This window comes from Cervus canadensis, chromosome 10, assembly GCF_019320065.1.
Source record: "Cervus canadensis isolate Bull #8, Minnesota chromosome 10, ASM1932006v1, whole genome shotgun sequence".
NCBI lineage: Eukaryota > Metazoa > Chordata > Mammalia > Artiodactyla > Cervidae > Cervus > Cervus canadensis.
The window spans coordinates 72,011,677-72,077,828 of NC_057395.1; the positions used below are offsets into that span (position 1 = coordinate 72,011,677).

The 66,152-nt window shown below is 43.3% G+C and overlaps 2 protein-coding genes and 1 non-coding gene across 3 annotated transcripts; 1 reads left to right on the top strand and 2 right to left on the bottom strand.

The window, feature by feature from the left end:
- Window positions 1-14,209: 14,209 nt before the first annotated feature.
- Window positions 14,210-21,156, bottom strand: LOC122448811 (WAP four-disulfide core domain protein 5-like). Its single transcript, XM_043480434.1, has 4 exons — window positions 21,072-21,156; window positions 14,950-15,090; window positions 14,716-14,856; window positions 14,210-14,346 (listed from the first exon to the last, which is right to left on the bottom strand). The coding sequence occupies exons 1-3, from the start codon at window positions 21,154-21,156 to the stop codon at window positions 14,717-14,719; spliced, it is 366 nt and encodes a 121-aa protein (XP_043336369.1). The 3' UTR covers window positions 14,210-14,346; window position 14,716.
- Window positions 21,157-34,060: 12,904 nt separating this feature from the next.
- On the top strand, window positions 34,061-36,045 carry LOC122448808 (elafin-like). Its single transcript, XM_043480432.1, has 3 exons — window positions 34,061-34,220; window positions 35,096-35,641; window positions 35,878-36,045. The coding sequence occupies exons 1-2, from the start codon at window positions 34,139-34,141 to the stop codon at window positions 35,638-35,640; spliced, it is 627 nt and encodes a 208-aa protein (XP_043336367.1). The 5' UTR covers window positions 34,061-34,138; the 3' UTR covers window position 35,641; window positions 35,878-36,045.
- Window positions 36,046-46,750: 10,705 nt separating this feature from the next.
- On the bottom strand, window positions 46,751-46,824 carry TRNAR-CCU. Its single transcript has one exon. It is a non-coding gene; the product is annotated as a tRNA-Arg (tRNA).
- Between the last annotated feature and the right edge of the window lie 19,328 nt (window positions 46,825-66,152).

Below are 66,152 nucleotides of genomic sequence, written 5' to 3' on the forward strand. Positions count from 1 at the left end.
CTTGCTAGATGACTGCAGATAAATCTCTTTCTCTCTCTGATCCTCGGTTTTGTCTATTTAGTTTGAGGGGAGTTGGGTGAAATTATGCTGGAAGTCTAGTAATGAATGTCAGTTCAGCCCTGATATTCTGGCGCTGAAACATGTCTTCTTTGTGTGTGTGTGTTGGGCTATTCTAGAGGGGAGTTGGGGAGCAGAGGCCTTGTTGGGGGCGAGAGATAGCCCAGTGTCCCTTAGACACTACCCCCGACCCCAGGAGCCAGGGTTTCCCTCTGATTCTCCAGGGGATGGACTGGACCACGCATCTTGGAGCACAGACAAGAGCAGGGCCTAAACTTCTGGCCTGAGAAACATAATACACCACTGGCGGTGAGGACGGTTTCTGTTTTAGTGTTTTGTCTCTTCCAGACCCTGTACTAAACATGTCATAAGTGTTGTCTTATTTCGCATTAGAACTCCCTCAGATGGGCCATATACACCTCTTTAATTTTGTTAAAAGATTGAAACCATGGGACTTCCCTGGCAATCCAATGGGTCAGACTCTGCACTTCCAGTGCAGAGGATGTGGCTTTGATCCTCGATCAGGGAACTGAGATCCTGCAAACCACACAGCACAGCCAACAACAACAACAACAAGACTGAAGCCATGAAAGCATCATTAATCACCCAAGGACACGGAGCTAGTTAGTGATGATAAGTCCTAGTTTTTTTGAAATTTTTATTGAAGTATAACTGATTTACAATGTTGTGTTCATTTCTTTTATACAGCAAAGAGATTCAGATATATATATCCATACATATATTTTTTTAATATGCTTTTCCATTATGGTTTATCACAGGATATTGCATATAGTGCCCTGTGCTATACAGGAGGGCCTTGCTGTTTATTCATTCTATGTATTACAGTTTGTACCTACGAATCCCAAATTCCCAATCCACCCCTCCCCACCCCCACCCCCTTGTAACCATAAGTCTGTTCTCTATGTCTGTGAGTCTGTTTCTGTTTCATAGATAAGGTCCTTTTTGTCATATGTTAGATTCCACATGTAAGTGATATCATATAGTATTCATCTTTCTCCTTCTGACTTACTTCATTTAGTGTGATAATCTCTAGGTTCACCCAAGTTGCTACAAATGGCATTATTTCATTCTGTTTTATGGCTGAATAGCACTCCATTTTGTGTATATCACATCTTCTTTATCCATCCATTTGTTTTTGGTTTTTTTTTGTTCATCTATTGATGGACATTTCGGTTGTTTCCATGTATTGGCTATTTGAAGAGGGTTATATGAACATAGGGGTGCAACTAAATCCTATTTTATTTTTAAGATAGGGCTGCACCACATAGCTTACGGGATCTCAGTTCCCCAATCAAGGATTGAACCCAGGCCCAGCCCACGGCAGTGAAAGCACCAAGTCCTAACTGGACCCCCAGGGAAGTCCCATGAATCCTATTTTTTTTTATTTATTTATTTATTTATTTTTTAAAATTTTTTTATTAGTTGGAGGCTAATTACTTCACAACATTTCAGTGGGTTTTGTCATACATTGATATGAATCAGCCATAGATTTACACTTATTCCCCATCCCGATACCCCCCCCATCTCCCTCTCCACCCGATTCCTCTGGGTCTTCCCAGTGCACCAGGCCGGAGAACTTGTCTCATGCATCCCACCTGGGCTGGTGATCTGTTTCACCATAGATAGTATACATGCTGTTCTTTTGAAATATCCCACCCTCACATTCTCCCACAGAGTTCAAAAGTCTGTTCTGTATTTCTGTGTCTCTTTTTCTGTTTTGCATATAGGGTTTTCGTTACCATCTTTCTAAATTCCATATATATGTGTTAGTATGCTGTAATGTTCTTTATCTTTCTGGCTTACTTCACTCTGTATAAGGGGCTCCAGTTTCATCCATCTCATTAGGACTGATTCAAATGAATTCTTTTTGACGGCTGAGTAATATTCCATGGTGTATATGTACCACAGCTTCCTATCCATTTGTCTGCTGATGGGCATCTAGGTTGCTTCCATGTCCTGGCTATTATAAACAGTGCTGCGATGAACATTGGGGTGCATGTGTCTCTTTCAGATCTGGTTTCCTCAGTGTGTATGCCCAGAAGTGGGATTGCTGGGTCATATGGCAGTTCTATTTTCAGTTTTTTAAGGAATCTCCACACTGTTTTCCATAGTGGCTGTACTAGTTTGCATTCCCACCAACAGTGTAAGAGGGTTCCCTTTTCTCCACAGCCTCTCCAGCATTTATTGCTTGTAGACTTTTGGATAGCAGCCATCCTGACTGGCGTGTAATGGTACCTCATTGTGGTTTTGTGAATCCTATTTTTATTATAAACCAGCAATAATCAGAAAATGGGAAAAATTCCCAATACTAATATCAACACAATTAAACCACTCAACAAATAAACTTAATGACAGAAGGGAGAACTTTAAAAAAGAAATGTAAACAAGTATTCAAGTAGGAAATAAAAAAGCCTTGCATAAATAATTAACACGTTCCAGAATGTGAAGATTCTGTATAGTGAAGACAGAGATATTTTCCCCATTGATTTTGTCTCTTTCCTCCATTTTATTGAGATAAAATTGACATATAACATTGTACAAGTTTAAGGTGTATAACCTGGTGATTTGATATATGTATACACTCAACATATTTACCACAGTAAGAATAGCTAATAAATCCTTCTCCTCAGGTAATGCTATTTTATTGTTGTTGTTGTTATGGTGAGAACATTAAAGCTCTACTTTCATAGCAACTTTCAAGGATGCAATAGCTTTGCCCCTGCACAGCCTCCCTTGGTGATTTTGACACCAGATTAACAAAACAATCCAAGGAAGGGGTGGTTGTTATTGTTGTTGGGTCGTTCAGTCACTCAGTCACGACCGATCTTTGTGACCCCATGGACTGCAGCAAGCCAGGCTTCCTCATCCTTAACCATTTCCCAGAGTTTGCTCAAACTCATGTCCATCGAGTCAGTGATGCCATCCAACCATCTCATCCTCTGTTGCCCCCTTCTCCTCCTGCCTTCAGTCTTTCCCAGCATCAGGGTCTTTTCCAATGAGTCAGTTCTTCGCATCAGGCGGCCAAAGTACTGGAGCTTCAGCTTCAGCATTGACTTTAGGACTGACTGGCTTGATCTCCTTGCTGTCCAAGGAACTCTCAAGAATCATCTTTTAGGGTTTCAAATAGCTCAAAAGATGAAGCAAGGGGTCAGGGACAATAAAATGTCTGTGGAGGGGACTCACTTGGTGGTTCAGATGGGTCCACCTGCCTATGCAAGGGATATGGGTTTGATCCGTGGGCCGGGATCTAGGAACCCACATACAGTGGGGCAAATAGGCCCACAAGCTGCAGCCACTGAGCCTGTGTGCCCTGAAGCCCATGCTCTGCAGGAAGCAAAGCCACCGCAGAGAAGCCTGCACACCGCAACTAGAGAGTAGCCCCCACACCGCAACTAGAGAGTAGCCCCCACACCGCAACTAGAGAGTAGCCCCCACACCGCAACTAGAGAGTAGCCCCCACACCACAACTAGAGAGTAGCCCCCACACCGCAACTAGAGAAAAGCCTATGCACAGCAGTGAAGACTCATTGCAGCCAAAAATAAATAAATAAAATTATATAAAAAAGAAAAGTCTGTGGGCAGATGTACTTTTCCTCTTTGTTTTATATCAGTTGTACAAGGTGAAATTTAGGAAGAAATGCTTTTACCAATTTCACTCAGCAAATCAGGGCCACCAAGACCTGATTCCCTCTCTCCTAGACCAATGTTCATTCTACCTAACTTTGGAACTTGCTGATTTGATCAAACTCTTGTAAATGTAAATTTCTCTGATTCTGACTGATGCCTGGACATTTGTCTTCTGACACGTGGAGCGCACTGGCATTAAAAAATTTTAATCATGTATAGTGTCAAGGGGGAGTTATTCACTCAAAGAAAGAAGGGATTCACATCATGATAAGGGGCCCAAATGGGGCAACATGACTCTGGACCAAGGATTCATCGGTTCCATGTCCCCATTTGGACCAGGTTCTGCTGACTTGGGAGCCTGTACCTGGGCAGAGAAGAGAGTCTTTTCATTCCTATTGAGACATCCAGCCTCATATTCCTTCCAGGTACCTGGTATTCTCTGTCCTTGCTGGATTCAGAAGCAGGCAGTACTGTGCCCAATCCACTTAGACTCAGAGAAGTTCCACACACTCTCTGAACCTCACTGACACCATCTGTAAAAGAGAAGGCCAGAGCAGGTGGAGGTTTCCAAGCTCTTTGCACTAAAACTCCAAATAACCTAGAACCTAATACAGGCATATCTGACATGTGAATAACTCCAGGCAGGAAGTCAGGGGGAGGGTCAGAAAGTGGGTTTGTGACTTCCAGGCACTGTTGAGGTCACACACACACACACACACTCACACACACAGCCCTTTGAGCGATGCACAGTAGCTTGAGAAGAACAAACATCAAATGTTCAGTGCCAGTGGGAGGACTCGTTCTTGCTCCCTACTTCCACCTGCTGGATCTAGCATCCAACAACCTGGAGCGCCCATCAGAGGCTGGGAGCCTTCTGCCCGTCTCTGAGGTTTCCTGGTCATCCCTGAGGCAGAACAACTGAGCATCACTCAAAGGTTACAGGAAACTCTGAGTGCTTCTGATGCCCTAAGAACAGGACCAGCGATGCTCTCTTCCCACTGGGCGTGTGTGTCATCCTTCTCGGGGTGCCAGTCCGAGGCGTCAGAAACACGCACCCGGTATTTATCAGCTCTTGGCAACTTCCCTGATCACACAGCCTTCCCTCTAGTTAGAACATGCAGTCCACTTTGAGATGATCATGAACCACCACTTTACTTAAACATGAAAAACCTGAGGCTCAGAGAGGAAGATGACGGGCTTTCCAAAGTCACAGCGGCTTCTCCAGCTGGGTCCACAACCAAGATGTAGAACTAACTTCTTGATCGTGTTGTCACTACTGCATAATTTGTTTCCTGCAGGGCAGTCCCTAAGATGAGCTCAATACTCTTGAGTGATGGGACAGCACACGGAAATATGTTGATGGAAACGTATACAAATGGAGAAGATGGTGCAGATGGAAGCAATTTGGCTGAGATGATCCTCTACAAATCTGTTGAATCAGCTATTCTCAATGTTAAGGCCATTATCCTCAATGTCAAGGCAGTTATCCTCTATGTCAAGGCAATTATTCTCAATGGGGTCTCTGGCTCCCCCTTATTCTTCCTTTTCAATGATCTCAGCTCCTTGTGTTTTCCAGGTTCCCAATATTGAGAACAACAGCTCCTGTAGAATCTTTCAACCTCTTTCACTGTTTAAGGGACTGATGGAGCCCTTGGCCACAATCTCTCCAGCTTCCTCATTTTACAGTTGATAGAACTAAAACCCAGAGGAGGGAAAGAATTGCCCAAAGTTGTTAGTGAATCAAATATATTGTAGTAAAATGCAATGGAAATCATGTTTTTCAAACTGGCGTTTAATGATCAAAGAGATGGTGCATCTTTCATATCGATTCAGGTGTTAGTTAACACTTTCTCCCCCTCCATGAGCTGCCTTTTCATGTCCTTGTTCCCTTTTCTATTGAGCTGTTCTGATCAGTTTAATTGCCTTGTCACAGCTCCTCCTTTTACATTTATTTTATTTATTTTAAATGGAAATATATTTGACATATAACTCTGTAAGTTTAAGGTGTGCCACATATTAACTTGATACACATATATTGAAATATGATTGCCATTGTATCAATAATTAGTGTCACCATCATGTTACATAATTATCTTTTTTTTAGTGGATGAAATAAATTCTAGTCTCAGCAAATTTAAAGATCATAATACAATATTATTGTACTTATTCAGTCTACTGTGGATTAGATCTTTAGGACTTATTTCCTACTCTTTACAAATTTGTACCCTTAAATAATCCATCTCTTATACCTCCCCATTCCTAGAACTACCATTTTTCTCTCTGTCTATATGAGTGTGGCTTTTTAGATTTCGTATATAAGTAGTTTCATACAACACTTGTCTTTGTCTGACTTATCTCACTTAGCATAATGTGTTCAAGGTCCATTCATGTTGTTGTAGGTGGCAGGCTTTCCATCTTTTTCATGGCTGAGTAATATTCCATTATATATGGATCTACATATGTCACATCGTCCTTATCCATTCACCTCTAGGGGCACTTAGGTTGTTTCCGTACCTTGGCTCTTGTGACAAACGTGGCAATAAATGTAACAGTGCACATATTGTTTGTCTATCTCGGACTGATCTCACCTAGCCTAGGGTCCTCAGGATCCATCCTGTTGTCACAAATGGCAAGATTTTCTTATTTTTTCATGGCTGAATAACATTTATATACATGAATAATAGAATGAAATGTTGGAAAAAAATCAAGAATTTAACATAAAGACCTAAAAAAAAAAAAAATACAGAGTAAACCAAAGGAGAACTAAAAGGAAAATAATAAAAAAGATAATTAAAATTTCTAAACTCAGGAATAGGAAAACAGTAGAATATCTAATCAATAAATAAAAGTCCTATTTAAACACTACAAAATAGTGAGACCACGAGCTATTTAATTAGTTCTTTTTTTTTAAAGGAAGAAGCAGAACTAAATATAATAAAGCGTGTTGGTGGAAATCACCATGGAATGAGAAAAAGTGATCCTGAGATATTTCACAGATGAGCTTCTTTTCTCGCCCCTTTTGGCTGCTGTCCTGGCCCCGAGGTTCTGAGGATGAGAAGGCTGGGTAAAGGATCAGCCGGCTGAATAATATTTCAGTGTCACAAAGTGGGACTGAAAACAAAGCTCATGAGATTTAGAGTACAGGCTTCTAAGTAGCTGATTTGCCAAGACAATCAGAAAGGATTTTTCCTAAACTTGAATTGCATCTCAGAGAGGAGAGGCCCGGCCGAACTGGAGGAGAGCGGTGAAGATGCACAGAGGAAAAGCATAATGTCTTGGTGTTACCTTCCCTACACGACCTGAAACAGACCAGTGCCGTGACCGTGGCCTGAGAAGGGTTTGCTGACACTCAGGATGAGGGTTTGGGTCACACCACCAGGTAAGCCACTGAGAGTAGCTCTGATGGTAGCTGAGGACAAGGAGACGAATGGGGTGACGAGGAGGGGCGATGACGATGGCGAGCATCTGTGGCAGGGACTGCGGCTGTAGTCTGCCCCACGGACCCCACCCTCTATGGTTTCCTATGGGAAGAGAGCCCACCAGAGCTGTTCCCAGTGTGAACGGGATGTGGATCCCCAGAGCAGAAGGAGGTGTGCAGCTCAGAGCTCCTTCAAGAAGCAGCTCGCCACCCAGCTGTGAGGAGTGTGTTAGCTGATCACGGACAGGAAGTGCCTCTCAGACACCTGGTACTTGAGCTGAGATCACACTATACCCGGGGAAGCCCCTGGCCAGGAACAGAGTAAGGCTGTCATTCAAGGCTCTTTCCCTTTCTGCCTAATGTAGGACCCCCACTATGGAAAATCCTTGCTCCAGAGCTGCCCTAGGGGGCTGGCAGGGATGTGATCAGGTCAGCAAGGTGATGCTCCTGGTACCTAGTCCTGCATCCTCTCCTTCCCTTTCACAGATGTTACTTTGCCATGAAACTTGCACTGCTAACTCTGTCTCAGCTTCTGCTCCCTTGAGAATGTACTTTGCAAAGTGTGGATCATAGAGTTATGAGGCTTCAGGCTCAGGGCACTGTAAGAATGAGTGTCCAGGCAGCGTGGTCACAGCCAACCACAGCTCAACAACTGTGTGATGTGAACACCTTTACTCTGGTCCTGGACACTCACCGCAGCCCCCAGTGGTCCCTGACTGGGTGCTGCTGTGGAGGAAAGTACTGCATTGCCCTGCGAAAGGCTGCCCTTTGGTCCTTGCTGCTTAGGGTCACTCAGTGGAGATCTAAGTGTCAGGTAGGAGCATCAGATTTGCCAGGCATCTTAGTGCAGCCCTAGCTATCAGGGTGAAGCATGATTTGTTCAGTGTCTGCAGCAGGGGTCCAGAATGCCTCTCAAGACTCAAGTGTGGGGACTTCCCTGGTGTTCCAGGGGCTAATCCTCCATGCTCCCAATGCAGGGGACCCGGGTTCAATCCCTGGTCAAGGAACTAGATCCCACATGCCGCATCTAAGAGCTTGAATGCTGCAATTAAAGTTCCCGCGTGCCACAACTAAAGATCCTGCCATAATAGAAGAACCCACCTGCCACATCTAAGATTCAACACAGTCAAGTAAATTAAAAAAATTTTTTTTAAAAAGACTCAGGTATGAACTCAAAAGGCAGGTACCAAAATACAGTGGGCAGTCAGCAAACATCAGATACCCTCTGCCTACTCTCCGTGAAACTCCAGATAGTCTTCACATTGGTGGTTACAAACGGGACATCACAAATGTTGCCACCTCTGAAACAGAAGCCACACTCCCTGGTCACCATGGCAAAGCCCTGGAACGTGCCTTCTCTTATTGGATTCCTCTTTTATCAGTTTCTCTCTCAGCAGTAGTTTCTTTCATAAGGTCATTTTTAATGGATCTGAATCATTTTTCTACCCATTTTATTTTTTAATTTATTCGGTTGCTCAGGGTGTTAGTTGCAGTGCTTGGGATGTTTAGCTGCAGCATGTGGGATCTAGTTCCCTGACTGGGGATTGAACCCAGGCCCTCTGCATAGGGAGCGTGGAGTTTTTAGCCACTGGACCATCAGGGAAGTCCCTCTATCCAGGGAACCAGTAAAGTTGCTCAGTTGCATCCAACTCTGCCATCCCATGGACTATAGGCTACCAGGCTCCTCCACCCATGGAATTTTCCAGGCAAGAATATTGGAGTGGGTTGCCATTTCCTTCTCAAGGGGATCTTCCCAATCCTGTGTGCACTGCAGGCAGATGCTTTACCATCTGAGTCATCAGGGAAGCCCTAGTGCCTAGCCCCTTCCCCAAAGACCAGGTCTAAATTCCCTCCCCGCGACATCCACCAGCCAGGCGTGTTGGAGGCTCCATGTCAAGCGTCTGGTATGCCATAGGTGCACAGTGTCAGGTGCCCTCTGGCCTCAAGAGTCAGGCTTGGGTTTGAATATCTCTCATTCCCCGACTGGGGGGGTCTTTGGCCAAATCACCGAGTCCGCCTCCTTCATTTACATAAAGGAAATGCTGAGCTGTACCTTGGATGATGAGAGCTATTGAAGGCAGGATGTCCTGGCACCTGCTGGCTGCCCATACAGTATGTCTCCTTGCCCAAACCTGGATTTTCGCACACCTGAGCATTCCTACGGGATCTTGGACAAGCCAGTACTTTGAACCTCAGTTTCCTCTTTTATACAATGGGATAGCAATGCTTACTATCTAGGGTTATTGGGAGAATCAGTTTAACCAGAAGGTCTTAAGGTGCGTTCCCTGAGCTAGCAGAGTCACCATCACTTGGGGATTTGTCAAAGATGCAGCATATTCTTAGCCTGCTGGGGACTTGCTGAATCACAAACTCAGGGGAGGAGATTCAGCAGTGTGCGTTTCAACAAGTTTGGAGGGTGATTCTGATGCACGGTCAGGATTGAGAGGCATTGGCTTAGACTTTTTAAAACATCTGTAGAGTCTGTCAGAGGGCTTCCATGGGGGCTCAGCAGGAAAGAATCCACCTGCTAATGCAGGAGACATGGGTTTGATTCCTGGGTCAGGAAGATGCCCTGGAGGAGGGCATGGCAACCCACTCCAGTAGATTGCCTGGAAAATCCCATGGACAGGGGAGCCTGGCGGGCTATAGTCCATAGGGTCCCAAAGTGTCAGATACAACTTGGTGACTACACAGCAACCATAAGATTCAACCTGACTGAATTTTGAACTCTTGTGTGACCATAAGCAAGTCATGTCACCTTTCAGAGCTTCTGTCAACTATTAAAAAGAGTGGTCAAAAATATTAAATTATCTAATGCCTTTAGCAGGCCTGGCTCCAGAAGGGGTATGAAAAGTCGTTCACCTGTTTTACTGTCTCCCAGAGTTAGGCAGGTGGGTTTATTGCCACCCCGATGCATCTGGAGCCTTGAAGAAGATGCTTTTCTCCAGATTTCTATTTCTGGCACGATGCACAATTCACAATGCAGACAATAGCACCTGCTCTCAAAAGCTGGAGGATTAAGGTAGGTTATGGACATGCTCAGCCTTAGCGGATACTCAGGAAATGTTAGATCCTTCCACTACTCACTGTCTCCAAGCTCTGCTGGATTCAAGGGCTAGTGACTCACCTCCTGACCCTCAGTAATCTCATCTGGGCTGTGGCTTCAGTAATGCCTGCTTCTCAGGGTGGACCGGAGACTGAGTGTGTATCCAGCCACTGGCCCAGTGCCTGACAGGAAGCACGCAGAGTACCTGTCACTCACCCTAGGCCTGGTGTTTAGGTAGGTGGGGATTTCGTCCTTATCTCTGTCACTTGTGTGACCTCTGGCCAGTCTCCTGCAGCTCTGGGTTTTAGCTCCCTTATCGACAGAATGGACATAATACATTCCGGTGAAGAGTTATTGTGAGTACATGTGCAGAGGCCTCTGGAACACAATAGATGCTCAATAAATGTCAGTTCATGGCACTTCCCTCATTACACTTGGGTTCAAATTCTGCGTCTGCCATTTACTAACTGTTGACCTTGACCAGAATCATGCCCCTCTCTGAGCTTCGGTTTTCTCATCTGTGAACTGGGGAACATCTTAGGTTCTATGACAAGTTTGGAGGATTAAATGAGGCAAATTGCTTATGGGCAGCACCATTCCTGGCACATAATTCATGCACAATAAATACATATGTGATACAGCCTCTATGCCTCTACTGGACTTGGATTCAAAAGATGGGGTTTCTAATCCAGTTCCATCACCCATTAGGCACATGACTGTGGGCAAATCCTTTTCCCTTTTGCCTAGAACTCACCTTCCTGCTCTATGAAACAGGATGAATAATTTAACGAACCTTCTCGGACAAGAATCTGAATATCAGTAATAAAGATTAAATGATTTGCTGAAAATTATTATCCAGCTAGCCCATGGAACAGTTGAGACTGGAGACTAGACTTTTTGATTCAAGACTCTCCATATATTAATTTTGAGCACCTAGTATGTGCTGGTCAATTCTCTGGGCTCTAGATACTCTTCACTGAGTTTAATCCCTAGACTAACCCTGACTGGGAGATTTTCAACTCCTTCTGTACAGATGAGCCAATGGAACAGCCTCAATGTTCAGCCAATTCCACGCTGCTCACTCCTTGAGGGAGTTCTCATCGTGGGGCCTCGGGCACTGGGATCCCCGGGGCAGCCTGGCTTCCCATTCTTGCAGCCCACGCCCCTTCCCCTAACCTCGCCTTCGCATCCCGCCCCGCAAGGGAGGTCCCGTACCTGTAGGGGCCTTTCCAGGGCGCCCGCGGGCCGTGTGGTTCCCGAAGGCGCAGAGGCTGGAGAGCCGCTTTCCGGCGGGATCGCTCTGCCCCGCGGCCCCTCTGCGCCTCTGCAGCCTGCAGCCTCTGCCCAACCTTCCTCCGTCCCCGGTGGCTGAGGTCTATTGATCGCTGCCGCTGCCCGGGGAGGGAGCCCGGAAGCGGTGGTTTCTATTCCTGACTCGGTTGAGAGAAGAAGCAGGGTGTGTGGAGACTGGGCCCCCACAGCCCAGGCATCCTCACCAAGTCAGAGGCCAGGGGATGAGGGGTAATTTGGTGGGGGGTCCCTAGAGGACAGCAGTAATAATAGCTTCCTTAGTTGAGTGCTTAATATGGGCCAGGGGCTGGGCTTCAGGTGACCTATCTAAGTTCTTGCCGACAGGGTCTTCTCATCCCTGTTTCACAAGTGTCACTTGCTCAGGGCACTTAGCTAGACCTTGTGGACCTGGGATGGGAACTCACATATTCCAATATTTCAGCAGGGACATGTTGAAACAGGGAAGCCTGAAACAAATCATTTTGCCCCCGAAATTCAGTGTCCTCACCTGCCCACAGAATTCCTGATTCACAGTGGCAAGGGTAAGACAGAACCCTGCCAAAGAGCTTTGTCAAGGTGTGTGACCCACAAGCTTTTATTAAACACCTACTGTGTGCCTGGTCCTGAAGATTAGGACTATACAAGAAAGGTTTCCTACTTTACAGATATTGTTATTAATAATGATGATTTATTTATTGGGCTTGGTTCCAATATTCTATAGACCTCATCTTTTAAACTGAAAAATGTTTGTGACATAGGCACTATTATTATTATTCCAATCTTGCAGATAAGAAATGTAAGGCTTTGAGAGGTAAGGTGACTTGCTCAAGGTCATATGGTCGACTTCTGAGTCCTCTAGGCCATGACTGTCTGATAGATGTAATGTGAGCCACAAATAGACTTTAACTTTTTCTTAAGGCAACTTTTAAAAACAGTAAAAAGAGAGGGGTAACATTAGTCTTACTACTATATTTTATTTCACCCCAATATTATTAATATAATTTCAACATGGTATCAATAAAGAAATTATGAATGATACATTTTACATTTTCATTTTTGTGCTAAGTCTTCAAAGTCCAGGTATTTGTTTGGGGGGGAGTTGGTTGTTTTTAATATTTATTTATTTGTCTGTACCAGGTCTTAGCTGCGGTGTGTGGAATCTTTACGATCTGAACCAGCAGGGATGCCCCACATGTGGGCTCTTTTACTTGCAACATGCGGGGTTCTTTTTTCTTTTTTTTTAGTTGCAGCATGCAAACACCAGGGCTTCCCTGGTGGCTCAGACGGTCAAGTGTCCACCTGCAATGCAGAAGACCTAGATTCCATCCCTGGGTTGAGAAGGTCCCCTGGAGAAGGAAGTAGCAACCCACTCCAGTACTCTTGCCTGGAAAATCCCAAGGATGGAGGGGCCTGGTAGGCTACAGTCCATGGGGTCTCAAAGAGTCGGACACAACTGAGCGACTTCAGTTCACTTCATGCAAACTCTTAGCTGTGGCATGTGGGATCTAGTTCCCCAACCAGGGATTGGAACCTGGTCTCCCTAGCAACTTGAAGAAATATGAAATTAATCACCTCATAGTTTCTGTGGGTCAGAAATCTGAGCATGACATGGCTGGATTCTCTACTCAGCGTTTTACTAGGTTGAAGTTAGGTGTCAGCCAGGGTCGTGGTTCTCATCTGGGGTTTGGGGTTCTCTTCCAGCTCACAGAGTGTTGGCAGAATTCATTTCCCTCTGGTTGTAGGATGGACCTCCCTCTTTTCCTGCTTGCTGTCTGCTGGGGATCACTCTCAGGAATGTCCGTTGGGATGGCTCTGTGTGTTTGTGTGTGTGTGTGTGCCTGTGTACGCGCACGCTATGTTGCTTCAGTAGTGTCTGACTCTTTGCTACCCTATGGACTGTAGCCCACCAGGCTCCCCTCTCCATGGGATTCTGCAGGCAAGAATGCTGGAGTGGGTTGCCATTTTCCTTCTCCAGGGCCTCTTCCCGACCCAGGGATTGAACCATAATCTCTTACATCTCCTGCATTGGCAGGCAGGTTCTTTACCACTAGTGCCACTTGGGATGGCTGTCATTCCCTTAACACCCCCACTCATTAAGCTCTGGCCTTGGACCAGGCCCACAAGAAATAGAGGCCAGTGACTTATTATCCAATGGTAGAGTCAGACCCACCCATAAATAATGACATCTCAACTGTTCAGACATTTCCCCAAATGTGGAGCAATTTGAAATGATCTTAGGGTGTGTCTGGATGCAACATCATACAACAGTGACTCTTGCATCGAGAAAGTTCTTTTCAATGCTGAGTATGCTGGCAAGAATATCCCAGATTAGAGGTCTGTGTCTTTAACATCTCTTTAACCCTCGTTAATCATCCTTTATCACAACAGAGACAGAGAGCAGGCTTCAGGCTCACAGGCAGGTGGCAGTATCTAGCCAGAATCTAATATTATTATTTCATATCATTTAATCAGGCATGATTTACTTACATGGAACTTCATTGCTTTCGTTGTATCTGCTTTTACACTTACATTCTGTTTGTGACAAGTGACCCTGTTTATCCCATTTAAAGTAGTGATATCCAGTTTTTCTTCTCAAGTAAATTTATTTTTATACAAAAGTGAGTCCCTTGGAAGAAAAACATTAGGTCAATAGGAGTACAGGCAATACACAAAATATCATGATGCTATTTTGCAGGTATGGTGAACATTGTGAACAGATTGGTGTTTGGAAAATTCTTCTGGAACAGAGTTTATTAAGGTTGGAATTTCCACTGGCAGGGCAGCTTCTCTCTGGGTTGCTGGATCCCAGACCCCACCCATCTTCATTTCTTCCTGCAGAGAACCCCATCCCATGGTTCAGAGTTATGGATCCTAAGCCAGAATTAGCCTGAGGAGAGACAAGGAAAAGGTTAACCCCCTTTCCATAATAAAGCTCTGGGCTCTGGGTCTGATTCCCCCATCCAGACCCCATCAGCCCAGCCAGGAGGGCAGGACCCCCCACCCTCCTTCACAGGGGCAAACTGAAGCTCGGAGCGTTAGGGCCGTGGTCCAGGTGATACAAGTTCAACAAGAGGACAGGGACACCCGGTTCCTGTCATCATAGGAGGACCCCTCCCAGCCCATCCACTTCTCCAGGGCTGGCCACAGGAGGCCCAGGCTTCTGGGGCGGTTCCTGTTCAGCTGGCTGAACTCGAGGGATCTCTTAGGGCTGGGGCTCAGAGAGGGGAGGAGCTGGCCCGAGCACACACAGCCCTACCTCAGACAGGGCTTCTGCAGTCCCGGCCGCAGGCACCCAGGCAGCACCGCTTGCGGCCCTGGCAGTCCGAGTCCTTGGAGCAGAGGTGCTGCGTGGGGCTCAGGCAGTGCAGACGGTCCTCGGGGCATCTGCCCATCTTAACTGCAACACAGGGACCGGGGGAGTCCTGCCGGTGCCCCGGCCCTGGGGCTTGGGGTCTGGCTGGCGGTCAGCACGGTGGACAGGGACCCTTACCTGAGACCTTCCGCACGCACTGGAGGAAGCACGCTTGGCGACAGCACTTCATCCCTGAGGGACACTGGCTGTCGTGCAGACACTGGTCAGGCACCGAGAGGAGGCAGGGCCCGTCATCCGGTGGGCAGCCCCCAGACTTCTCTGTAAGAGAACTCCCCAGATTTTGCCACTGGAGGCAGTTCAGAATTCAGTATAAGCGCTGTCCTGGGGATTGCGCCATCTAAATTCTCCACTCCATACTTATTTGCCCATCGTTTGCAATATTTTTTTTAAATTTTGGAATGGGCTTGCTTGTTTTTTATTTATTTTTTTATTGACATCTAAAGTGAAATGTAATATATCAGTTTCAGGTGTGCAACGTGATGATTTATTTTCGTATGTCCTGCAGAATGATCACCACAGTGTCTTGTTAACGTCGGTCACCATACATAGTTATAATTTTTTTTCTTGTGATGAGAACTTTTAAGATCAATTCTTTCAGCTACATCCAAATGTGAATTGTAGCATTATTAACTGTAGTCACCAGGCTGTACCTTATATCTTCGTGACTTATTTTATATCTGGAAGTGTGTACATTTTGACCCCCTTCACCCATTTCACTCCCACCCCTACACCCTACTTTTGGCAACAACCACCAACTGTTTTCTGTATCTATGAGCTTGATTTTTTTAGATGATACCATACAGTATTTATCTTTCTCTGTCTGATTTATTTCATTTAGCATAATGCCCTCAAGGTCCATCCATGCTGTTGTAAATGGCCGGCAAGGCTTTTTTTGTTGTTGTTGTTTTAGTTTGTTTTGTACTCCAAGCCTCAGTTTGCTGTCTCTGAAATGGGAAGCTAGACTGAATCCTCTCAGGGTTGGTTTGAGACTCAGATGACATAAAAGGCAGAGGAAAAAAAAAACCAACAAAGTTCAAAATCTCCACCTGGGCAATTAGACCGTGCCTGGTCTGGCCCCAGCCCATCTCTCTGGTGTCTTCTTCTACCCTGTTTCCACTTGGCGGCTCCTGATCAGCTCCAAGCTGCTTCTCTTCGCAGGCCTTGTTTTTTGCCCCGTGCATTACTCTCAAGTTTGCATCTGCCTTCCCTAACCTTCTCTCCAAATCCAGGCTCCCCACTCACAGACATATACACAGAGACACAGTCATATACACACACCGGTGTGGTCAGAGTGTTACAGGCCCAGAAGGGATGGAGGTGGAGGCATCGCCTGGGTGGGGAGGCACCTTTCTGACTATCTCTGCAGCCCCAGCCTCTCCCATCTGTTGACAGGTCAGACTCAGCCTTTTATTTATTTTTTATTTTTTTAAAAATTAATTAATTAATTTATTTTCCTTTACAACATTGTATTGGTTTTGCCATACATTGACTTGAGTCCTCCATGGGTGTAAATGTGTTCCCCATCCTGAACCCCCCTCCCACCTCCCTCCCCATCCCATCCCTCTGGGTCATCCCAGTGCACCAGCCCCAAACATCCTGTATCATGCATCGAACCTGGACTGGTGATTCATTTCACATATGATAATTTACATGTGTGAATGCCATTCTCCCATATCATCCCGCCCTCGCCCTCTCCCACAGAGTCAAAAGACTGTTTAATACATCTGTGTCTCTCTTGCTGTCTCACATACAGCGTTATCATTACCATATTTCTAAATCCATATATATGCGTTAGAATACTGTATTGGTGTTTATCTTTCTGGCTTACTTCACTCTGTATAATGGGCTCCAGTTTCAATCATCTCATTAGAACTGATTCAAATGTATTCTTTTTAATGGCTGAGCTATATTTCATTGTGTATATGTACCACAGCTTTCTTATCCATTCATCTGCTGATGGGCATCTAGGTTGCTTCCATGTCCTGGCTATTATAAACAGTGCTGTGATGAACATTGGGGTATACGTGTCTCTTTCAGATCTGGTTTCCTCGGTGTGTATGCCCAGGATTTGGATTGCTGGGTCATATGGGAGTTCTATTTCCAGTTTTTTAAGCAATCTCCACACTGTTCTCCATAGTGGCTGTGCTAGTTTGCATTCCCACCAACAGTGTTAGAGGGTTCCCTTTTCTCCACACCCTCTCCAGCATTTATTGCTTGTACACTTTTGGATGGCAGCCATTCTGACTGGCATGTAATGGTACCTCATTGTGGTTTTAATTTGCATTTCTCTGATAATGAGTGATGTTGAGCATCTTCTCAAGTGTTTGTTAGCCATCTGCATGTCTTCTTTGGAGAAATGTCTCTTTAGTTCTTTGGCCCATTTTTTGATTGGGTCGTTTATTTTTCTGGAATTGAGCTGCAGGAGTTGCTTGTATACTTTTGAGATTAATTCTTTGTCCATTGCTTCATTTGCTATTATTTTCTCCCATTCTGTAGGCTGTCTTTTCACCTTGCTTATAGTTTCCTTTGTTGTGCAGAAGCTTTTAATTTTAATTAGGTCCCATTTGTTTATTTTTGCTTTTATTTCCAATATTCTGGGAGGTGGGTCATAGAGGATCTTGCTGTGGTTTATGTTGGAGAGTGTTTTGCCTATGTTTTCCTCTAGGAGTTTTATAGTTTCTGGTCTTACATGTAGATCTTTAATCCATTTTGAGTTTATTTTTGTGTATGGTTTTAAAAAGTGTTCTAGTTTCATTCTTTACCAAGTAGTTGACCAGTTTTCCCAGAACCACTTGTTGAAGAGATTTTCTTTTCTCCATTGTATATTCTTGCCTCCTTTGTCAAAGATAAGGTGTCCATAGGTGTGTGGATTTATCTCTGGGCTTTCTATTTTGTTCCATTGATCTGTATTTCTGTCTTAGGCTGGCTGACTGGATACAAAAACAAGACCCATATATATGTTGTCTACAAGAGACCACCTCGAAACAAGGGACACATACAGACTGAAAGTGAAGGGCTGGAAAAAGATATTCCATGCAAACAGAGACCAAAAGAAAGAAGGAGTAGCAATACTCATATCAGATAAAATAGACTTTAAAACAAAGGCTGTGAAAAGAGACAAAGATGGACACTACATAATGATCAATGGATCAATCTAAGAAGAAGATATAACAATCATAAATATATATGCACCCAACATAGAAGCACCGCAATATGTGAGACAAATGCTAATGAGTATGAAAGGGGAAAGTAACAATAACACAATAATAGTGGGAGACTTTAATACTCTACTCACACCTATGGATAGATCAACCAAACAGAAAATTAACAAGGAAACACAAACTTTAAATGATACAAAAGACCAGTTAGACCTAACTGATATCTATAGGACATTACACCCCAAAACAATGAATTTCACCTTTTTCTCAAGCACACACAGAACCTTTTCTAGGATAGATCACATCCTGGGCCATAAATCTAGCCTTGATAAATTCAAAAAAATTGAAATCATTCCAAGCATCTTTTCTGACCACAATGCAGTAAGATTAGATGTCAATTACAGGAGAAAAACTATTAAAAATTCCAACACATGGAGGCTGAACAACACGCTGCTGAACAACCAGCAAATCACAGAAGAAATAAAAAAAAAAAATCAAAATATGCATAGAAATGAATAAAAATGAAAACACAACAACCCAAAACCTATGGGACACTGTAAAAGCAGTACTAAGGGGAAGGTTCATAGCAATATAGGGTTACCTCAAGAAACAAGAAAAAAGTCAAATAAATAACCTAACTCTACACCTAAAGCAACTTGAAAAGGAAGAAATTATGAACTCCAGGTTTAGTGGAAGGAAAGAAATCTTAAAAATTAGGGTAGAAATAAATGCAAAAGAAGCAAAAGAGACCATAGCAAAAATCAACAAAACCAAAAGCTGGTTCTTTGAGAAGGTAAATAAAATTGACAAACCATTAGCCAGATTCATCAAGAAACAAAGGGAGAAAAATCAATTCGACAAAAATAGAAACAAAAATGGAGAGATCACAACAGACAACACTGAAATACAAAGGATCATAAGAGACTACTACCAGCAACTGTATGCAAATAAAAGGGACAACTTGGAAGAAATGGACAAATTCTTAGAAAAGTACTACTTTCCAATATTGAACCAGGAAGAAATAGACAATCTCAACAGACCCATCACAAGCAAGCAAATTGAAACTCTAATCAGAAATCTTCCAACAAACAAAAGCCCAGGACCAGACGGCTTCACAGCTGAATTCTGCCAATAATTTAGAGAAGAACTAACACCTATCCTACTCAAACTCTTCCAGAAAATTGCAGAGGAAGGTGAACTTCCAAACTCTTTCTATGAGGCCACCATCACCTTAATCCAAAACCTGACAAAGATGCCACAAAAAAAGAAAATTATAGGCCAGTATCACTGATGAACATAGATGCAAAAATCCTTAACAAAATTCTAGCAAACAGAATCCAACGACATATTCAAAGATCACACATCATGACCAAGTAGGCTCTGTCCCAGGGATACAAGGATTCTTCAATATCCACAAATCAATCAATGTAATACACCACATTAACAAACTGAAAAATAAAAACCATATGATTATCTCAATAGATGCAGAAAAAGCCTTTGACAAAATTCAACATCCATTTATGATAACAACCCTCCAGAAAGCGGGAATTGAAGGACCATACCTCAACATAATAAAAGCTATATATGACAAACCCTCAGCAACATCATCCTCAATGGTGAAGAATTGAAAGCAATTCCCCTAAAGTCAGGAACAAGAGAAGGGTACCCACTCTTACCACTACTATTCAATATAGTTTTGGAAGTTTTGGCCACAGCAATCAGAGCAGAAAAAGAATAAAAGGAATCCAGATTGGAAAAGAAGAAGTAAAACTCTCACTATTTGCAGATGACATGATCTTCTACATAGAAAACCCTAAAGACTCCACCAGAATATTACTAGAGCTAATCAATGAATATAGTAAAGTTGCAGGATATAAAATTAATACACAGAAATCCCTTGCATTCCTATACACTAACATTGAGAAAACAGAAAGAGATACTAAGGAAACAATTCCATTCACCATTGCAACGAAAAGAATAAAATACTTAGGAATAAATCTACCTAAAGAAACAAAAGATGTATATATAGAAAACGATAAAACACTGATGAAAGAAATCAAAGAGGATGCAGATAGATGGAGAAACATACCGTGTTCATGGATGAGAAGAATCAATAGAGTAAAAATGAGTATATGATACAAAGCAATCTATAGATTCAATGCAATCCCTATCAAGCTACCAAAGGTACTTTTCAGAGAACTAGAACAAATAATTTCACAACTTGCATGGAAATACAAAAAACCTCGAATAGCCAAAGCAATCTTGAGAAAGAAGAATGGAACTGGAGGAATCAACCTGCCTGAATTCAGTCTCTACTACAAAGCCACAGTCATCAGACTCAGCCTTTTAAAGGAGGCAGAGGAGGAGAGAGGTAGGGTAGGTAGAGCTTCCTTCTGAAAATCCCGGATTCCGGAGACCATGCCCACTACTCAACTCCAGAGTCCCTTTCACAGATTGGGCTGGGAGACAGAGAAGCCTGGAGAAGGACACAAACAAGATGGGCAGGAGGCCAGACCAGACCTAGTTCGCCATGGAGGATGACAGAAAAGATCATCTCCCTGCTGTGCAGACCCACATGTCCAGACACTCCCATGGAGACACCAAAGAGCAGGGACCAACCATCCACTCCCACCCTCCGCAGAGGCACAGGAAGACACGAGTTCTCACATGGACGCCCATGCAGGCTCAGACACACATGTGTGCGGTCGTCCCTAGGGATACATGGGCAGACTCAGATCACACCGACACTCAGGCACAAAGCTACACGTATAACTAGAGGTAGACGCATGTGTGTGAACACAGTCCTACAGTCAGACGTGTAGACAGGCAAGCACCGGGAAACTGGCAAGAAAACATTTACAGCTGCACATGCAAGCAGGCTGACAGGCATGAAGATGTACAGACAAGAGAGAAGCTGCTGGAAGTACTAAGAAGTGGGCACACGCACACACACACACACACACACACACACACACACACACAACTTACACTTCATTGCCTGCCTTTCCCCAAACTCTTATTCTCTCCTAAAAGGTAGAAACCAGCTCTGTCCTTGAAGCATAGGAACCTACCCATACTCACCTCCCTTCCTCCTGCCCAAGGCAGCATGTAACTGGCTCCCCAAACCCAGAAGGGTCACCAGGAGGAGGAGGCTCTGGGCCCTCATGTTTCTGTTGCTGACACCTGATAAGGTAGAATCCAGAGGTCCCCAGATTAACACCTACAACCTTGGGGAGGCTAAAGCAACTGAGTTAAGGGAGGAAAGAGAGGGGATAAACAGAGTGCCTCATCCTGGCCCCACACCCTGCCCAAGAGCTACCGTGCAAGGGTGCTTGTGCAAGAACTGATGACGGGTGAGGACCCACCCTGGGTGTCCAGGGCTGGGATCCAGTCCTGCCTGTATCGCTGATTTTGGTTGTGATATGGACAAGGCTTGTCTGTGTTTGGACCTCAGTTTTTCTGATTTGTATAAAGGGTGAGAGTTGATGAGTCAGATGGTCCCCTTCCTGGCTCTCTAACATCCTGAAGCCCCAGCAGTGGCTTAGGTGGAAGATAGAAGTCGGCTTTGAATGACCAGGAAGGATTTGCAGAGCTCTGAGATCTGTGAAGGGAAGCATTCTAGTTAGGGTCAGCCCTCTCTGCTGGAGATGGCTGGCCCAGGCTGGCAGGGTGAGTGGGGCCAGCCCTGGTCTCTCCTCTAGGGCTCCGGTGGATGAGAGAGAGAGACCACTCTGCCTTTGGTAAGATCACCTCCAGTGGCATCTGGTAGAACTGCCCTCTGCCTGGAGCTGGCTGAGCTATCAGGGGTGGACAGAGCGAGGCTTTAGGTTTGGCTGCGGTGGCTAGTCACAGAGGATGCAGGTGGCCTCTGGGACCCCTTCCCTGGCCCTAAGGGATCCTGAGTAAAAGGTCATCTCAGTCAATCCCCCACCCTTCCCTGCCTAGATTTCACATCATCTGGCTCCTGTGATTGGTAAAAGAGAGACAAGTGGTGCTCAGAGTCCTAAGGGGCCCCAAGAGGAAACGCACTGAACCTGAGTAACTCACCAGGATGGGAGGAAATCAGGGACATCCTCCCCGCCCTCCTGTCTGAAAGATGAGGGAACAGTTGCCTGTAGCTGGGAGGGGGCTGGCTCAAGGACACAGTTAATTCTTAACTAGGCTGGGACGTCTTCTCCATGGGAACATCGCTTCTCCATGATCCCCATCCTGTTCTCGGAAGTGAGGCGATCCGTCCTCTGACCCTGAGAAAGGAAGAGAGTGTTCCAGTCCAGGACAACCCTCAGTCAGGAAGTGCTCGCGGGGGTTTAACCTCATGCTGTCTTCTAAGGTCTCAGGAAAAGAGTGGCCCTGTAGTTCATGATCTAATGTGACTTTGGGAATTCTGGCATCCCCTTGGCAGCTTTCTTTAGAAGGAAAGCTTTATGAGGCTGATTTTTATTCCTGACTACAAACTACACAGACTACTTGGCTGTTGCTCACAAGAAAGTTCAATAAAAATCAAAACCCCAAACTGAAGCTCAGAGAAGGAGAATTATTCTCCTGAGGTCACACAGCAAGTTCTGGGCAAAGCTGAGACTGACTTCCAGGCCATTGTTCTGGAAGTCACTCACAGTGTCTCCTCCCAGGAACTTGAACTTCCTTGGCACCTCCTTGGAACAGGACTGCGAGACCAGTTCATGGACAGCAGAGCTATGAGGTCATTGGGGTGTGTCTAGGAAAGTCCCCCTTCCACTGTCGGTTCCTGCCACCCCTAAGTCTCCCCTACCCCCAAATTATTATTGTCTAGAGAAAGGCTGGCCTGGATGAAGCACAAGCTGGAATAAGATTGCCGGGAGAAATATCAATAACCTCAGATATGCAGATGACACCACTGTTATGGCAGAAAGCAATGAAGAACTAAAGAGGCTCTTGATGAAAGTGAAAGAGGAGAGTGAAAAAGTTGACTTAAAGCTCAACATTCAGAAAACTAAGATCATGGCATCCAGTTCCATCACTTCATGGCAGATAGATGGGGAAACAGTGGCAGACTTTATTTTTCTGGGCTCCAAAATCACTGCAGATGGTGATTGAAGCCATGAAGTTAAAAGACGCTTACGCCTTGGAAGGAAAGTTATGACCAACATAAATAGCATATTAAAAAGCAGAGACATTACTTTGTCAACAGAAGTCCATCTAGTAAAGGCTATGGTTTTTCCAGTAGTCATGTATGGATGTGAGAGATGACTGTAAAGAAAGCTGAGTGCTGAAGAATTGATGCTTTTGAACTGTGGTGTTGGAAAAGGCTCTTGAGAGTCCCTTGGACTGCAAGGAGATCCAACCAGTCCATTCCTAAAGGAGGTCAGTCCTGAGTGTTCATTGGAAGGACTGCTGTTGAAGCTGAAACTCCAATACTTTGGCCACCTGATGCGAAGAGCTGACTCATGTGACAAGACCCTGATGCTGGGAAAGATTGGAGGCGGGAGGAGAAGGGGACGACAGAGGATGAGATGGTTGGATGGCATCACTGACTCAATGGACATGAGTTTGGCTAAACTCCGGGAGTTGGTGATGGACAGGGAGGCCTGGCGTGCTGCAGTCCATGGGTTTGCAAAGAGTCAGACACGACTGAGCGACTGAAGTGAACTGAACTGAGAGGATGGCTCATGCCACTAAATTATTCTAACATATCAGACACTCAGGGTGTTTTGCCTTATCATTTATTTCTCAAAAGAGACCCAAGGAAGGAGGTAAGTATGCCATCCAGGCAGATGGAGTGCCTGCCAGTGGAGCTAAATCTCAGACTCCAACAAGAGAGATGCGTAAAGAGCAGGGACCTCCCAGTAAACTGTTGCAGCAACACTTTCTGATATTCCTGGGACATAACAAGGTGGATTGGCAGGGCTAGCAGAGCTGAGGGTTGGTGGAGCAGAGCTGAGGGTCGGTGGTTGGGTTGGAGCCTGCAGTGCAAGTGGGTGTGCCCAGTAGGGAGCTACCTGCAGGTGTGGGGAAGGGATTTTCAAATGTGCAAGACCCAGTGTGGAGACTTCATTTTCCTCCACAGTCTGTACTGGCTTCTGGGCATTAGATCAAATAGCAATGTCTTCCAGTCTTGACCACGTGACCACATATAGGAGAGGAACCTCACCGTCCCACCTTCCCAAGCTATTGGTTGTGTCTGGAACCCTTGTAATTGTCCAAGCTGCCTTCTTTGTTCTTCGTGGCTTGAGGGTGTGCCAAGACCCTCTCCAATGTGAGTATTTTCTTGCTTGCCCAATCTGTAGCACTGGCTCAACTCATTTCTGGATTTCTTTCAATGGCTTTGTGTTGTAGCTGTCAACTTTGTGTGACTAGGGGTGGAGGTGAGTTGAGGAGCCTCCTGTGTCTCAGTCATGGACCAGAACTTTCTGTTTTCAGTTCTTTTACATATACATCTGGGAGTGGAATTGCTGAGTCATTTGGTAATTCTATGCTGACCTTTTGGAGGAACTGTCAGGCTGTTTTCCACAGAGTTTGCACCATTTTACCTTCTCCCCAGCAATGTACAAGAGTTCCAATTTCTTCACCTCCTAGCCGATGCTTGTCATTTTCCATTAAATTTTTTTTCTTCTAGTCACACTATTGGGTATGAAGTGGTATCTTGTGATTTTGATTTGCATCTGCCTAATGACTAATTTCTGCTTTATTGACTATGCCAAAGCCTTTGACTGTGTGGATCACAATAAACTCTGGAAAATTATGAAAGAGAAGGGAATACCAGACCACCTGACCCACCTCTTGAGAAACCTATATGCAGGTCAGGAAGCAACAGTTAGAACTGGGCATGGACCAACACACTGGTTCCAAATAGTAAAAAGAGTATGTCAAGGCTGTATATTGTCACCCTACTTATTTAACTTCTAATCAGAGTACATCGTGAGAAATGCTGGGCTGGAAGAAGCACAAGCTGGAACCAAGTTTCCTGGGAGAAATATCAATAACCTCAGATATGAGGTCTCAGATATGCAGATGACACCACCCTTATGGCAGAACGCGAAGAAGAACTAAAGAGCCTCTTGATGAAAGTGAAAGAGGAGAGTGAAAAAGTTGGCTTAAAGCTCAACATTCAGAAAACTAAGTTCATCTTAGTCTGGTCCCATCACTTCATGGGAAATAGATGGGGAAACAGTGGAAGCAGTGTCAGAGTTTATTTTTTGGGGCTCCAAAATCACTGCAGATGGTGATTGCAGCCATGAAATTAAAAGACACTTACTTCTTGGAAGAAACTTATGACCAACCTAGATAGCATATTAAAAAGCAGAGACTTACTTGCCAACAAAGGTCTGTCTAATAAAGGCTATGGTTTTTCCAGTGGTCATGTTTGGATGTGAGGGTTGGACTGTGAAGAAAGCTGAGTGCCAAAAAATTGATGCTTTTGAACTGTGGTATTGGAGAAGACTCTTGAGAGTCCCTTGGACTGCAAGGAGATCCAACCAGTCCATCCTAAAGGAGATCAGTCCTGGGTGTTCATTGGAGCGATTGATGTTGAAGCTGAAACTCCAATACTTTGGCCACCTGATGGGAAGAGCTGACTCATTTGAAAAGCCCCTGATGTTCGGAGGGTTCAGGGGCAGGAGGAGAATGGGATGACAGAGGATGAGATGGCTGGATGGCATCACCGACTCAATGGACATGAGTTTGAGTAAACTCCGGAAGTTGGTGATGAACAGGGAGGCCTGGCGTGCTGTGATTCATGTGGTCGCAAAGAGTCAGACACGACTGAGCGACTGAACTGAACTGAAGGACTAATGATGTTCAGCATCTTTTCCTGGTGCTCACTGGCCACTTGTGTATCTTCAGAGAAATGTCTAAGTTCTTTGCCTGTTTTTAAATTGGGGTGTTCATCTTTTGAATGTGGAGTGGTGAGAGATCTTCGTATAGTCTGGGTCATAGGCCCTTATCAGAGACCTGGTTTGTTTCTTCTTCTCAACAGGATCTTCTCACTCTCCTGGTAGGATCCTTTAATGCACAATTTTTAATTTTGTTGAACCTTATGTGTTTTAAATATCCTTTGACTTGAAGCTACTATATATAAAGAAGTCAGTGGACTTATTCTTTGATCTACCTCTTTCCATCATTCTCCTTTCTGATGGAAGTTTTGCTATTTGTACATTATCACAGAAGGTCATATTTACATACTATTTATTACTCCTTCATCAGACTTAATTCCACAATTAAAATATTCAGTACTCAATAATAATCATGTTGCTAATTTCCACAAATGTTTCTTGATTGAATAAATCTTGTCTCTTGGAAACTCCCCAGGAAAGTTCTCAGAAACAATATTTCTATTTGGAAATATATTTAGGTCAAAGACAAATTAGTTGTATAAAATTCATCACTGCATATTTTCTTTCATAGAGTGTCTAAGTTTTGCTTCACTGTTTTCTGGCATTGAACATTGTTATCTTACAACCTGATTTTTTAAGATTTTGTTTCTTTTTTAGTTGGAAGGGAGAGTGTTGGCCTCCTGAAGGCTTCTATTTTTATCTTGAAAGACCACAATATTTACTTTCATTCATCTTATGTTTACTATAATGTGAGCTTTTAATATGTAGACTGAAATCTTTTATTTCAGAAAGATTTTCCTCAAACATTGTTTTAAATAATTCTTCTGTTTTGTTGACTTGGTTTTCTTCTTGGTAAGACTTGATTTTCGTGTCTGGTGGACCTTCATTGACTTTAATATTTAAGACTGTGTTTTTAAGCTACTTCTTTCTTTAGTTTTATTTTATGTTATATGCTTTTCTTATGTTTCCGCTTTTCTTCCTTACTTTACTTAGTCCTTATTTATGAAATAGTTTTGTCCTTTTCTTCAATTTCTCTTCTCTCCATCAGTTTCTATTTCACATCTTCCTGTTACCTTGCTATCTCCTCTTTGAGTTTCTATATTTCTGTTTTATGATGGTTCCTCATATTTTTAGGTTTCCCTGGTGGCTCAGATGGTAAAGAATCTGCCTTTAGTGTGGGAAGCATGGGTTCAATCCCTCGGTTGGGAAGATCCCCTGGAGAAGGAAATGGCTACCAATCCAGTATTTTTGCCTGGAGAATTCCATGGACAGAGAAGCCTGGTGGGCTACAATCCATGGGGTAGCAGAGTTGGAGATGGCTGAGCGACTTTCACTTCTCCTCATACCTTTAATTTGCTTCACTAGTTTTAAAAATCTATTTTAGATTATAATTTTTTCTCAGCTTTGTGGTGATATTTTACTGGGAATTTTAGAACTCCTCTTTCAACTGCTTTGAAGGTTTGCTTCTCATTTCTGTTGTTTTAAAAAGGAGTCTCTACACATGCACCCCAATGTTCATTGCAGCACTGTTTATAATAGCCAGGACATGGAAGCAACCTGGATGCCCATCAGCAGATGAATGGATAAGGAAGCTGTGGTACATATACACCACAGAATATTACTCAGCCATTAAAAAGAATTCATTTGAACCAGTCCTAATGAGATGGATGAAACTGGAGCCCCTTATACAGAGTGAAGTAAGCCAGAAAGATAAAGAACATTACAGCATACTAACACATATATATGGAATTTAGAAAGATGGTAACGATAACCCTATATGCAAAACAGAAAAAGAGACACAGAAATACAGAACAGACTATTGAACTATGTGGGAGAATGTGAGGGTGGGATATTTCAAAAGAACAGCATGTATACTATCTATGGTGAAACAGATCACCAGCCCAGGTGGGATGCATGAGAGAAGTGCTCGGGCCTGGTGCACTGGGAAGACCCAGAGGAATCGGGTGGAGAGGGAGGTGGGAGGGGGGATCGGGATGGGGAATACGTGTAAATCTATGGCTGATTCATATCAATGTATGACAAAACCCACTGAAATGTTGTGAAGTAATTAGCCTCCAACTAACAAAAAAAAAAAAAAAAAAATTAAAATCAGAGTCAGGGACTATCTTTTGAGAAGAGTATCTTATTTGAGTGGGAAGGGTTGGAAGTAATAAGTTTCTTAATGCAGTTCAAGGGCTCCCTCCTCTGTTGCAGTTTTCCTAATACGTACGTGGACTTCTCTTTCTTAGGTACTTGTCTGAGAGAGGAGGGCTCCACCGTCAGCCCTGACCACTATGAGATATTACTCCAGCACTGCAAGGTAACGACTGCTCTCATAAATACCCTGCATTCGTCTCTATTGATTTTATTCATATCTCCCAGCTCTTGTGTCCTACCTGGCTTATTCTCAGACCCACTCACTTCAGCTCACACTCAAATGGGCAAGCTTTGCCTTCTGAGAGGTGAATAGTTTCTAACTGGAAGTGTAAGTATGGGAGGGAGCTGGGGTATGGCAGGTACTGTGCAGTGTCTCCATCTGCATGCATTTCAGCTGCTCCCAGAATGCCTTCCTGCAGGGGTTGTAAATCAAATGCCTATCTTTTCCCAGACTCTTTCATATCCAGGATTTCACGCGTTATTCAGATTCTTACAATGCGATGTACTCATACAATAGCTGAAATTCTTTTTCTGCTTGAACTACCTAGGTGATTTCTTTTGACAGCCTCTGATTGATGCACTGTTTTCCTTTTACATTATGACATATTTTAAACATCCCTTTGTAACACATTAATGATTATTTCTTTAGATGCAACTCTCAGTTACCCTGTTTTCTCCATTCACGTGATTATTTGAGTGCTTTATTCTAACCTATAATGAATTTTGGTGGCTCAGTGGTAAAGAATCTGCCTGCCAATGCAGGAGATGTAAGTTTGATCCCTGGATTGAGAAGATCCCTTGGAGAAGGAAATGGCAACCCTCTCCAGTATTCTTGCCTGAGAAATCCCATGGACAGAGGAGCCTGGGGGTGCTACATTCCATGAGGTTGCAAAAGAGTTGGACACAACTTAACGACTAAACAACAACAGCAAATTATGAATTTTAATTTTCTTTATTCGCTATGTTCAGATCATAAGAGATTTTTGCTGTGATGAAATAAAATTCTTATTTCCAGGCAGGATAAGAAAAAATTAAGCACAAAATTCTCTCTCTGCATCCGTTTGGGCCTCTTCCTTCCCTCCCTAATGTGTAGTGTGTTCCTGCATTACATATTAAACAAACGTCCTTGAAGATAGGAGCAGCTGCTTGACCATAAAGATAACATTTTCCCCTTTCTTCTGACATTAGCAATATAATTTCTTCAAAGGATGGCATTATTTCCCAACTCTGCAGGGGATCATGGACTTCCTGATCTCTTTATACGTGCTTACCTGCACTATGTGTCCTCGGTGAACTTTGTATAAAATATCAGGATGTCATTTTGATGTATGATCCTTTATCTTGAAAATGTATATGACTGTGCCTTCAACTTGCACCTGGCGGAACAGTTTCTCAGAACTTTCTGAGAGTCTCTCTTCCGGGTTATAATCCTCAGTCTGGTTCAATTAAAATTCCCTTTCTTCTTAATTGTTAACTGAACTTTCTTTGACCGTTGTAACAAGAAAAAAATTAGAAAGTAATATGGATAAAGGCAGAGCTACTCATGCTTGTTCTCTTTCCTCTCCCCTCATCATCATGTAACCAGTATTCACAGCAGTGACTATTCCTTTAAACACTTTTCCTTTTTCACAAATAAGTATTTTCATATACAGAAGTTCTATGTTCAACTGAAATATTATCAAAACCCACATAGTACTCTCCAACTTTTTTTCTGTTGGTAAGATTGCATGGACATCACTGGAAGTCAGTAAACAGAGATCCAGTGATATTCATTTTTTGGTAATATATTTATAAATGTAACAGGATCCCATCAGACATGATGAGTTTTTTTGTAAAGCAACATTTATTTATTTATTTTTCTTCTCCTTCCTTCCATCCTGGCTTCATAACCTGAATCCTCCGTCAACCACTTAGGGAATGTATATTAATATTATGATGTGCAGCCTTCTTAATATGACAGTAGTGATATTTGTTTACTATAGCCAAGTTAGAAACATAGTCTCATTATGTGCAAGTCATCTGTTTGAGGACTCTCTTTTCTGTTTCACTTGCATATCTGTCTATGGTTGTTGTAATACCACTTTATCATAATTATTACAGCTTTAAAATAAGGCTTGATATCTCCTACATCAAGTCTTAGTAAATTATTCTTCAAGAGTATTTTGGCTATCTTGCCTTTTGCATTTTTTGTGTGCATTTCAGAATTGCATTGCCAAGTTTCTCTTGGTTTACTTTTGCAAAAACTTTCCTGGGGGTTTGATTGCATTGAGACTGAAAATCAATTTGAAGAGAATTGGCATACTTATCATATTGAGTCTTGCAATCCATGAACATGGTATACATTTCTGATTTGGGGGTGTTAAAAAATGTTTCTCACCAAAGTTTTATAATTTTCTTTGTAGTGATTCTGTACAAAATCTATTATGTGTATTTATAAGCTCTTCATATTTTATATGATTATAAAAATTATTGAAATTTCATTTGCTGATTTGTATTGTTGGTTTATGTAGTACCATTGAGTTTTGTATATTTCTTGGTATGCATCCATTGTGATAAATTCTCATTGATTCTAACAATTATCTGTAGATCTGTTTGAAATTTTATGAACATAGTTGATTTTTATGTTCATGAATCTATGTTCTATGAATAACATTTACTTAAAATCTTCCTTTTTCATAGAATCCTTGTTTATAATTTTATTTTTAAATAGCTTTATTTACATATAATTGACATAAGTCCTTATTAAACTCTGGTATCAAGATTATGTTTACTTCATATGACATGCTTGGAATTGTTTCTTATTTTCTATTTATGTCATATTAGAATTAGTTGTTCCTTGTTTGCCTTATAGAATATGCTTACAAAGAGGTCTGATCCTGGTGCTTTTTTTGGTCAAATATTGTTGACTATTGTTTCCATCTTTGCAATGGTTTTCTACTTTTTCTTGTGGCAATTTCAGTTTAGAAAGCTATTTTTTCTATGATACTTTTGTAGCATTTAGATTTTTTTTGGCCCCTGAGTTGAAAAAATTAATGAAACAATTTCACCAATTTAAGGATATCGTGAAGCAGAAATGCATAAGTCCAGAGCAGAAATAATCAAACAACAGTAGGCATTATCTAGAGAAGAGGAGAAAAGAGGGCCACCCTGAGCCATTTTGAGCAGGTCTAAGAATGAGTTAAAATTTTTACTTACAAACTGTATCACAGATAAAGACCTTTCTCTATAATATGTAAGGAGTGCTAGAAATTCAGAAGAAAAAAGCTAATGAGTATATAGGAAAATGAGCAAAAGAAATAATGTTTTCAGATAAAGAAATATAAGTAGCTTTTAAGATATGAAAAATGCTTGAAATAATTCATGATAGAGAAATGCTAAAATCTCTCACTGTTTCCATTGTTTCCCCGTCTATTTGCCATGAAGTGATGGGACCGGATGCCATAATCTTAGTTTTTTGAATCTTGAGTTTTAAGCCAGTTTTTTCACTCTCCTCTTTCACTTTCATCAAGGGGCTCTTTAGTTTCTCTTCACTTTCTGCCATAAGAGAGGTGTCATCTGCATATCTGAGGTTGTGGATATTTCTCCTGGCAATCTTGATTCCAGCTTGTGTTTCATCCAGCCCAGCATTTCACATGATGTACTCTGCATATAAGTTAAATAATCAGGGTGACAATATACAGCCTTGATGTACTCCTTTATTTTCTTGAGCTCTAAAATCACTGCAGATGGTGACTGCAGCCATGAAATTAAAAGACACTTGCTCCTTGGAAGAAAAGCTATGACCAACCTAGACAGCATACTAAAAAGCAGAGACATTACTTTGCTGACAAAAGTCTGTCTAGTCAAAGCTATGGTTTTTCCAGTAGTCATGTATGGATGTGAGAGCTGGACTATAAAGAAAGCTGAGCACTGAAGAACTGATGCTTTTGATCTGTGGTGTTGGAGAAGACTCCTTGGACTGCAAGGAGATCAAACCAGTCAATCCGAAAGGAAATCAGTCCTGAATATTCATTGTAAAAACTGGTGCTAAAGCTGAAACACCAATACGCTGGCGACCTGATGCAAAGAACTGATTCATTGGAAAAGACCCTAATACTGGGAAAGACTGAAGGCAGGAGGAGAAGGGGATGATGGAGGATGAGATGGCTGGATGGCATCACTGACTAAATGGACATGAGTTTGAGCAAGCTCCGGGAGTAGGTGAAGGACAGGGAAGCCTGGCGTGCTGCAGGCCATGGGGTTGCCAAGAGTCGGACACTACTGAGAGACTGAACTGAACTGCGAGAAATGCTAACTAAGACCTTCAGCAGTGCATCACTTCTCACTCATCAGATTGGTAAAAATCTAAAAGATTTTGCTAATATTTAATTTTACTAGCGATGCCAAATTTATTTTCAAACAGGTTGCATGAATATACACTCTTACTAGTAATGTGTGACAGTTTCTTCTCTCTACAAAACAATGAAGAAAAGGTAGACAACCCAGCAAGAAATGAGCAAGATGCTTGAGTTAACAGAAAATTAGAAAATCCAAGAAAGTGGTTACCTCTGTGGAAGATGGACAGGGAAGAAACTGGTGAGGAATAAATGTTGATATGGCATATATACAAAAAATAATCTTTTTGTTCTTGGTAGGTGAGTGCAGGCTGCCATTTTAATGTTTTAATTCTTTAAGGAGTATCAATTCTACACACTTGTTTGTTTGTATAATTTATTTTGTGATGAGCTTTTTTTTTTTTTTTAAGTAGCCTGCCAACTCCAACATCTTGTATTTGCTATAGCTCTTTAATGTTTCAGCAGCACTGGTGGGCATGATGAGATCTAGTCCAAAGAAACAAAGGGTGGAGATATTAACAACTGTTTGACTATAAAATACTTAGTTTACTTTCATCCCTGTCTCACCCAGAACTCAACTGTTATTGCCACACTTCAGGTTCTGTCCCTGACAATACCTAACTTCTGGGTATTCATTTTTTTTACTCTGAACTTTTACAACAGTGACAAAATACCAACTCAGACTAGCTTAGGCAGTTTATTGGGTCATAACTGAACTATGGGAAAGGTGTGGGAAGAACTGCTCTCAAGATAAAGGGGAATGAAGGGCTGACTGGTCCCTTCTGAAGCCTCTCTTACCATAATTTCTCTGCTTTTCTAATTGAATTAGATTTATTTTTCTCAAAAAAGTTCCCCTTCTCCCAGACTGGAACCATAGCTTCAGGAGTTTCCAGGCTCATCTCTCCTACCTTTACCAAAATGAGGGACTTCCCCTTAGTGTCCATTTAAATAAAGGATGTCAATAGACCACACATACACACACACGCACACACACCCTGATCTGTCACTGGGTATCAGGCTTTCATGATCAAAAATTCCCATCAGATTCCTAAGTTGATGGTACAAAGAACCAGGAGTTCTTTGGAAGAAACAGGGGGCCTGTTCTAAAAAGGCAGAAGCCATGTTGGATGTATACATTGTAAATATCCACCTTATAGATGATTTCTACTTCCTTCCTTTTATTTTATGGGTGTTTTCTGTCTTCTTACTGAGATTTCAAGAGTGTCATGCCACTCCAGATGTCGAATGCCACCTTCCCTATTACTTTCTTGGTCCACTTCAGGGACTGCCTGTGAAATAGCAAAGTATTATGATTAGTCGTTAAACACTCAAGGCAAATTTGCCTTTGAGAGCTTTTCTTGGGATCAGAGGGAGAATGAAAGAAAAGCCTAGCTCGGGGCTGGGAAGGGTAAACTGTTAGATCTGGGTGGGGCTTGCAGGAGCTGAGGAGTAATGGGGGAACATCTTGGCTACACCGGACCTACCACTGACTTGTTGAATGACTATGGGTGATTCCTCTCTCTCCTTTGGGCTTCATACTCTTTAAGTATAAAGAATTTGGTCCTGATGCTACCAACAGACCAGCCAGCCCGACTTCTTTGTGAGAATGTGAGATAGCTCTTGGGGCTATTAGAAATGATGTAACAGTCACCATATCTCCCTGTGAATAATCCCTGGGGAAGGGCCCAAGGTCCCTCCCAGGATGGGGGTGGATATTTCCCCGTAGCACTAAAAAAATTTAAGTCTTGTCCCTTGTGAAACCACAGACCCACCCTTGGCACCTGACCAAGCTGAAGCCACATAAAACTAGGCTAAGCTTCAGCTCTCAGTCATACACCTTCCTGACAACATGAAGACCAGAAGCTTCTTGGTCCAGGTTGTGGTCCTTCTCGTCCTTGGGACACTGGTGGCAGAGGCAGCTATTGTAAGAGGTGAGTGGACAAGTGGCCTGGGTGAGGCCAGCTTGGGTTGAGGAGAGGTTGTTAGGGGCAGCCTGGGTCTTGACAAGGGGCAGCATGCAGAGCTGGAGCCCACTCTTTAGCCTGGATAGCAGGCTAAAGTTTTGAGTGTATCCAGAGAAGTAGGAAGTTGCCCACTAGACTCCATGTACATTCCACCCCAGGACTGAGAAATCAGGGCTATTTGTGGAAGGAGTGTTGTAACATGACCTTGGCCTCAAGCACTGATACTTGGACAGAACATGAAATGAAGTTGAGGAGCCCCAGGAATCTGGGCCCTGGGTGGTGTCTCTTCCTTGCATTTTTCTCCATCAAAGTACCTGAGTCATCAGTCCTGTAAGGGAAGGTTAAGAACTAATAGGGCCTCAGAAATCATGGAGTCTGAAGACTTTTATTTTCCAAAGCAGGACACTGAGATCCAGAGTGAGGTGAGGGATTGTCAGGGCAATCTCCAGAGCCAGGCTGGAGCTCAGGTCTCCTGGCATGTGTCTCACAGCTCCTTGCCCTTCCACCAAGTTTCCTCAAAGATGACCATGTGTCCTCATCTCCTGAAAGTCACTCCTCCCTGGCATATCCTCATGAGGGCCCAGGACCCAGAATGGAGGGTGAGGGGAAGAAACAGACACCCATAGGAAACCTGGTTCTATGGACCTTTCCCCCAAAGCCCAGGGAACAGCCATCTGAGAGTGCAGACCCCAGCTAACCCTGGTGAGCCTCCTCTGTCTCAGTCTCCCTCAGCTTAAGGGACACTGCAGTGAGCAGTGGCTGGACCTGGAGGAAAGACTATATAGTTGAAGCAGACATGCTGGTCTAAATATTAATAATAGTACGGATATTTCTTTCAACAGGTCGTCCAAAAGGTCAAGGCAGTAAGAAAGGAAATGTTTTAGGCAATGGAAAGGGTCCAATCAATGGTCAACATCCTGTCAAAAGACCAGATCCAGTGAAAGGTCAAGGTCCAGTGAAAGGTAAAGGTCCAGTCAAAAGTCAAGGTCCAGTGAAAGGTCAAGGTCCAGTCAAAAGTCAGGGTCCAGTGAAAGGTCAAGGTCCCGTGAAAGGTCAAGGTCCAGTGAAATGTCAAGGTCCAGTGAAATGTCAAGGTCCAGTGAAAAGTCAACGTCCAGTGAAACGTCAAGGTCCAGTCAGAGGACAAGATCCAGTCAAAGTACAAGAATCAGTCAAAGGACAAGATCCAGTCAAAGTTCAAGATCCAGTCAAAGGACAAGACCGAGTAGGAGGTCCATTCCTCACTAAGCGTGGCTCCTGCCCCAGGGTCCTGATCCGGTGCCTCATGATGAATCCCCCTAACAAGTGTCTGAGAGATGCTCAGTGCCCAGGAGCCAAGAAGTGCTGTGAAGGCTCTTGTGGGAAGACCTGTATGGATCCCCGGTGAGGTGAGAACTGGGTGGAGGAAAAAGTGACCCATGAGGGCACAGAGAGGCTGGCTGGTGGAGGGTGATCCTAGGCTAGTGGGGGAAAGGACATGGGGAGGTGATGGAGAGACTGAGGGGTCTCAGAGGCTATAACTGGGGTCCTGAGATGGATGACATGTAGACTTGGTCCTGCCTCCCACTGCCTCTGAGTCTTTCACCTGCTGATTCGCATTTCCGACTCTCTTTTCTTCTACCAGGTAGAGTCTTCTTGCTGCACCTGTGATGTCCCCAGGGAGGTAGGCCCCGGTGCCTGTCGCACGACCCTCTCCCACACTGCCCCTTCTTCCTCTCATCCAGGAGGCCCAAGCTTGAGCATGGACTGCCTCCCTCATGAACGTTCCAATAAAAGACTGCTTTCAACTCCATTTGTTTCTGGCTCTTATCACTTCTGGGCTCCTGAGACCTCCGGGTGTGGGTTTGAGACTTCCTGTCCCCGGTGGAGAGTGGAGTGGGACCCATGGCTGATGTTCTTGGGGTGTGAAGGAGAGCAGGGGCAGGAACAAGAGGCCTGTTCCTAGGGTTCACTGTAGAAATCCAAAAATCAACCCAAGAACCACAGCCTCCATTTCACCAGGAGATGGAAACCTAGACATTTGCCTCTGGCCTCGAACCAGGGAAATAAAGCCCCCAAACCTTCCCATTGACCTCCACTTCTGACCTGGCTATGATCAACCCTGCCAGTGTGACCAGCCAGCCCTCCTGGCTAAACCTCTGACTCCCTCCTTCCCTTTCTCTAACGTTTCCCATGAATCTGTATCCTCCAAGAAGACAGAAAGACAGATGCCAGGAAATCCCTGCTCTCGAAGCATTTCACCTGTTCACACCTGAGATGACCTCCAATAACACACAATTCCTGTGGGTGAAGCAATATCCCCTCCCAGCTTTCTATTTCAAGATGTGAATGAGGAGGAAAGACACATTGATCTTCCATTTCATTGCTGAATAAAGTTCTCTGGGGACATACAAGTTGGGGTAGAGTAGACTGGAGGAGTGAAGACAGCGGGAAGGTGTATGTTGGGTAACCTTGGATGACCTCATGGCTCTGCTGTTGGCTCATCTGCCCCACTGCCCTTGTGCAATGGAGTTCTCCAGGAAGAAGTGGGAGGGGCATTGGGGTTCAGTGGGCACCCCACTTGGCAGTCAGGAGACCTGAGTTCTAGTTCTAGGCTCCTCCCAACTTGCTAGATGACTGCAGATAAATCTCTTTATCTCTCTGAGCCTCAATTTTGTCTGTTCAGTTTGAGGGGAGTTGGGTGAAAATATTCTGGAAGTCTAGTAATGAATGTCAGTTCAGCCCTGATATTCTGGCGCTGAAACATCTCTTCTTTGCGTGTGTGTGTTGGGCTCTGCTAGAGGGGAGTTGGGGAGCAGAGGCCTTGTTGGGGGAGAGAGAACAGATAGCCCAGTGTCCCTTAGACACCACCCCCCACCCCAGGAGCCAGGGTTCCCCTCTGATTCTCCAGGGAGTGGACTGGACCACGCATCTTGGAGCACAGACAAGAGCAGGGCCTAAACTTCTGGTCTGAGAAGCATAATACACCACTGGTGGTGAGGATGGTTTCTGTTTTAGTGTTTTGTCTCTTCCAGATCCTGCACTAAACATGTCATAAGTGTTGTCTTATTTCGCATTAGAACTCCCTCAGATGGGCCATATACACCTCTTTAATTTTGTTAAAAGATTGAGACCATGGGACTTCCCTGGCAATCCAATGGGTCAGACTCAGCCCTTCCAGGGCAGGGAATAATCGATCAGGGAACTGAGATCCTGCAAACCACACAGCACAGCCAAAAGAGAAAAGATTGAAGTCATGAAAACATTATTAGTCACCCAAAGACACAGAGCTAGTAAGTGATGATAAGTCCAATTTTTTCAAAATTTTTTATTGAAGTATAACTGATTTACAATGTTGTGTTCATGTCTTTTGTACAGCAAAGAGATTCAGATCTATATATCCATACACATATTTTTTCATATGCTTTTCCATTATGGTTTATCACAGGATATTGCATATGGTGCCCTGTGCTATACAGGAGGACCTTGTTGTTTATTCATTCTATGTATTATAGTTTGCACCTACGAATCCCAAATTCCCAATCCATCCCTCCCCAGCCCCACCCCCTTGAAACCGTAATCTGTTCTCTATGTCTGTGAGTCTGTTTCTGTTTCATAGATAAGGTCCTTTTAGTCATATTTTAGATCCCACATGTAAGTGATATCATATAGTATTTGTCTTTCTCCTTCTGTCTTACTTCATTTAGTGTGATCATCTCTAGGTTCACCCAGGTTGCTACAAATGGCATTATTTCATTCTTTTTTATGGCTGAATAGCACTCCATTTTGTGTATATCACACCCACACCTTCTTTATCCATCCATTTGTTTGGGGTTTTTTTGTTGTTGTTGTTCATCTATTGATGGACATTTTGGTTGTTTCCATGTATTGGCTATTTGAAGAGGGTTATATGAACATAGGGGTGCAACTAAAGCCTATTTTATTCTTAAGATTTGGCTGCACCACACAGCTTACGGGATTTCAGTCCCCCAACCAAGGATTGAATTCAGGCCCAGCCCATGGCAGTGAAAGCACCAAGTCCTAACTAGACCCCCAGGGAACTCCCATGAATCCTATTTTTATTGTAAACTAGCAATAATCAGAAAATGGGAAAAATTCCCAATACTAATATCAACACAATTAAACCACTCAACAAATAAACTTAATGACAGAAGGGAGAACTTTAAAAAAGAAATGTAAACAAGTATTCACGTAGCAAATTAAAAAGTCTTGCATAAAGAATTAACATGTTCCAGAATGTGAAGATTCTGTATAGTGAAGACAGAAATACTTACCCCTTCGATTTTGTCTCTTTCCTCCATTATATTGAGATAAAATTGACATATAACATTGTATAAGTTTAAGGTGTATAATCTGGTGATTTGATATATGTATACACTGCAAAATATTTACCACAATAAGAATAGTGAATAAATCCTTCTCCTCAGGTAATGACTATTTTATTGTTGTTGTTGTTATGGTGAGAACATTAAAGCTCTACTTTCTTTTTTTTTTTTTTTAACTAGTTCCTCTTTATTTATTTATTTTTTAATATTTATTTTTTTTATTAGTTGGAGGCTAATTACTTCACAACATTGCAGTGGGTTATGTCATACACTGACATTAATCAGCCATGGAGTTACATGTATTCCCCATCCCAATCCCCCCTCCCACCTCCCTCTCCACCCGATTCCTCTGGGTCTTCCCAGTGCACCAGACCCGAGCACTTGTCTCATGCATCCCACCTGGGCTGGTGATCTGTTTCACTATAGATAATATACATGCTGTTCTCTCGAAACATCCCACCCTCGCCTTCTCCCACAGAGTCCAAAAATCTGTTCTGTACATCTGTGTCTCTTTTTCTGTCCTGCATATAGGGTTATCATTACCATCTTTCTAAATTCCATATATATGTGCTAGTATGCTGTAATGTTCTTTATCTTTCTGGCTTACTTCACTCTGTATAATGGGCTCCAGTTTCATCCATCTCATTAGATCTGATTCAAATGAATTCTTTTTAATGGCTGAGTAATATTCCGTGGTGTATATGTACCACAGCTTCCTTATCCATTCGTCTGCTGATGGGCATCTAGGTTGCTTTCATGTCCTGGCTATTGTAAACAGTGCTGTTATGAACATTGGGGTGCACGTGTCTCTTTCAGATCTGGTTTCCTCGGTGTGTATGCCCAGAAGTGGTATTGCTGGGTCACATGGCAGTTCTATTTCCAGTTTTTTAAGAAATCTCCACACTGTTTTCCATAGTGGCTGTACTAGTTTGCATTGCCACTAACAGTGTAAGAGGGTTCCCTTTCCTCCACACCCTCTCCAGCATTTATTGCTTGTAGACTTTTGGATAGCAGCCATCCTGACTGGTGTGTAATGGTACCTCATTGTGGTTTTGATTTGCATTTCTCTGATAATGAGTAATGTGGAGCATCTTTTCATGTGTTTGTTAGCCATCTGTATGTCTTCTTTGGAGAAATGTCTGTTTAGTTCTTTGGCCCATTTTTTGATTGGGTCATTTATTTTTCTGGAATTGAGCTTCAGGAGTTGCTTGTATATTTTTGAGATTAGTCCTTTGTCTGTTGCTTCATTTGCTATTATTTTCTCCCATTCTGTAGGCTGTCTTTTCACCTTGCTTATAGTTCCCTTTGTTGTGCAAAAGCTTTTAATTTTAATTAGGTCCCATTTGTTTATTTTTGCTTTTATTTCCAGTATTCTGGGAGGTGGGTCATAGAGGATCTTGCTGTGATTTATATCGGAGTGTGTTTTGTCTATGTTCTCCTCCAGGAGTTTTATAGTTTCTGGTCTTACATTTAGATCTTTAATCCATTTTGAGTTTATTTTTGTGTATGGTGTTAGAAAGTGTTCTAGTTTCATTCTTTTACAAGTGGTTGACCAGTTTTCCCAGCACCACTTGTTAAAGAGGTTGTCTTTTTTCCATTGTATATCCTTGCCTCCTTTGTCGGAGATAAGGTGTCCATAGGTTCATGGATTTATCTCTGGGCTTTCTATTCTGTTCCATTGATCTATATTTCTGTCTTTGTGCCAGTACCATACTGTCTTGATGACTGTGGCTTTGTAGTAGAGTCTGAAGTCAGGCAGGTTGATTCCCCCAGTTCCATTCTTCTTTCTCAAGATTACTTTGGCTCTTCGAGGTTTTTTATATTTCCATACAAATTGTGAAATTCTTTGGTCTAGTTCTGTGAAAAACACCGTTGGTAGCTTGATAGGGGGTTGCATTGAATCTATAGATTGCTTTGGGTAGAATAGCCATTTTGACAATATTGATTCTTCCAACCCATGAACATGGTATGTTTCTCCATCTGTTTGTGTTCTCTTTGATTTCTTTCATCAGTGTTTTATAGTTTTCTATGTATAGGTCTTTTGTTTCTTTAGGTAGATATACTCCTAAGTATTTTATTCTTTTTGTTGCAATGGTGAATGGTATTGTTTCCTTATTTCTCTTTCTGTTTTCCTCATTGTTAGTGTATAGGAATGCAAGGGATTTCTGTGTGTTAATTTTATATCCTGCAACTTTACTATATTCGTTGATTAGCTCTAGTAATTTTCAGGTAGAGTCTTTAGGGTTTTCTATGTAGAGGATCATGTCACCTGCAAACAGCGAGAGTTTCACTTCTTCTTTTCCTATTTGGATTCCTTTTATTTCTTTTTCTGCTCTGATTGCTGTGGCCAAAACTTTCAAAACTATGTTGGATAGTAGTGGTGAGAGTGGGCACCCTTGTCTTGTTCCTGATTTCAGGGGAAATAAAGCTCTACTTTCATAGCAACTTTCAAGGATGCAATAGTTTTGCCCCTGCACAGCCTCCCTTGGTGACTTTGGCACCAGATTAACAAAATAATCCAAGGAAGGGGTGGTTGTTATTGTTGTTGGGTCATTCAGTCACTCAGTCACAACTGACTCTTTGTGACCCATGGACTGCAGCAAGCCAGGCTTCCTCATCATTAACCATTTCCCAGAGTTTGCTCAAACTCATGTCCATTGAGTCAGTGATGCCATCCAACCATCTCATCCTCTGTTGCCCCCTTCTCCACCTGCCTTCAGTCTTTCCCAGCATCACGGTCTTTTCCAATGAGTCAGTTCTTTGCATCAGGTGGCCAAAGTATTGGAGATTTAGCTTCAGCATTGACTTTAGGACTGACTGGCTTGATCTCCTTGCTGTCCAAGGAACTCTCAAGAATCATCTTTTAGGGTTTCAAATAGCTCAAAAGATGAAGCAAGGGGTTAGGGACAATAAAATGTCTGCAGAGGGGATTCACTTGGTTCAGTTGGGTCCACCTGCCAATGCAAGTGACATGGGTTTGATCCGTGGGCTGAGATCTAAGAACCCACATACAGTGGGGCAAATAGGCCCACAAGCTGCAGCCACTGAGCCTGTGTGCTCTGAAGCCCATGCTCTGCAGGAAGAAAGGCCACCGCAGAGAAGCCTGCACACCGCAACTAGAGAATAGCCCCCTTTCGCTGCAACTAGAGAACAGCCTATGCACAGCAATGAAGACTCATCACAGCCAAAAATAAATAAATAAATAAAATTATATAAAAAAGAAAAGTCTGTGGGCAGATGTACTTTCCCTTTATACAAGGAGAAATTTAGGAAGAAATGCTTTTACCAATTTCACTCAGCAAATCAGGGCCACCAAGACCTGATTCCCTCTCTCCTAGACCAATGTTCATTCTACCTAACTTTGGAACTTGCTGATTTGATCAAACTCTTATAAATGTAAATTTCTCTGATTCCGACTGATGCCTGAACATTTGTCTTCTGACACGTGGAGCGCACTGGCATTAAAAAATTTTAATCATGTATAGTGTCAAGGGGGAGTTATTCACTCAAAGAAAGAAGGGATTCACATCATGATAAGGGGCCCAAATGGGGAAACATGACTCTGGACCAAGTATTCATCGGTTCCATGTCCCCATTTGGACCAGGTTCTGCTGACTTGGGAGCCTGTACCTGGGCAGAGAAGAGAGTCTTTTCATTCCTATTCAGACATCCAGCCTCATATTCCTTCCAGGTACCTGCTATTCTCTGTCCTTGCTCGATTCAGAAGCAGGCAGTACTGTGCCCAATCCACTTAGACTCATAAAAGTTCCACACACTCTCTGGACCTCACTGACACCATCTGTAAAAGAGAAGGCCAGAGCAGGTGGAGGTTTCCAAGCTCTTTGCACTAAAACCCCAAATAACCTAGAACCTAATACAGGCATATCTGACATGTGAATAACTCCAGGCAGGAAGTCAGGGGGAGGGTCAGAAAGTGGGTTTGTGACTTCAGGCACTGTTGAGGTCACACACACACACACCCACCCACACACACACCCACACACACACAGCCCTTTGAGCGATGCACAGTAGCTTGAGAAGAAGAAACATCACATGTTCAGTGCCAGTGGGAGGACTCGTTCTTGCTCCCTACTTCCACCTGCTGGATCTAGCATCCAACAACCTGGAGCGCCCATCAGAGGCTGGGAGCCTTCTGCCCGTCTCTGAGGTTTCCTGGTCATCCCTGAGGCAGAACAACTGAGCATCACTCAAAGGTTACAGGAAACTCCGAGTGCTTCTGATGCCCTAAGAACAGGACCAGCGATGCTCTCTTCCCACTGGGCGTGTGTGTCGTCCTTCTCAGGGTGCCAGTCCGAGGCGTCAGAAACACGCACCCGGTATTTATCAGCTCTTTCAACTTCCCTGATCACACAGCCGTCCATCTAGTTAGAACATGCAGTCCACTTTGAGATGATCATGAACCACTTCTTTACTTAAACATGAAAAACCTGAGGCTCAGAGAGGAAGATGACGGGCTTTCCAAAGTCACAGAGTGCTCTCGAGCTGGATCCACAACCAGGATGTAGAGCTGCCTTCCTGACCGTGTGGTCAGTACTGCGTAATCTGTTTCCTGCAGGGCAGTCCCTAAGATGAGATCAATACTCTTGAGTGATGGGACAGCACATGGAAATATGTTGATGGAAACATATACAAATGGAGAAGATGGTGCAGATGGAAGCAGTTTGGCTGAGATGATCCTCTACAAATCTGTCGAATCAGCTATTCTCAATGTTAAGGCAATTATCCTCAATGTCAAGGCAGTTATCCTCAATGTCAAGGCAATTATTCTCAATGGGGTCTCTGGCTCCCCCTTATTCTTCCTTTTCAATGATCTCGACTCCTTGTGTTTTCCAGGTTCCCAATATTGAGAACAACAGCTCCTGTAGAATCTTTCAGCCTCTTTCACTGTTTAAGGGACTGATGGAGCCCTTGGCGATAATCTCTCCAGCTTCCTCATTTTACAGTTAATAGAACTAAAACCCAGAGGAGGGAAAGGATTGCCCAAAGTTGTTGATACTGGCGTTTAATGATCAATGAGATGGTGCATCTTTCATATCGATTCAGGTGTTACTTAACACTTTCTCCCCCTCCATGAGCTGCCTTTTCATGTCCTTGTTCCCTTTTAATTGAGCTGTTCTGATCAGTTTAATTGCCTTGTCACAGCTCCTCCTTTTACATTTATTTTATTTATTTTAAATGGAAATATATTTGACATATAACTCTGTAAGTTTAAGGTGTGCCACATATTAACTTGATACACATATATTGAAATATGATTGCCATTGTATCAATCATTAGTGTCTCCATCATGTTACATAATTATATTTTTTTGAGTGGATGAAATAAATTCTAGTCTCAGCAAATTTAAAGATCATAATACAATATTATTGTACTTATTCAGTCTACTGTGGATTAGATCTTTAGGACTTATTTCCTACTCTTTACAAATTTGTACCCTTAAATAATCCATCTCTTATACCTCCCCATACCCTAGAACTACCATCTTTCTCTCTGTCTATATGAGTGTGGCTTTTTAGATTTCGTATATAAGTAGTATCATACAATACTCATCTTTGTCTGACTTATCTCACTTAGCATAATGTGTTCAAGATCCATCCATGTTGTTGTAGGTGGCAGGATTTCCATCTTTTTCATGGCTGAGTAATATTCCATTATATATGGATCTACATATGTCACATCGTCCTTATCCATTCACCTCTATGGGCACTTAGGTTGTTTCCATACCTTGGCTCTTGTGACAAACGCGGCAATAAATGTAACAGTGCACATATTGTTTGTCTATCTCGGACTGATCTCACCTAGCCTAGGGTCCTCAGGGTCCATCCTGTTGTCACAAATGGCAAGATTTTCTTATTTTTTAATGGCTGAATATCACTTACATACATGAATAATAGAATGAAATGTTGGGAAAAAATCAAGAATTCAACATAAAGACCTAAAAAAATACAGAGTAAACCAAAGGAGAACTAAAAGGAAAATAATAAAAAAGATAAAATCATAAAATTTCTAAACTCAGGAATAGGAAAACAGTAGAAGATCTAATCAATAAATAAAAGTCCTATTTAAACACTAAAAAATAGTGAGACCATGAGCTATTTAATTAGTTTTCTTTTTTTAAAAAAAAAAAAAGAAGCAGAACTAAATATAATAAAGCGTGTTGGTAGAAATCACCATGGAATGAGAAAAAGTGATCCTGAGATATTTCACAGATGAGCTTCTTTTCTCGCCCCCTTTGGCTGCTGTCCTGGCCCCGAGGTTCTGAGGATGAGAAGGCTGGGTAAAGGATCAGCCGGCTGAATAATATTTCAGTGTCACAAAGGGGGACTGAAAACAAAGCTCATGAGGTTTAGAGTACAGGCTTCTAAGTAGCTGATTTGCCAAGCCAATCAGAAAGGATTTTTCCTAAACTTGAATTGCATCTCAGAGAGGACAGGCCCAGCAGAACTGGAGGACAGCGGTGAAGATGCACAGAGGAAAAGCATAATGTCTTGGTGTTACCTTCCCTTCACGACCTGAAACAGACCAGTGCCGTGACCGTGGCCTGAGAAGGGTTTGCTGACACTCAGGATGAGGGTTTGGGTCACACCACCAGGTAAGCCACTGAGAGTAGCTCTGATGGTAGCTGAGGACAAGGAGACGAATGGGGTGACGAGGAGGGGTGATGACGATGGCGAGCATCTGTGGCAGGGACTGCGGCTGTAGTCTGCCCCACGGACCCCACCCTCTATGGTTTCCTATGGGAAGAGAGCCCACCAGAGCTGTTCCCAGTGTGAACGGGATGTGGATCCCCAGAGCAGAAGGAGGTGTGCAGCTCAGAGCTCCTTCAAGAAGCAGCTCGCCACCCAGCTGCGAGGAGTGTGTTAGCTGATCACGGACAGGAAGTGCCTCTCAGACACCTGGTACTTGAGCTGAGATCACACTATACCCGGGGAAGCCCCTGGCCAGGAACAGAGTAAGGCTGTCTTTCAAGGCTCTTTCCCTTTCTGCCTAATGGAGGACCCCCACTATGGAAAATCCTTGCTCCAGAGCTGCCCCAGGGGGCTGGCAGGGATGTGATCAGGTCAGCAAGGTGATGCTCCTGGTACCTAGTCCTGCATCTTCTCCTTCCCTTTCACAGATGTTGCTTTGCCATGAAACTTGCACTGCTAACTCTGTCTCAGCTTCTGCTCCCTTGAGAATGTAATCTGCAAAGCATGGCTCATGGAGTTATGAGGCTTCAGGTTCAGGGCACTGTAAGAATGAGCGTCCAGGCAGCGTGGTCACAGCCAACCACAGCTCAACAACTGTGCGATGTGAACACCTTTACTCTGTCCTAATACTCACTGCAGCCCCCAGTGGTCCCTGACTGGGTGCTGCTGTGGAGGAAAGTACTGCATTGCCCTGCGAAAGGCTGCCCTTTGGTCCTTGCTGCTTAGGGTCACTCAGTGGAGATCTAAGTGTCAGGTAGGAGCATCAGATTTGCCAGGCATCTTAGTGCAGCCCTAGCTATCAGGGTGAAGCAAAGTGACTCATTGATTTGTTCAGTGTCTGCAGCAGGGGTCCAGATGTCCCTCAAGACTCAAGTGTGGGGACTTCCCTGGTGTTCCAGGGGCTAATCCTCCATGCTCCCAATGCAGGGGACCCGGGTTCGATTCCTGGTCAAGGAACTAGATTCCACATGCTGCAATTAAGAGCTTGAATGCTGCAAATAATGTTCCCGTATGCCATAACTAAAGATCCCGCCATAATAGAAGAACCCACCTGCCACAACTAAGATCCAACACAGTCAAATAAATTAACAAAATGTTTAAAAAGACTCAAGTTTGAAGTCCAAAGAGAGTACCAAAATACAGTGGGCAGTCAACAAACATCAGACACCCTCTGCCTGAGTCTTCACATTGGCGGTTACAAAGGGGACTTCACAAATGTTGCCACCTCTGAAACAGAAACCACACTCCCTGGTCACCATGGCAACGTCCCTGGAAAGGGCCTTCTCTTATCGGACTCCTCTTCCACCAGTTTCTCTCTTAGCAGTAGTTTCTTTCACAAGGTCACTTTTAATGGATCTGAATCATTTTTTCTACCCATTTTATTTATTTATTTTTTTAATTTGGTTGCTCTGGGTGTTAGTTGCAGTGCTTGGGATGTTTAGCTGCAGCATGTGGGATCTAGTTCCCTGACTGGGGATTGAACCCAGGCCCTCTGCATAGGGAGCGTGGAGTTCTTAGCCACTGGACCATCAGGGAAGTCCCTCAATCCAGGGAACCAGTAAAGTTGCTCAGTCGCATCCGACTCTTTGCGATCCCATGGACTGTAGCCTACCAGGCTCCTCCATTCATGGAATTTTCCAGGCAAGAATATTGGAGTGGGTTGCCATTTCTTTCTCCAGGGGATCTTCCCGACCCAGGGATCGAACCCAGGTCTCCCGCATTGCAGGCAGACGCTTTACTGTCTGAGCCACCAGGGAAGCCCTGCTGCTGCTGCTGCTGCTGCTGCTAAGTCGCTTCAGTCGTGTCTGACTCTGTGCGACCCCACAGACGGCAGCCCACCAGGCTCTGCCGTCCCTGGGATCCTCCAGGCAAGAACACTGGAGTGGGTTGCCATTTCCTTCTCCAATGATGAAAGTGAAAAGTGAAAGTGAAGTCGCTCAGTCGTGTCCGACTCTTAGTGACCCCATGGACTGCAGCCCACCAGGCTCCTCCATCCATGGGATTTTCCAGGCAGGAGTACTGGAGTGGGGTGCCATTGCCTTCTCTGAGGGAAGCCCTAAATCCCTCTAAAGTGGGATTTTAATCCCAGATTATCTTCCAGACTTCCAACACTAGATGGCGCTTGGTCTTCCCTAGTCTGCAAACAGTGTTTTTAGACACTAAGATAGTAATTCAATACTTGTCCCAGGGTTGTTTACTCCTGAATCACAGTAGGGTGCCTCTATCCCCCACTGCCTTTGAGCAGAATGTCACATCTTGTCCAGCCAACACTGCCAAAGCCTTGGGCATGGAAGTGAGATGCTTCTCTGCTGGAAGTGAGATGCTGCAGCCATTGGCTGCTGGGAGAAATCCTCACTTCTTCCTTTCTCTGTGTCTACTTCTAACAGTCACTAGTCCTCACACCTATGACAGCGTTTGTGGGTTCTTAAAACCAGCATTTGTGCACACGTAGTGGCTGCAAAGAAGGCAAGGGGGAGCTGGTGTCTGGACCTTCCAGCTGCTGTAGGGAGTGAGCCTCAGCCTCCCACTCCCCAGACTGACCTGGAGGGACACTCCCTCCTTCCATGTGTGCTTAGAAGTCCAGACATGAAAGTTGTCTAAAGCACCTCATTCCGGCTGTGAGCACTGGAGCAGCTGCTCTGCACCCTCCTCTCCATTCTATGTTCTGGTCTCAGCTCTGCCCTATAGTTTAACCACCTGTTAAAAAGAAAGGGGTTGGGACTTCCCTGGCGGTGCAGCAGATGAGAATCCGCCTGCCAATGCGGGGGACATAGATTCGATCCTAGTCTGAGAAGATTCCATGTCCTCAAAGCAGCTGAGCCTGTGCACCAAAACTAGAGAGTAGCCACTGCTCCCTACAACTAGAGAAAGCCAGCGTGCAGCAAGGAAGACCCAGTGCAGCCAAATATAAATAAATAAAGCAATGTGCACATGTTAAGAAAAAAAGATTTTAAAAAAAGGAAGGGAATTGGATGGAGCAGGATGGCTCCAATATTCTCTAAACCACCTACTGCCTCATCAAGCCTTTTCCACTCTGCCTGTCATGGTGAGGAGAGAACAAAGATGATGGGAAAGGTGAGAACTTCTGGGGCTGCATGATGTTCAGTTCAGTTCAGTCGCTCAGTTGTGTCCAACTCTTTGTGACCCCATGGACCACAGCACGCCAGGCCTCCCTGTCCATCACCAACTCCCGGAGTTTACTCACACTCATGTCCATTGCGTTGGTGATGCCATCCAACCATCTCATCCTCTGTCATCGTCTTCTCCTCCTGCCCTCAATCTTTCCCAGCATCAGGGTCTTTTCCAATGAGTCAGCTCTTCACATCAGGTGGCCAAAGTATTGGCGTTTCAGCTTCAACAGCAGTCCTTCCAGTGGATATTCAGGACTGATTTCCTTTAGGATGGACTGGTTGGATCTCCTTGCAGTCCAAGGGACTCTCAAGAGTCTTCTCCAACACCACAGTTCAAAAGCATCAATTCTTTGGTGCTCAGCTTTCTCTATAGTCCAACTCTCACATCCATACATGACTACTGGAAAAACCATAGCCTTGACTAGACGGGCATTTGTTGGCAAAGTAATGTCTCTGCTTTTTAATATGCTGTCTAGGTTGGTCATAACTTTCCTTCCAAGGAGTAAGCGTCTTTTAATTTCATGGCTGCAGTCACCATCTGCAGTGATTTTGGAGCCCCCCAAAATAAAGTCTCTCACTGTTTCCACTGTTTTCCTATCTATTTGCCATGAAGTGATGGGACCAGATGCCTTGATCTTAGTTTTCTGAATGCATGATATTAGTGAAGTTAATAAGAGATGCTCGCTGAAGTTCCCAGAATGGGCGCTGCAGCCGGGAAATATGTGGTTAATTGGGACCAGCTCAAGTGCTACCACACTCCGGCCAGAGACACAATGTTCCCTAGCTGAGGAACTTTTTGCTAAGATGAAGCTCCGACGTCATACCTGCACTCTCTGTGTGTACCCCGGGGTCACTGATAATTCTTGGACATTCTTTGGCCACTTCTTAGGCTCTCCTTGTCCAGAACCCCCTTAGATGAGGAGACTCTGTTCTAGCCAGACATGCGTATCTGCCCTCGGGTGTCCAGTGTGACAGGGGTCATGCACAGACACCACAAGCTTCTCAGCTTGTCCCAGATGCTCAGAGTCACAACATTCTGTTGAATTGGAGTTGGAAGTCTCCTTGGACATTAGCCAGACAAACACCCTCATTTCGAAAAGTAGAAAACATTAAAGTTCACACGAAGAGTCATGGACGGAGCTAGGGCTGGGAGCCACCTGTCCTGATACTATGTTTTTTCTCTTTCCATGGGGTGTTTTCTTCATTACTGTATTTTATCAATGCCTTTATTTTAATAGCATTGCCTAATAACTCTTCCCATTTTATATAGGATGTTGAATAAAGTAGGAGGATGAGGAACTTTTCAAAGAAAGACTTTATGATCTATTCATCTGATCTGAACCGGATTTCAAGTTCATGGCAGGAATTCCAGAGTAATTCCAGAATTTCTCAACCCAAAGTGTAGAATCAGGGACTTCCCTGGTGGTCCAGTGGTTAAGACTCTGCTTTCACTGCAGGGGGCATGGGTTCTATCCCTCACTGGGGAACTAAGATCCCACGTGCCCATCTGGCACAGCAAAAACAAAAACAAAAACAAAAACAAAACCCAAACAGCAACAACAAAAGGAACATAACAGGAAAAAAAAAAAATCCCAAAGTATAGAATCAAAGATAATAATCAAAGAATTGGGCAGGAGTTGAGAAGTCAGCTATGAACTGAGACTCTGCAATTTGCCAAGTCAGCAATTATCATGAATATCCTGCATCATTTTGGCGCCCTCTCAAAGATGTCTCTGCTTTTCTTTCACCAATTTACTCCTCACCGGCAGAGGCCTTTGCTTAGATTCTTGGAGTGTTTCTCCAGCAAGATGGGTCCTAAGAGACCAAGTCACCCATTTTATAATAACTGAGACAGAGACCAGTGGTAGATGGAATTTGCGCCAAATCAACAGTGGGAAACCAGTCTTATGGGGAAAAAAATAAGAATCGTGTTGACTTTCATTTGTATTTCTTTAATTATAGGCACAGTTGTATATATGGATGAGTTTTCTGCCATCCATATGTTCCTGGCCTGTGTCCATGTTTCTATTAGGTGATCTGTTTTCTTTACTGTATTGTAAAATGTCTTTCTATATATTATAGAATATATATTCCTATTGTATGTATTTACTCACATTTTCAGAATTTCTAATTTTTTTTTTCCTACTATAGGATTGATTTTGCCCTACAAAAGTTTTTCATTTGCTTGTGGTTAACTGTATCAGTTGGCTTTCAGAAATCATTCCCACATCTGTATCATACAAAACTTCAGTTAGGTATTCTTTGGGTATTTTTATAGTTCAAATTTTATGTTTATATCCCTGATCATCTAAAGCTTATTTGAAGATAATGGGTGGGGCAGAAGTCCAGTATTTCCCCCTGAATTGCTAATAATCTGTCTCAATATGATTTACTGGATTAGCTAACATTTCTCCAGTGATATGAAATTCTGCCTGTATCATTTATAAATTACCATAGGCACTGAGTTTCTCTTTTCTTCCATTACGTTGTGTGTGTTCCCTCACCATTATTGTTACACTCTAATTCTGTAGATATATTTTTATGAGAATTTTGGTGACATTGAAATTAATTGGTGACCACTTCACAGAGCATACAAATACTTAGTCATTGTCGTACATCTGAAACTAATACAATGTTATATGTCAATTACACCTCAATTAAAAAATAAATTTATGATTTTAAGCACGTTACTAAGATGTTCAATGGGCTGTGAGGAAAAAAAAAAAAACTAAAAATCAAATCAAATATCTGATTTAAAAAACTTAACCTTTGGGACTTCCCTGGCAGTCCAGGGGTTAAGATTTCACCTTTCAATGCAGGGGGTGCAGGTTCAGTCCCTGATTTCGAGGTAGGACCCCACATGTCTACAGCTAAAAAAACAAAATATAAAACAGAAACAATATTGTAACCAATTCAATAAGGATTTTAAAAATAAAAAATCTTAAAAAAAAAGCTCCTGGCATTTAAAATAGAACCAGGGCTGAAGTTCTCCTGCTGAGAATCTAGAATCAATGCAGCAGGATACCTGTAGGTATTGTGAGCAAAAAAGCCCCTGAAGAAACCAATGTTTCATGAAGGCCAGGACACAGAAGGACAGCTGAGCAAAATCTGCTTGATGATGCTGCAGAGGACTTGACATCCAATCATGTCTTTCCTTCCCTGAAAGTGAAAGTGAAAGTTGCTCAGTCGTGTTGGACTCTTTGCCATGCCATGGACTAGTCCATGGGATTCTCCAAGCCAGAATACTGGGGTGAGTAGCCCTTCCCTTCTCCAGGGGATCTTCCTAACCCAGGGATCCAACCCAGGTCTCCTTCATTGCAAACGGATTCTTTACCAGCTGAGCCACCAGTGAAGTCCAAATTTCCCCAAAGGAATTGTCCCTGATGAACACAAATACTGACCCAATATATCTAACCAAGGATTTCTTACTTTTGCCACTATTACCGTTTGGAGCCAGATACTTCCTGTGATCATCAGGGCTTTCCTGTGTATTGTAGGATGTTTTGCAGCAGTTCTGGGCTCTACCTACTAGAAAGATCATCCCCTTAAGTTATAAAACATCCCCAGGCATTGCCCAATGTCCTCAGTGGCAAAATCACTTTGATTGAGAATCACAGATCTAGGGCTAATCTCATTCCCCCAGAACACTGGATCCCTTGAAGAACTAAATACACTCCAATCCTGGAACGTTTCCAACAAGCTAAGTTCTTTCCCACACCCTGACCCATTAACTATTACTTTGGGAAGCTTAGCATCAGACAGTATCTTCACTTATATCTCCTGGTTTTCCTGTTAAACTGTTGACTCTATCAGCATAACACTCAGTTTTTAGTCTTCACTAAATTGCCAGGGGATGGCTCTGTTTTTTTCCAAAAATTCCCCGTGGCACAAATTGCTGGAGGCAGGGGGTGGAGGGTGGGGGGTTGCGGGGTCAGAGTTTGAGATGTACTGGCAGCCTATCCCTCCTGGGGAGATATAACCCTTGAGAGGGAGCTGGGACAATGAAATTTGCTATTTGCAACAACCTGGATGGACCTACAGCGTATTATGCCAAGTGAAATGAATCAGGCAGAGGATAACAAATACCATATGATTTTACTTAAATGTGGAATCTAAATAATAAAACAAATACAGACTCATAGTTGGAGAGGACAGATCAGTGGTTACCAGAGGGGAAGGTGGTTTCAGGGTGGCAGAGGGAGGGAAGTGGGTGAAGGGAATCCACTGTCTAGCGATGGATGGTAACTAGACTTAAGGTGGTGATCCTTTTGTAGCATATACAAATAACAAATTATAACTTATATAATGCCAAAAATTTAAATTTTGCTATATAACAAATGGACCTTAATTAAAAAATGTTTTTTTTTTTCCATTGGAAGCTCAATTCTAAATTTTTTAAAAGGGTATACGCAGTGCTGTGGAAAACCAGTTAAAAGAGACCTGTTGTTCTTTTTGTTAAATGCCTAAATTTGCTGCAGATCTCTCTAATAAAACCTTTTTTTAAGAAGGAAAGAAAGAGAGAAAGGCAGGTGAGAAGTTGGTGGACAGAGTTGCTGCTCCAGGAAGCCATCTTTCCCCCCAGCATCTCTCTGCCTATCCCATCTGTTACCAACTCCCCTGTGTGTATCCATAGATCTGCTTCTCATCACTGCTCAAGACAGATTTATTCTTTGCAACCAAGTAAGTAGGAACAACACACACTTTTACAGGAGTGCAGAAAAATCTAGAAGGGCTATTTGACCTGGGGTTCATATTCCAAAATGAACTCAGGTTAGACTTTTGAACTTAGAAAGAAATGAAGTTTATACAAAGTCAGGGAGACATGGAGGCATGTGTTAAAAGTAGAAAACACGACTGCATTTAAACTTATGCAATGCCCAATCAGTTCAGTTCAGTTGCTCAGTTGTGTCCAACTCTTTGTGACCCCATGGACCACAGCACGCCAGGCCTCCCTGTCCATCACCAATTCCCGGAGTTTACTCACACTCATGTCCATTGAGTCAGTGATGCCATCCAACCATCTCATCCTCTGTCATCCCCTTCTCCTCCTGCCCTCAATCTTTCCCAGCATCAGGGTCTTTTCAAGTGAGTCAGCTCTTTGCATCAGGTGGCCAAAGTGTTGGAGTTTCAGCTTCAACATCAGTCCCTCCAATGAACACCCAGGACTGATCTCCTTCAGGATGGACTGGTTGGATCTCCTTGCAGTTAAAGGGACTCTCAAGAGTCTTCTTCAACACCACAGTTCAAAAGCATCAATTCTTCTGTGTTCAGCTTTCTTTATAGTCCAACTCTCACATCCATACATGATCACTGGAAAAACCATAGCCTTGACTAGATGGACCTTTGCTGACTAAGTAATGTCTCTGCTTTTTAATATGCTGTCTAGGTTGGTCATAACTTTCCTTCCAAGGAGTAAGCATCTTTTAATTTCATGGCTGCAATCACCATCCACAGTGATTTTGGAGCCCAGAAAAATAAAGTCTCTCACTGTTTCCACTGTTTCCCCATCTATTTGCCATGAAATGATGGGACCAGATGCCATGATCTTAGTTTTCTGAATGTTGAGCTTTAAGCCGACTTTTTCACTCTCCTTTTTCACTTTCATCAAGAGGCTCTTTAGTTCTTCTTCACTTTCTGCCATAGGGTGGTGTCATCTGCATATCTGAGGTTACTGATATTTCTCCCAGCAATCTTGATTCCAGCTTGTGCTTCTTCCAGCCCAGCATTTCTCATGATGTACTCTGCATATAAGTTAAATAAGCAGGGTGACAATACACAGCCTTGACGTACTCCTTTTCCTATTTGGAACCAATCTGTTGCTCCATGTCCAGTTCTAACTGTTGCTTCCTGACCTGCATACAGGTTTCTCAAGAGGCAGGTCAGGTGTTCTGGTATTCCCAACTCTTTCAGAATTTTCCACAGTTTATTGTGATCCACATAGTCAAAAGCTTTGGCATAGTCAATAAAGCAGAAATAGATGTTTTTTTTAGAACTCTCTTGCTTTTTCGATGATCCAGCGGATGTTGGGAATTTGATCTCTGATTCCTCTGCCTTTTCTAAAACCAGCTTGAACATCTGGAAGTTCATGGTTCACATATTGCTGAAGCCTGGCTTGGAGAATTTTGAGCATTGTTTTACTAACGTGTGAGATGAGTGCAGTTGTGAAGTAGACATGAAGAGATACCCCACGTCCAAGGTAAGAGAAACCCCAGTAAGACGGTAGGTGCTGAGAGAGGGCATCAGAGGGCAGACAGACTGAAACCACAATCACAGAAAACTAACCAAGCTAATCACATGGACCACAGCCTTGTCTAACTCAATGAAACTAAGCCATGCCATGTAGGGCCACCCAAGACGGACGGGTCTTGGTGGAGAGGTCTGACAAAATGTGGTCTACTAGAGAAGGGAATGGCAAACCACTTCAGTATTCTTGCCTTGAGAACCCCATGAACAGTATGAAAAGGCAGAAAGATAGGACACTGAAAGATGAACTCCCCAGGTTGGTAGGTGCCCAGTATGCTACTGGAGATCAGTGGAGAAATAACTCCAGAAAGAATGAAGAGACGGAGCCAAAGCAAAAAGAACACCCAGTTGTGGATATGACTGATGATGGAAGCAAGGTCCAATGCTGTAAAGAGCAATATTGCACAGGAACCTGGAACGTTGGGTCCATGAATCAAGGCAAATTGGAAGTTGTCACACAGGAGATGGCAAGAGTGAACGTCAACATTTTAGGAATCAGAGAACTAAAATGGACTGGAATGGGGGAATTTAACTCAGATGACCCTTATATCTACTACTGTGGGCAAGAATTCCTTAGGAGAAATGGAGTAGCCATCATAGTCAACAAAAGAGTCTGAAATGCAGTATTTGGATGCAATTTCAAAAATGACAGAATGATCTCTGTTCGTTTCCAAGGGAAACCATTCAAGATCACAGTAATCCAAGTCTATGCCCCAACCAGTAATGCTAAAGAAATTGAAGAAAGTAGGGAAAACCACTAGACTGTTCAGGTATGACCTAAATCAAATCCCTTATGATGATACAGTGGAAGTGAGAAATAGATTTAAGGGACTAGATCTGATAGACAGAGTGCCTGATGAACTATGGACAGAGGTTTGTGACATTGTACAGGAGACAGGAATCATGACCATCCCCAAGAAAAAGAAATGCAAAAAGTAAAATGTCTGTCTGAGGAGGCCTTACAAATAGCTGTGAAAAGAAGAGAAGTGAAAAGAAAAGGAGAAAAGGAAAGATATACCCATTTGAATGCAGAGTTCCAAAGAATAGCAAGGAGAGATAAGAAAGCCTTCCTCAGTGATCAGTGCAAAGAAATAGAGGAAAACAATAGAATGGGAAAGACTAGAGATCTCTTCAAGAAAATCAGAGATACCAAGGGAACCTTTCATGCAAAGATGGGCTCAATAAAGGACAAGAATGGTATAGACCTAACAGAAGCAGAAGATATTAAGAAGAGGTGGCAAGAATACACCGAAGAACTGTACAAAAAAGATCTTCACGACCCAGATAACCACGATAGTGTGATCACTCACCTAGAGCCAGACATCCTGGAATGTGAAGTCAAGTGGGCCTTAGGAAGCATCACTACAAACAAAGGTAGTGGAGGTGATGGAATTCCAGTTGAGTTATTTCCAATCCTAAAAGATGATGCTGTGAAAGCGCTGCACTCAATATGTCAGCAAATTTGGAAAATCAGCAGTGGCCACAGGACTGGAAAAGGTCAGTTTTCATTCCAATCCCCAAGAAAGGCAAAGCCAAAGAATGCTCAAACTACCAATGCATGATAGTATCCATAAGTCTCCATATTAAGGGACTTCCCTGTGGTCCAGTGGTCAAGAGTCTGCCTGCCAACGCAGGGATACTGATTCAGTCCTTGGTCTGGGAGGATTCCACATGCCACTGGGCACCTAAATCCATGGGCACAACTACTGAAGCCCGCACATCTTAGAGCCCGTGAGCCACAGCAAGAAAAGCCATCACAATGAGAAGCCCGCACACCGCAACTAGAGAGTAGCCCCCATTTACTGCAACTAGAGAAAGCCCAGGCACGGCCAAAATAAATAAATGAATAATTTTTTTATGTGAGAGAGTTGTTTTTTTTAGAAAAAAAAATCCATTTTATTTTGCTAATAGCTTATTATTGTGCCTTGTCTTTGTACCTGTGTGTGTTTCAAAGGTTAATTTGTTCAAAGGAAACTCTTCGAATGTACCCATTTCTGAAATCTGTGGGGAGGGTTGGGGTTAGATTGTCCTGGATACATAGTGAGAAGGGGAGAGAGTTTGTCAGACCAGACAAAGTGCCCTGGGAAAGACCATTCCCTTCTATTTGCCTCCAAATTCATAAAGCATATGAATTTCTTGCATAAAGCAAGAAAGATTACGGGCCGGGCCAGCCCTGACACTCCCTGAAGAAGAGGGAGAACTTGTGGGCTCTCAGAGGTTATGCCTCAGAGCTTATTACAGTTCCTTTTTCAAGGATGGGAGACTTGATAACTTCCTGGTCAAATGCAGGCACTTTGACCTTGGACCTTGGGAACTACAGCGCCCCCTGCTGGCCGCTGCCTGCCAGAGTCGATATAAACAAGACACCCAGCCTCCACGTTCACCCACACTCTGCTTCCATTATGAAGATGAGCAGCGTCTCTGCGCTCCCTGTGATCTTCCTCCTGCTCTTCTTCCACACGGCACAGCCGGGAGCCCACAAGGGTGCGTGGAGGGCGCTGCGGTCCTCAGTGTGGTGGGGGTGGGGGCACGCTTTCTCCGAGAAGCCGATGGGACACGCTGGCGCAGATGCCCTGGGGCCCCCACCTCACCCTGTGGCATTTTTTCCCAGCCATCCAGAAACCTGGACATTGCCCAGAATTTTTTCTTTCCTGCCCATTCGTTCTTTTACCTACGTGCCGGCGCGACAGAGGGTGCAAGGGGCCCAAGAAGTGTTGTTTCTATAACTGTCGGCGTCAGTGTATGGAGCCCTGGATGTCGTTGGAGTAAGGTGAGAAGCCCTACGTCTGCCCCCCGCCCCGCCCCCTCCACTTTGCCCCTGGAACTTTCCAGAAGAACCAGATCTCCCAGAGGGAGTGGAGGACTGTCAGTGACCTTAGATTTCGTGGAGATAAGAGCTTTTAGATTGAGATCTGATCCGGGACTTCTCTGGCGGTTCCGTGGTTGAGATACAGCGTTTCCACTGTAGGGGGTCCCTGGTTGGGTCCCTGACTGGGGATTAAGGTCCGGTCTGTCTGCCCCAAAACTCGCCTCAAAGACAGTGAAGAGAGAGGCCCTTCAAACCTTCTTCAGAAAATGCACCATTTGTGTTTTAGGCATCATTGTTTGGTGAAATGACAAGGAGGTTAGGATGAGATTATCTCTTAAGCGTCTGAACTGTTACTGAATTTTTATCATAACTGTTTTCCAGGGCCGTTTTTTTAAAAAATATATTTGTTTATTTGGCTGCACTGGGCCTTAGTTGCAGCACAAGGATCTTTGATCTTCTCTGAAGCTTGTGGGATCCAGTTCCCTGACCAGGGATGGAACCCCGGCCCCTCGAATTGGGAGTGCAGAGTCTTAGCCACTCGACCACCAGGGAAGCCCCTGGCCGTTATTTTTTCTGATAGCTCATAATAAGGAAGCACTTTCCTCTTTACATTTAAACAGTAAGGTAAAGGGTTCTGATATTATAATTCTTTAGAATGGCTTGCCTAGAATTCCCGAACCCTGATTTCTTGGAAGTGTATCTCAGCATCCTCGGGAGGAGTATGCAGGGTGCAGACCACGGTGGTCGTGGGATCCAGTCCATGTTCCCCGAAGGGTTTGCATCATCCCATGTCTCTGCTTCTTTCTCTTCTCTCCCCAGGTAGAAACCTCTCTTTAGAGGTTTCTTGAGAAGGTGCAGGGGAGTCCAGGCTCAGACTTGGATAACTCATCTCCAGTGCTTCCCTGCATGCCTCATTCCACAAGACTTCTTTTTATCAAGAGTTGAATGCCTCTCGATATGAAAATGCCACAAAGAAATAAAGTGTTATCTATTTAAAACTACAGGAGAATCTATGACTACTGAGTCTCTCTCTCTCTCCCCTGCCCCCCTTCTCTGTCTTCAACTTTTGTGGGGGATCCTTCAGTGATTGTATAAAAGGATGGGATTACTGTTTCACGTTTAGTCTTGGCAAGTGCCTGCACTTCTGTTTTTCTGATAAGTTTTTTTTTAAGGCCTCCTGACACTCAGGCTCTCTGTTCGTTACATTCCCAGGGTATTTTTGAGTCAGAGTTTCTGTGTTTGGATGCTATGAAAGATGTACATTCTTATCCTGAGGTGGGGGGGCAAGTCTCTTCACTGCATTGTCTCTGGTCCGGCTACTGGTGGCCTTTCCACTTGGGGGAGTTGTATGATGGAGGACTAGACTTGGGAATTCAGGGTCGGAAATGGAGTGGAACGTGGCCTTAGTTCTAAGCTACTTTAGGGTCTAAAATCTAGGCCTTCATAAATTTAGAAAAGGAAATTCTGCTTAGCAACCTTGAATCTTAATTTAAGGGGTCTAAGACCCTAATCTACCTAATAATGAAGTGTTATTTAGCCATGCTAATTTCCTCTCTTTCTGCTTTGTGATTCTGTCTTGATTTGGGATCAGAGAGGGATTTCAGGTCTTAGAGAGTGTTCTTCAAAAAATGTGTTGTTCTTTTCTACCTTCATGGACTGTAAAAATTCCCTTGATAAATAGACAAATATCAATTTTCAAATTTATGAAAATTTGAAATATTTATATAGTATAGTCTTATACTATATATAGTATAGTCTTAATTATCCATCTAGTTATAACCTTTAATCACAACAATAACTTTCTGTTCTCTCACAGAAAGCCAGAAGGCAGGTGACTTAAGCGCTAATGTACAAAGTACTTCAGTAAACACTAATGTCACCAAGAGCATAGGAACATTCTACTAAACATGTTAATTGATGCTCAATCTACAATATATAAATATGCTTAAAAGTATATTTTATTGGTGACTAATGTTTTGTATTCTCTGTCTTACTTAGAAATTGTCCAGGTGTCCAAGGATGATGTTCTAGTTAAAGAATAGGAGAGAGAAAAAGAAGAAATGCATGGTAAATTGCTGAAAATAAATGGTAGAAATGTTTTAAAAATATGTTTACCTTTGACATGTACATCTTAAATTTTAAGAACTGCTTATTTCCTAGAATGTTTTAAGTTGATACATATTTTTCCATCATAATTTATATCATAGCAAGTGATACATTTTTTGGTACATGATGAATATTGTCATTTAAATAAAATGAGCACCTCACTCTTTTTCATGGTTTCTAAGAGGGTGGAATTTAACCGCCCTCTCCATTTGAGAGTAATGTTTATGAGAAAAAAAAAATTCTTTCTTTTTCTAATCTTCTTCTGCCTCCTCGCTTCCTTTCCCTTCATTGCTTGAACAATTCAAACCAAAAACAAACAGGTGAGTGACTGAGCTAAGGTCCCCCGCATGGCAGATGTCAGGGTAAGATTAGATCACCAAGGGTTTCCTGGGGAAAAGGCTTGTCGGGGTAAATGGGTGACAAGGGATGAGGGCCGCCATCAGACTAGATGCAGGGTTGACTCCTGGCGAAGGAGGGAAAGATGGAAGGCTGAGGAGGAAGAGTCTTAGAATAGAGGGTAACAGTAAAGAAGTGTTGGCCTGGCTGAAGGGGAGGGTTTGAATCACAGTCACCTACTGGGGGTATCTCAGAATGGGCAGGGGTGGAGGGGTGCCTGGCTAGCTCGGGGTGGGGGGAGCTCCTCTTTCTTTCCTAGGGCAGGGGTTCAACCCAGTCCTTCCACTGGGCATCCCCGGAAAGGGAACCCTGACAAACAGAGGCCAAGTTCTCGCGAGGGCTTCATCTGGGAGAGTGCCTGGACCACCTGAAATGATCCCTTGCGCAGACAGCGCTGCTGCCCGCCACATCCTCTGTGTGTGTCTCTCAACCGCTTCCTCCCTCCCTCCCTCTCCTCCTCTCATTCTCTGCATCTCCTTTGTTCTCTTGCTCTTCATCTTCTGTCCGCTCTGTATCCTTCTTTTCATTTCCGGTTCATCTTATCGCTGTCTTTCTCTCCTTCCCGTCTTGCTCGTCCTTCCGTCTCAGTTTTCATCCAGTGTGTTCATGTGTGTGCTTTATTTTCTCCTCTCTCTTTCTGTCCCGCTTTGTTCTGTGTGCCTGTTATCTTTCCCTGGGCCAGGGACACCTTTGTGGGAAGCCGGCGCATTCCCTCAGGAGTCAGCGACATGTCACCTTCCCTTGTCAGGCTGTCCTTAGCAGCCTCCCCTTGGCCACCTCTGGGTCATGTCCACTCCCCCACCGCCTTCCTTCTGGATTCTGGGGAATCCTTTCATCTTCCTGGGAAGATGGTCTTGGAGCCCTTAAATCCACCTCCCTTCTTTGTCTATGTTGTATCTCTTGAGGAAGAGAAAGCTGAAGACTCTCCCCTGCCCAAATCTTCCTATTGGGGTGAGGCTTCCAGCCAGCCCCTGCCCCTGCCCCCGCCCCCCGATGGGTGCTAGGATGGCCGGCAGTGTTCAGAGAAGAAGCAATGCTGGCCTCGTATTGGTTGCATGAAAGGCAGAGATCCTCCAGCTGCTCTGAACCCATGAGAGGGGCAAAGATTGAGACGGAGGGCAGAGCGTCTTGGGATGCTGGTGTTCAGTTCTGTTTATTTGCTCAGTCATGTCTGACGCTTTGCAACACCTTGGACTGCAGCATGCCAGGCTTCTCTGTCCATCACCAACTCCCGGAACATACTCAAACTCATGTCCATCACGTTGCTGATGCCATTCAACCATCTCATCCTCTGTCATCCCCTTCTCCTCCCGCCTTCAATCTTTCCCAGCATCAGGGTCTTTTCCAATGAGTCGGTTTTTCGCATCAGGTGGCCAAAGTATTGGAGTTTCAGTTTCAACATCAGTCCTTCCAATGAATATTCAGGACTGATTTCCTTTAGGACTGACTCATTGGATCTCCTTGCAGTCCAAGGGTCTTCTCCAACACCACAGTTCAAAAGCATTAATTCTTTGGTGCTCAGCTTTTTTAATAGTCCAACTCTCACATCCATACATGACTACTGGAAAAACCATAGCTTTGACTGGATGGACCTTTTTTGGTAAAGTAATGTCTCTGCTTTTTATTATGCTGTCTAGGTTGGTCATGGCTTTTCTTCCAAGGAGCTTTGTCTTAATTTCATGGCTGCTGTCACCATCTGCAGTGATTTTGGAGCCCACCAAAATAAAGTCTCTCATTGTTTCCATTGTTTCCCCATCTATCTGCTGAAGGTGGCTGGGGACAAGGGCTAGTCCAGTCTCTGCCATCGCCCACTTTGTGAATCTTCTTGATGGCTTGATCAGTTAGTGAAACCTACCTTCAGCCTGACTTGAGATCAGCCACCAGTCAGTCCAGCAAAGGGCGCCCTGGGTTAAAGGAATCAGGTCTGCTGTCATGAGGCCTCAGTTTGGGGACTGGGGCAGTTAGCTTCCATGGAGCTAAGACTGGTCTGTAGTCTTGGGCAGTGGGAGGGTTTCAAGCTCCGGACCTGCTCTCTCCAATTCAGGTGAAGCCTGGGAAGTGTTCAGTGGTGAGAGACGCTTGGAAGCTGCTCGGCGTTGACATGGGGGCAAGTGTAGAAAGTGGTGCATCGTCTCTGAGGAGCTAAGAAGTCGGTCCAGGCTCAGATCTCTGACTCAGCTGCCATCAGTCTCCCTCAGCCTGACCTAAGTCCCCTGGAGGTCCGTGCTCTCTGACGTGGGGGGGGGGAGGGGGCTGCCTCAGCAGAACGTTGGCCCTTCCACAACATCTCCTGCTGTCTTCCAGACACAAAACCACAGAGGATCTCATTGCAGGGCCTCTATGCCTGACCTCTCACCTAGGCTCCAGGTGGGAGATGGTCTGGAAAAGCTTGGAGAAGCAGCCCTGACTTAGGGTCCATGAGACTGAGGTCTGAATGTCAGCTTTGCCTGACTGACTTATTGCCTTGGGCAGGTGACAGTGCCTGTCTGACACAGTTGAATGAAAGCCCAGAAATGGACCTTAAACGTAATATGGTCCCTAATGTTTGACCTGGGAGCCGGGTATGCTCAGTGGGGAATGGAGAGTCTTTGCAATAAATGGTGCTGGGAAAACTGGATATCCTCATGCAAAAGAAAGACATAGGACCCCATCTACACCAGTTACAGAAATTAGTTTGGAATAGAGTAAGGACTTACACATAAGACCTGAAACCATTAAATTACAAGGAGACAACAGAGGATGAAATGGTTGGATAGCATCACCGACTCGATGGACCTGAGTTTGAGTAGGCTCCGGGAGCCGGTGACGGACAGGGAAGCCTGGTGTGCTGCAATCCATGGGGTCACAAAGAGTTGGACAGGATGAGCGACTGAACTGACCGAACTGAACAAAGGGAAAACCCTCTTTGACGTCAGTCTTGGCATGATTTTTTGGCTACAACATCAAAACCACAAGCAACAAAAGCAAAAACCAGTAAGTGGAGCTACATCAAGCTAAAAAGCTGTGCAGCAATATCAACAATTGACAAAATGAAAAAGTAACCTAAGGGATGGAAGAAAATATTTTCAAATCATATATCTGATAAGGAGGTTAATATCCAAAATCCAAAATAAATAATTCATATAATTAATAGCAGAAATAAAAACAGACCTCCCAGTAAAAAAAATGGGCAGAGGACTTGAATAGCCTTTTTCCCAAAGAAGACATACAAATGGCTGACAAGTGCATGAAGAGGAACTCAACATTACTAATCATCATGGAAACAGCAAATCAAAACCACAATGAGATATTGCCCCACATCTATTAGAATGGCTATCATCAAAAAGAAAAGAAATAAAGTGTTGTTGAGGATGTGGAGAAAAGAGAACCTTCACGTACTGTTGGCTGGTACATAAATTGGTAGAAACAATTTAATATGAACAAATTGGTATGAAAAACAATATGAGTAGGAATGCAAACTAGTACAGACACTATGGAGAACAGTGTGGAGATTCCTTAAAAAACTGGAAATAGAACTGCCATATGACCCAGCAATCCCACTGCTGGGCATACACACCGAGGAAACCAGATCTGAAAGAGACACATGCACCCCAATGTTCATCGCAGCACTGTTTATAATAGCCAGGACATGGAAGCAACCTATATGCCCATCAGCAGACGAATGGATAAGAAAGCTGTGGTACATATACACAATGAAATATTACTCAGCCATTAAAAAGAATTCATTTGAATCAGTAGTTCTAATGAGATGGATGAAACTGGAGCCCATTATACAGAGTGAAGTAAGCCAGAAAGATAAAGACCAATACAGTATACTAACGCATATATATGGAATTTAAAAAGATGGTAACGATAAGCTTATATGCAGGACAGAAAAAGAGACACAGATGTATAGAACAGACTTTTGGACTCTGTGGGAGAAGGCAAGGGTGGGATGAGCTGAGAGAATAGCATTGAAACATGAATATTATCAAGTGTGAAACAGATCGCCAGCCCAGGTTGGATGCATGAGACAAGTGCTCAGGGCTGGTGCACTGGGAAGACCCAGAGGGATGGGATGGGGAGGGAGGTGAGAGGGGGGATCAGGATGGGGAACACATGTAAATCCATGGCTGATTCATGTCAATGTATGGCAAAAACCACTACAGTATTGATTGTAAAGTAAAGTAATTAGCCTCCAACTAATAAAAATAAATGAAAAAAAAAAAAAAACCCAATATGGTGGTTCTTCAAAAAATTAAAAATAGAGCTACCATATAATAATCCAGCAATCTCACTTCTGGGTATATATACAAAGGAGATAAAACCACTATCTAGAACATCTAAAAAATCACTATTTATTTGCATTTATTTCTAACATGAAGGATAGTTTACTTTATACACTGTTTTTGTTAAACAATATAACTGACAACTCTCCATCTCAGCTCATAGAGACCTTCCTCATTCTATTTTTTAAAATATTGTCCAAATATTTTATTGTGTTGATATATCACAGTTTATTCATCCCATTTTTCTTGTCCTACACAGATAAGCAGTCCTTTGCTATTAGAAATGACGTTACAAATTATGCTAACATGGTTGTTGACACATGTCTTCAGAGTAGATTCCTAGAAGTTAGACTGTTGACAGGCTAAAAACATGTCATTTTGTTAAACATTGCTTGATTCCTATCCCCAGGAACTGCATTATTTTGGATTCCTACCAGCTATGTCTGAGAAAGACTGGTTCTTCATAGTCTTAGTAACGGAGTTTGCTGTCAAGCTTTTGAATTTCTGCAGTTTGGCAGACAGGAAGCAGTATAGTTTCAATGTGTAGTTTTCTATTCACATACCTAAACCACAATGCTTTAACTATAGGGGCGTTATAGTGTATTTTAACGTACGGTAAGGCTAGCCTTTTTTGATGCTTTTCTCTTTTAGGGGTTTCTTAGTGTTCTTGCCTGTTTACTTTTTATATGAAGTTTAGAATCAACTTCTTAAAATTTATTGGTACTTTATTGAAATTATACTAATGAAGAAATTTGACATTTTTATTATCTTGTAATCATTCCATCCAAGGACAAGGGATGTTTCTATTTAAGCATACTTTTGAATCTTTGACAAATGTTTTAAAATTTTTATAATTCCCTAAGGCATTTATTTCTAGTGTTTAAATGTTTTGTTGCATTAAATGCATAATCTTACGTTAAATCTTTAAACTTTTTCATATGTAACAATATCAATGATTTTTTATGCTAATATAAATATTATTGAATGCTTTCATCATTTATACACTTTAAATTTAACATGGAATTTTCTGGCTTCTACAGATACACAATCATGTTATCTACAATGGTATTTTTATTTCTAATTTTTGTGGATCTAATTTTTAAAATCCTGTGCAATACCTTAGCTATTTCTTCCAATACAATATGAAATAGTATTGAACTTAGTGGACATGCTCACCTTCTTTCTTAATCTTAATGGAAAAGTCTTTGTGTTTCTCTGTTAAAGAGGTATTAGTCCACTTTTTAGTTTATGTGCATATAGCTTTTAAAAATAGTAAATGAGTGTTTATTTTTCTGAAGTTCTTTTCAACATTTATGAGAATCAGTTCAGTTCAGTCGCTCAGTCGTGTCTGACTTTGCGACCCCATGAACTGGAGCACGCCAGGCCTCCCTGTCCATCACCTACTCCCGGAGTCCACCCAAATCCATGTCCATTGTGTTAGTGATGTCATCCAACCATCTCATCCTCTGTCATCCCCTTCTCCTCCTGCCCTCAATCTTTCCCAGCATCAGGGTCGTTTCAAATGAGTCAGCTCTTCGCATCAGTTTGTCAAAGTATTGGAGTTTCCGCTTCAACATCAGTCCCTCCAGTGAACACCCAGGACTGATCTCCTTTAGGATGGACTGGTTGGATCTCCTTGCAGTCCAAGGGACTCTCAAGAGTCTTCTCCAACACCACAATTCAAAAGCATCAATTCTTCTGCACTTAGCTTTCTTTATAGTCCAACTCTCACATCCCTACATGACCACTGGAAAAACCATAGCCTTGACTAGACGGACCTTTGTTGGCAAAGTAATGTCTCTGCTTTTTACATGCTGTCTAGGATGGTCATAACTTTCCTTCCAAGGAGTAAGCATCTTTTAATTTCATGGCTGCAATCACCATCCATGTGGTGATTTTGGAGCCCAGAAA

Coding starts and splice junctions, on each gene's coding strand:
- LOC122448811 (XM_043480434.1), bottom strand. CDS start 21,156: ATGAGGGCCCAGAGCCTCCTCCTCCTGGTGACCCTTCTGGGTTTGGGG. Junction 15,091..21,071: donor CTTGGGCAGGAGGAAGGGAG/GTGAGTATGGGT, acceptor GTTCTCTTACAG/AGAAGTCTGGGGGCTGCCCA. Junction 14,857..14,949: donor GTGCGTGCGGAAGGTCTCAG/GTAAGGGTCCCT, acceptor CCTGTGTTGCAG/TTAAGATGGGCAGATGCCCC.
- LOC122448808 (XM_043480432.1), top strand. CDS start 34,139: ATGAAGACCAGAAGCTTCTTGGTCCAGGTTGTGGTCCTTCTCGTCCTT. Junction 34,221..35,095: donor AGAGGCAGCTATTGTAAGAG/GTGAGTGGACAA, acceptor TTCTTTCAACAG/GTCGTCCAAAAGGTCAAGGC.